Source organism: Tenrec ecaudatus, chromosome 8 (genome assembly GCF_050624435.1).
Source record: "Tenrec ecaudatus isolate mTenEca1 chromosome 8, mTenEca1.hap1, whole genome shotgun sequence".
In the NCBI taxonomy this organism is placed as follows: Eukaryota; Metazoa; Chordata; class Mammalia; order Afrosoricida; family Tenrecidae; genus Tenrec; species Tenrec ecaudatus.
Window position 1 is genome coordinate 100421744 of NC_134537.1, and position 72089 is coordinate 100493832.

At 45.1% G+C, this 72089-nt stretch overlaps 2 pseudogenes; one reads left to right on the top strand and one right to left on the bottom strand.

Annotated features, from left to right (window-relative positions):
* Positions 1–2086: 2086 nt before the first annotated feature.
* LOC142455494 (malate dehydrogenase, mitochondrial pseudogene) lies at positions 2087–23767 on the bottom strand (annotated as a pseudogene).
* A 9088-nt stretch (positions 23768–32855) lies between these two features.
* Positions 32856–33342, top strand: LOC142455495 (putative ribosome biogenesis protein RLP24 pseudogene; annotated as a pseudogene).
* The last annotated feature ends 38747 nt before the right edge of the window (positions 33343–72089 follow it).

Here is a 72089-nt window from a genome sequence, read left to right on the forward strand (position 1 = left end):
TGCAGCCACTGTATTGATTAATCTCATCGAGGGCTTCCTCTTTTTCGCTGACATACTACCAAGCACGGTGTTTCTCTTCAGGGGCTGGTCTCTCCTGATAAGGTCCAAAGTACATGAGGTGAACTCTCGCCATCTCCACGTCTAAGGAGCATTCGAGTTGTATTTCCTCCAAGACAGAATTGCTTGTTCTTCTGACAGTTCATGGTACTGTCGATACTCCTTTCCACCACATAATTCAAATGCATCGATTCTTCTTCGGTCTTCTTTATTCAGTGTCCAAATTTCAAATGCATCTGAGGTGACTGAAAATACCATGACTGGATCAGGAACACCTTAGTTCCCAAACGGCTGAGGTACATCTTGGATATTTTTGCTCTTTACCCCAATAAATAGGTTTTGTGTAGTAGAGTTGCCCAGTGCAATATGTGGTTCAATTTATTGACTGCTGCTTCCATGAGCATTGATTATGGATCCAAACACAAGGAAAATAATGACAACTTCATTATTTTCAGAGTTGATCAGGATATTGTCTATTGGTCCACTTGTGAGGATTTTTGTTTCTTTACATTGAATTGCAATCCAGACTGAAGGTTATATGTCCTTTTATCTTCATCAGGAAGAGCTTCAAGTCATCCTGGCTTTCAGGAAAGAAGGTTGTGTCATCTGCATCTACAAGGTTATTGATGAGTCTTCCTCTAGTCCTGATGCCACCTTCTTCATTTAGCCCAGCTTCTCAGATTATTTGCTCGATGTACAGATTGAATAAATATGGTGAAAGGATACAGCCTTGATCCACACCCCTCCTGATTTCAACCACACAGTATTCCCTTGAATGACCTTATGGATAGGCACAACATGAGCACAGTGAAGTACTCTGGGACGCCCATTCTTTCAGTGTTCTCCATAGCCTGTACGACCCATGCAGTTGACGCCTTAGTATAGCCAGGAGAACACAAGTAAATGTCCTCATAGTCTCTGCTTTCCGCTAAGCTCTATCTGACTTTAACAACGATTTCTCTCATTCCATGTCCTCTTCTGAATACAGCTCGGCTTTCCTTCCTGATGCACGGCTGCAGCTATTTTAAAGTATATGCCGCAAACTTGTACCTGCACGTGATATTAATATCGCTCACATTCTCCTGGGTCACTTTGTTTGAAATAGGCACAAGGATGGATCTCTTTCAGTTAGTTGGCCAGATAGTTGCCTTCCAAATTTCCTAGCATAGAGTAGTGAGTTCTTCCAGCACTGTACCAGTTGGCTGAAACATTTCAGCTGGTATTGTCAACTCCTGGAGTCTTGCAGTTTGCTAATTCCTTCAGTGTAGGTTTAATTTCTTCCTTCGATAGCTTTGTTTCTCGATCATATATTACCTCCTGCAATGATTGGATATCAACCAGTGACTCTGTGTATCCCTTCCATGTTCTCTTGATGGTTTCTGCACCATTGAATATCTTGCTTATAGACTCCTTCAATATCCCTCTTGAGATGCCTTTTGAAATTTTAGCTCTTTTATTTCATTATTTTTCCATTTGCTTTAACTACTCTACATTCAAGAGCAAGTTTTAAAGTCTCTTCTGACATCCACTTTGATCTTTCCTTTCTTGTCTTTTAATGATATTTTGTTTTCTTCATGTATGATGTTCTTGATATCACCCCACAACTCATCTGGTCTTCAGTCATTAATATTAATGTGTCAAAAACTATTTCTGAGATGGTCCCTATATTCAAGAGGGATGTAGTTGAGATCATAATTCGGCCCTTATGGATTTCTGTTTTCATTGTCTTCCAGTTTAACCTGAGCTTGCTTATGAGTCATTGATAGTCTGCTCTACAATTGGCTTGAGGCCTTGTTTTGGCTGCTGATGTTGAACTTCTCCATGGTCTTTTCCAACAGATGTAGTCAATTTGATTCCTCTGTGTGTCATCTGGTGAAGTCTACATATGTAGCCTACATTTAGATTGTTGAAAAGAGTTTTTTCCATGAAGTTATTAGTTCTGCAAAAATTCTATCATGAGGTCTCCCACTTTACTTCTATCACCAAAGCCATATTTTCCAACTGCCGTTCCTGCCTCTGCTTCCAACTTTCACATTCCAATCACCAACACATCTTGACTGTACGTTTGATCCATATCGGGCTGAACATTTTGGTAAAATTCTTCAATTCCTTCATCACTGGTTTTAGTGGTGGTTGGTGCAAAAGCTTGAAGAATAGTTATATGAACTGGCCTGCATTTCAGGCTTATAATATTATCCTATCACAGACAGCACCATACCCGTACTTCAAGACAGATTTTGTAAAGTTCTTTTTCATGACAAATGTGATGCCACAGCTCTTGATTGATCATTTCTAGCATATGGTTAACGGATTCAAAATAGCCAACACCAGACCATTTCAGTTCACTTATCAGTATACATTCCATTTTATTTTTGAAGACTTCCGACTTTCGTAGATTCTGACTTCATACCTTACACATTCCGATTATTAATGGATGTTTGTAGCTGCTTGTTTCTCATTTTGAGTCGTGTCTCATCAGCATGTGCAGGTCCTGAAAGCGTTGCTATTTCCGCATCATTAAGGGCAAGTCCACTGTGAGAAGGCAGCTCTGCCCCAGTCACATTTTGAGTGGCTTTCGACCTGAGGGACATTGGAAAGTACGTTAGACAGTGATCCACTGCGACTCACCATGTTTGCAGTGGCATAGTGGGCACACATTGGGCTCTAAACAGTAGAGTCGGCAGTTGAACCTCCGGCCGCTTTGTGGGAGAAGGAGGAGACTTTCTACTCCCATGCAGAGTCACACGCTTCGAAACCCACCCGAGAAACCACCCCGCCCTAGAGGGTCACTATGAATTGGAATCAACTCAATGGCAGTGAGTTTTGTGTTGTGGAATTCCTCAAAAGTGGATCACCTTTCCTTCTGTTAGTCTGTTCTTCGGCTAGCAGCTATACTGAAACCTCTTCGCCATGGTGACCGCGTGGTATCTGAAATCGTGATGGCATCGCTTCCAGCAGCCCAGCAGCGCACAGCCAGCACAGTAAGACATCATGCTGTTGTGGTCAGGTGCCATTGGGTCTGTTCTGGCTCATGGGAACCCGATGTATAACCAGCAAAGCATCGTCCTGTCCTGCACCATCCTCACAATTGGTCTTGTCTTTTAACCCTTTGTTAAACAGTCGCTGTGCCAATCCAGCTTGTCAAATACCTTCCCCTTTGTTTGCTGCCCCTCTATTTTACCAAGTATGATGTCCCTCTCCAGGGACTGGCCTCTTCCGGCAGCATGTCCAAAGTACATGAGACAAAGCCCTGCCAGCCTCGCCTCTAAAGAGCATTTTGGTTGAACTGCCTCCAAGACAGATTTGCTTCTTCTTTTGGGAGTCTGTGAGAGGTTCAACAGTCTTCGTCAGCACCATACTTCATTCAAATGCATCGATTCTTCCTTGGTCTTCCTTATGGGATGTCCACCTTTCACATGCCATAGAAGGTCATTGAAAATACCATGGCTTGAGTCCGGCTCACCTGAGACTTCAAAGTAACCTCCTTACATTCCAGCACTTTAAAGGGGTTCTAGTTCAGCAGGTGCACCCAATACCATGCATCGAGTGATCTCTTGGCTGCGCTTTCGTGAGCATTGATTGTGGATCCAAGCAAGATGAAATCCTTGACAACTTCAATCTTTTCTCTGTTTATCATGTTACCTATTGGTCTCACTGAGGACTTTGGTCTCGACATTGAGTTGGGATCCATACTGAAGGCTGCAAACATTGATCTTCATCCACACGTGCTTCAAGTCCTCCTCAAGTTCAGCAAACAGGATTTATGTCATCTGCATGTTGTCAATAATGCTTCCTCCAACCCTGATGCCACATTATCCTTCAAATAATCTCGCTTCTCTGATGATTTGTTAACCGAGAGCCATAGAACCCTTTTGCCCTAGGTCAAAAGACTCTCAATCTACAAATGCAGAATATGCCGCTGCTTAGACTAAAAGGAGACTGCAATGGCGCTCAGAAGAGGATGTCCCCGCTTTGGAATCAACCACAGGAAGCGGGGCATTGCTCCCAAGGAGATCAGGTCCTGATCACTGCCCTGCACTACCAGGGGGCTTGTGGTACTTTCTCTACCCTTCCTTGCTGCCCCCACCTACTTCATTTCTTTCTAAAGGAGAGTCTCTTCTTTCCCTCTAAGAAACGTGGGGTCAAAACTCTAAGCAGCACAAGAGGAGAGATGAGATTATGTTTAAGATTAAGCTTTGACTCAGACCAGGGAGGAAAATGTTCCGAGCAGGCAAGTTCCTGAGTCTGCTACTGCTTCCGGGCAAGGTGTGAAGATAGGTGTCTTATGATGTGAACAGAACGGCGACTTCAAGTCTGTAATGAGATCGTCCAGAAGACTAAAAGTGGCAGGAAAGTGATGGCACCTGACCAGGGACTCCTTCAGAGATATCCCATCCAGGGAGGCAGAGAAGCGGCACTGCAGCGTTGAAAGGGGAACACATCATACCGGTTTAAGATCACACTCCAGCCCGTTGAGCCTCCTCATAAACTAGCTACAAAGAACATGATTTGTAAAAGCATCACATGCAGGCTGCTGGCCCCGCCACATAGACAGGTCGTGCCCTTCATCATGTGCTTGCGACCTGAGCTCATCAAACTGCCATCTCCCTGTGACAATGTCGTGCCAGGTGACAACAGGTCCCAGCCCTCATCACTCTACTGCCAGATACCAAACGCCACTGCCAGCAGTACAAAGGTTTGTCAGCATCTGTCCTCAAAGGGCTCTCACCTCCCACCCAAGCCCACTCCTCACACTAAACATGTCCGAAATCAAGGGACTTTCTTCAAAGAGGTGAGGCTAAGTAAGAGCTGCCGGCTACCAAGGGAGCACCGCCATGTAGTCTACAGAACCAACTTCTTCAAAAGTGACTGAGACCAGGGAGAAAATGCTGCAGTCTAACAATTTCCTGAAACTGCTACTGCTTCAGGTCTCCCCAAAACAACGAAACAAAATACTGCCATTGAGTCTATGCCAGCTCACAGTTGTCCTACCCTATAGCACAGGGTAGAATTGCCCGCTTTGAGTTTCTCAGACAGTGACTCTCTATAGGAGTAGAGAGCCCTGTCTTTCTCCCGAGGAGTGTCTGGTAGTTCCGAACTACTAACCTCACGGTTAGAAATTACAGTCAAAAATTTCGTGAGCCTGCTGCTGCTTCAGGGTCAGGTGTGAAGAAAGCATTTGGATAGATGCCTCCTGAGTGAGAGGAGCATCTTTACTGCTAATAATCAGCAGCTAACTTCCAGGGACAAAAGTGGGGGGGCCGAGCCTTCCGTTTTCATCAATGTATCCAATGTTTCTCGAGGAAACCACACGGTAGAATGCTTAGTATTAGACCCAGTTGGAAATGTAAAGATCAATAACTGCTTTCAAGTTTGAAATCCAAAAGGTAGGAACTACACCATGTCCTCAAGTAAGTACAAAGCAAGGCAGAGTATAACAGGAGCCATGAAAAAATAAAAAGGAAGGGTGTGGGTGGAGCTCTCAAGGAAGTGGGGACCACGTTAGGTTGAGAGAACAGGAGAAGCTTCAGGGAGGTGGTAATATTTGGACAAAGGAAAGAAAAATCTATTTTTTAATCAATAAGACACGCACATTTTTTGGTTTTAATTTTCTGGAGATGCAAAGTTCAGTAAAGTGAGAGACAAAATAACATCAATGAAACACAGATCAGTTAGGGTAGGGTTAGAGGACAGTGGCAATGTGGGGAAATAGAATAAAGCAGTTTTAAGGGGAATGGAATAATTCTATGTCTTGATTATATAGCTGGTCACACAAATTTTACATGTCTTAATCTATAGCATTGTATACCAAAAAATTAAGAAATTTTACTGTATGATAATTGAAAAAAAATTTTTTTCAACTGTTAAGTACCAAGGACTAATCCTATGTGGTAAAAAGAAACTGCCTCCCAGCACCCAAACTCCCTTCTCCAAGGGAATATTTGTGTATCCTTCTACAGATTTATGCATATTATAGACAAAAATGAATAAATCCATTTTTATAAACCTATAAATAAAATATACTATTAAAGGCAGTTCAATGTCTTGCTTTTTTGCTTTTTGAAGTTTGCAAAGACTTTCACTATATGGCAGTTTGTTGGTTGTTGGTTTTAATTAGGCTTTTCTAAAACCAAACTCACTGCCACCAAGTCCATGCCAACTGACAGCAACCCTGCAAGACAGAGAGAACAGCGCCTGTGAGTTTCCTAAACTGTAACGTTTCATGGGAGCAGAAAATCCCATCTTTCTCCCTGGAAGTGGCTGGTGGATTTGAACTGCTAAACTTATTCTGATCTGGGTCACAGTAAAAACAGGATCTGTGAGCTGTTGACAGAGTTTACCAGGTGTCTGCCATAGGGCTCCTACCAATTACACTATCAACAACCATGTAATAAAGTGCTTGCTTCCTGTCCATATCATATGTGCCAAGCTTTTTGGGTTTTGCCAGTCTCACAGGTGAAAAGACCATCTCAACGGAGCTTTAATTTGCACTTCTCTTATGATTTAAAAAGCCATTTTGATGTGCTTTTTGGTGAATTTTCTGTAGTGTGTTGTCAGTACTTATTGGTTTGTAGAAGTTCGAGGGCCCTTTGTCAATTGTGAAAGTTGTAAATACTTTTCTGTTTGTTGTTTGAATCTGACTTGGTTAGCGGTGTTGTTTGACTGTGTAGAAAGTGTCGATCCTTATATGTAATTGAATTTATCAATCTTCTTTTTAATGTCATATGGATTTTTGTGTCATCTTTAAAATGATCTTCCTCATTAAATGATTGTTCTAATTAACAAGATGGAGTGGGAAGAAGTGACGACTGGGTGTGTAGGGGAAGTACATAGAAACAAAGGCCTAGTTAATTTTATGTCAACTCCACTTGGCTACAGGAGTCCTGGTGGCACTGTCGGTTAGGTATTAGACTGCTAACCTCAAGATTGGGGTTCAAATTCACCAGCTGCTCTGCAGGAGCAAAACGAGGTTATCTACTCTCATAGATTTACAATCTCAGAAATTCCATATAGGGCCACCCTGGTAGTCAGATGTTATGTCAATTAAACACTCCTGCCTAGGGATGAAGTTCAACCTGTCAATCAAGTGGCAGCGTGATGACACCTACTTGGGGGTGTGGTCTTTTTATTAAGAGAAACTGGAAACTTCTCTCTCTCTCCCTGCCACTTTGCCTTCCTCAGCAATGAAACTTTATTGGGACTCTGCGTCTGTCTCCAGGGGTGGCCCCATGCAGGCCACCCATCCTGAGAACTGTGGTAGCCTGCCATGCTTCCACAGACCTTGGATCCACGTGACGGTGTGCTCACCAGCCTGTGATCTCCCTGCTTCCCACTTCGCCCACCTTTCAGCACCCTCTGCCTGCAGCTCCGTGACTCTGAGGGCCACCCCACTCTCTTGCTAGCATTGGACCTATGGACTTGCTTTCTGATGTAAAAGTGCTTCTTGATATCAAGTTTTTTCTTATTCATAGATGAGTGTCACTGGTTTGTTTCTCTAGACAACCCAACCTAGCACAGTCACCCTGAGTCAGAATCAACTCAATGACAATGAATTTGGGTTTTTTTTTTTTAACTAATCAGTGGTTACCAGTGATTTGGCCAAACACCAGAACAGGGGCTGTTCCATAATGCAATGTAACGATATGTGTAGACTGTATAAAACCATGGTTCTGGCGAGAATGAGGCATGATCTGAAAAGGGAAATAAACATGATGTGTTCAGAGAAGTACAGTAGCGGAAGGTGAGAATGAAAACGTAAGCTAAATCAAAGCACTCTATTGTAGAGAATAAACTAGTTTGTGGCCTGAAATGTCCACCTACTCATGGATACAATGACAGATATCAGAGGCAGGTGGTACCAGTATACTGTAAAATAGGAAAAGAAGGAAATATCATTCAAAAAGGCGAGCCTTCAGAATGCAATATAGATCTGACAAAATTCTATGAAGCCCCATTGGGCAGAAATGACCAGGCCTTTATTCCACCACCTTGCTCAGTCATTGACAACCCTGAGAAGATCATGACCTTAGCTACTACACCTTACTCAATCATTGACCAGAGACTAAGACTAATACGACCTCCGCTGGAACTCTGAGACAGACCTTGATGCAGCCAGTAGCTGGAGGCCGTCCATTATACTCAGAAGTGCACAATAGGTCCTTTCTTAGAGGGAGTTAAACTGTACTTTCCTTTCACTGCCATAGCATGCATATTTGATTTAATTACTGTCATCTTTTTGCTAAATTTCTGTCCCTTTTATGTAAATGCCAGTGTCTAATCCCACCTTTTGTTACATACCCAAATTAGTCATCATTATAATTGTTAATACAGTAAATGATTGTTCTGATTTCCCCACATGCTTACTAATTTATTCACTTAGCCTTCTTCTTGCATCTCAGTTTTTCTTCTGTTTCCAATTTTCTTCTTCCTAAAGTACATCCCTTAGTTCTTTCAGTGAAATATGCTAATGTTCCTCAGTCTTTATTCTGAAAATTGTTTTCTAGTTTGGCCTCATTCATGAATGATAGTTTAGCCGGTGGAAATGGCATGGGGGCCACAGCCTACATCATTTGGCTGAACGAGGGAGAAGGACAATCCGGCTGCCCACCAACCCAAGACTGATTGCCCAAAGGCAGAGGTCAACCGTGCTTCCACCCTCCACCCTTCTTTAACCCGGTGTTGGCGCCTACTGTTCTCACAGCCCTCGTCTTCTTTGCTGGATAATTCATTGCAATGGTCACATAGAACTCACAGACTGTGTGCACATTTATGAGGGGTTTTAGGGAAGTTAACAGGTTACCACCAGTCTACGTGTTTAAAGGATTGATTGGTCCACGGCAGCACCTCTTCTCAGCCAGCCTCGTGTCCCCACCCTCTCAGCCACATGGTCCCTTGGCCTCTGGCTGATTCCATGGGCTAGGAAGCTCACCGACTATCCTGCCTGCCTCACAATCTCATGCTCTGCTGTCTCAGTGCTACAGCTCCTCTGCTCTGGTGCCTCTGGTCTCGGCCACTTTATTAGCTCCACTGGCGGCTCTTCCTCCTTGATGGTCCTGGTTTCAACTGATTATAGTAAACAAGATTTCATTTAGTTAGAATTAGATAAAGCCCTGAAGTTAAGTCCAAAATGGCACTTATGAAGCACAAGGTTACTGTGCCCTGACTATGCAGCGACTAGGGGACAAAGGATCTGGGCTTTGGGATGATCTTAAGCATAGCCAGGCCCCAGTTGGTCATGCTCAGCCCCATGCAAATCCTCCCACCTCCGGGGAGACCTGGCAAAGGAGCTCCCGGGGGTCGCCCTGCATTTATATCATAAATTAACTTGCTTCATCACACTTTGCTCTGACCTCAGCTCCCTCGCTTTCAGACACCAACCTGTTGTTGCCCTGTGAGTCTTGGAGACCCGATGTGTTTACAGAGTAGCACTGTGCTCCACAGAGTGGGGTGTTTTTGTTTGTTTGGTTGGTTGGTTTTTCCTTTCCTATAATCTGAAACAGAAGTAAATTAGAGGCCTTTTCTTCCATTATACCACTGGGTGGGTTTCAACTGTCAACTTTTAAGGTTAACAATTGAGCACGAACTGTATGCTCCACATCCCTCTGATTTTATACACATTTTGGTTTTCCTGGACCTATCTTTCATCTCTCATCTCTGTAAGTTTACTTACAATCTCCAAGGCAGGGGTGGGGAATGTCCTGCCAATGGGCCTTAATGATCCACATAAAGCTCCGCAAATCATCAGTTCTAATGAACAGCCCACGCTTCACCGTAGAGTAGTCCAGTTATCACATTCTTGTCGTTGTTAGGTGCCAACAAGTGGATTCGGACCCCTAGGGACCCCTTCGTGCAATAGAAGGAACCCCTGCCTGGTCAGCACCCTCACAAACATGCTGGTGGTTGAGGCCATTGTTGCAGACAATGTGGCCCGTCACCTCCTTGAGGGCCTTCCTCTTTTTCACAGCCCTCTAGTTTCCCAAGCATGATGTCCTTTTCTGGGGGCTGCTCTCTCCTGATAACGTGTCCAAAGTACGTGAGATCAAATCGTGCCCTCCTTTCCTCTGAGGAGCGCTCACCTCCACTTATTCCCAGACAGGTGCGTTTGTTCTCTTGGGAGTGGTGCTTTCAGTATTCTTCACCAGCACCATAATTCAAACGCATCAATTCTTCGTCGGTCTTCTTTATTCAATGTCCAACTTTCATATGCATGTGAGGTGACTGAAAATTCCATGGTTGGGTCGAGTGTACCTTAATCCTCAAAGTAGCATCCTTGCTTTCCAACGCTCTAAACAGGTCTTGCGCAACCGATTAACCCTATGGGGCGATCATATTTGAGATGAATTAATGAAATGTTTGACCAGTATGGCCCAAGAATGATGCTATAAATATCCAAATGGCCTTTGGTGGAATAAAGGTTTCCCATCCCTGCTCCGGAGTCACCAATCACTTACTACGTGGACAGACAGTTACGTCATCAGGTGCTAACTGAAAAGGTAATAGTTTGAGTCCCGCCAGTGCAACTCTGTGGAGCACAGTTCTACTCTGACACGCATGGGGTTGCCACTCAATAGCAACTGGTTTTGTTTGTTTGTTTGTTTGTTTGTTTTCCTTCTGGGGAGCTGAAAACCAATTCAGAGTAGGAACATTGGAAGAATGAAGGATACATTTTTCCTGGAGAAGAGACCATGAGCAGCATGAGGACCCTCTTTGTTTGAAAGACAGAGTAGACCTAGGCTGTGCCGCTCCAAACGGTAGCATTAGAATTTCAAAAGAGAGATGAGCACTGCCTAGGTCAGGTGTCTGCTCAATGCCACTCACTTTTCAGAGAATATAAGACCACTTACTATGAATAGGCAAGGTGCTAGATGCTTGGCGCACCCAAAGGACCATCTTTCTAGCAAATGGGATGCAGTCCACCTAGAGTAGAATTGAAGGGGACTCCTTGGCTCCCTGCCAGGACTGTGGCAGGGTTAATTCTTACACTGAGTAAAAGGGCTTGACTCCGACCCATAAGTCCTCATCCAATGACAAATTCTGATTCTGTAATCTCTTAGAAAGACAGAATCCTAAAAAGAAAGACATAATCCTTTGAACAGAGAGGAGGTGACAGAGCACAGGTTGTCAGAATGTCCTTCAAAGCTGCCTGCACATCGTTCTCCACCTGCCCTCTTTGCTTCTGGCCCTTTAAGTTAGCCCAGCCCACTCCCAGACTGCACCTGCAGAAGATAAAGGCTAGCTGAAAATAGCCACGGATGTTTAGAGCCATTTCCCAGAACCTCCACTCTGTGATTTGGCTCAGATTCCATCTCACCCTCCTCCAGTCTCCTGTCTCGGACTTCACCTCTGTTATTTGAACCATGGCTGCCCTGACTCCCTAGACCAGAGGTCTTCAAGCGTTCTCCAGCATCCGAGTCACCCAGAGGGCTTGTTAAAACACCGGTTGCTGATCTCCACCCCTGCCGAGTTTCTAATTAAACAAATCTGAGGTGGGCTCAAGAATTTGCTTTTCTAGCAAGTTCCCAGATGATGTTGATGCTCCTTATCTGGGGCCACATGTTGAGACCCCCTGCACCGCTTTCCTTCTGCAGGAACTCAGCTGGAAAATACCGGGCTCCGGTAGTGCCGCCCTGGCCATCTGTTCAGACTCCTTGGGGTTTGGGGTTGCTACCTGCAGAGGGACGCCTAACATTGCACTTCACTCCTGAAGCCCAGTTCTCTCTCATCTGTTAAAGTGCAAGTGCTTCAGAAAGGATGTTGCCATGGTTTTCCAGAGCTAATTGATCACACCCCCCAGTGGATGGCCTACCCCTGTTGGACGGAAACGCCGGAGCAGACAGCTGAAGGTAAACAGCAGGGGCCAAATAGCAATAGCTGATCTTGCATAATCCTTATTCTGTGCCAGGCCCTGTCCTAAAGACTTTGCACATATGTACTGTTTCATTCCTCTTAACACACTTATAAGGAAGATCTTGTGATTACCTTCATGTCACTGACGGTAACACCAGAGGACAGAGGTCAGCTCTAACCTGAGGTGGCCCAGGGTGGCAATCCTGGAGTAGGGCACCGGCATCTGCACACCCACTCCTGCACTGCAATGCCTGGGGGCCTTTTGCAGACTCTGAAATCTGTCTTCTGGGCTCAACCTCCTCTCTGCTTAAATTTCTACCACTGGTGGGATTTGATTTCCAGGTGCCTAAACGTTTCCACTCCCTCCTCACCACTTGGCCCAACCTACTTTTAAAAAGACGTGTTCCCTTCTTTAAAAACTTATTTTCAGGCACCAGCAAGCAGAAAGGTCTCTCAACATTGCTACTCACTGCCATTGATGACTCATAGCAACCCGATAGGACAGGGTAGAACTGCCCCTGCGGGTTTCTGAAACTGTAACTCTTTCCAGGAGGAGAAAGCCTCAGATTTCTCCTGCGGAGTGGCTGGTGGTTTTGAACCACTGATCGTGTGGTTTGTAACACAATGTATTACCTACTATGACAGTGGGGTCAATAGGAAAGCTCTAAATTCTAACCAGATATACCCAGCTGGCCTGACTTAAAATAAACCTTTGTTTAGTGATTTAGTTGAAGTGACAAGAGGTATAAAGTCCAGAGTCTCAGGGACTCTCTTCTAATAGCAGGTCCTCCCAGAAGTCAAGGCAGGCGGAACCAGCTCCAGGTTTGAGGAACCATAGTAGTACAATGGTTAGGGATTCAGCTGCTAACTGAAAAGTGAGAAGTTCAAGCCCAGTAGCCCCACCGTAGCAGAATGACCAGCTTCCATAATAACGAGAGCTTTGGAACCCTGTAAAGCAGTTCTGCACTGTCCTATAGGGTCTCCATGAGTCAGAATCAACTCAAAGCCACCTCACAGAAGCAACTAACCACAAAATATGGTTCCAACTCATAAGGACCTCATAAGAATCTTTATGGAAATCACCAGGACTTCTCTCCTGGGGAGCCACTGGTGGGTTAAAACCAAGAGCCAAGCACTTACTCATTGTGCTATCAGGGTTTTCATGTACACACACACACACACACACACACACACGGAAAGTGACTTGACTGAATATGGAAACTATGGAACAATAGCACGTGCTAGTGAAATGTTACTGAAGGTATTTCAAAGTTGGAAGCATCAACAAGAAGTTGCCAGAAATCCAAGCCCGGTTCAGAAGGATATCATTTCTGAATTCAGATGGATCTTGGCTGAAAGCAGAGAATTTCAGAAAGATGCTGACTTTGTTTTGTGGACTAGGCTAAGGCATTCAATTGTAAGGATAACTGAGAAGAATGGAAATTCCAGAACACTTACTGTGCTTCCATGAAACTTGTACATAGACCATGAGGCAGCGTTTTGAACAAAACAAGAGGACACTGCATGGTTTAAAATTGAAAACTCTGTGTGTCAGGGTTGTATCATCTCACCATATTTGTACAATCTGTATACTGAGCAAATCTGAGAATCTAGACCAGTGGTTCTCAACCTTCCTAATGCTGTGTGACCCTTTAATACAGCTCCTCACATTGTGGTGACCTCCAACCATAAAATTATTTTTGTTTACTTCATAACTGTAATTCTGCTACTGTTATAAATTGGGCGACCCCTGTGAAAGAGTTATTTGACCCCCACAGGGGTCACGGCCACAGGCTGAGAACCGCTGCTCTAGGCTCTATGAAGAAAAATGCTACCTTAGCATTAAACAATGGCCCATTTGTAATATGAAAATTACACATCCTTGCTTGCTGAAAATGAGGAGGGCTTGAAGCATTTACTGATAAAGATAAAAGAATATAGCCTTCAGTATGGATTTCACCTTGGTCTAAGGAAAACAAAGGTCCTCCTAATTGGACCAATACGTAGCATCATGATAACTGGAGGAAAAATTGAAGTTGTTAAGGATTTCATTTTACTTGGATCCACAGTCAATGCTCATGGAAGCAGCAATCAAGAGATCAAATGACATATTACAATGGACAAATCTGCTGCACAAGACCTCTTACAGTGTGAAAGAGCAAAGATGTTTCTTTAAAGACGAAGGTGCACCTGAGGCACACAGAGCATTTTCAGTTGCCACATAGTCCTATAAAACGTGGATAGTGAATGAGGAAGACTAGAGAAGACTTAATACATTAAATGATGGTGTGGGTGAAGAATATTGAAAGTGCCATGGACTTCCAGAAGAATGCACAAATATGTCTTAGAGACAGTAGAGACACTGAGAACCTTGGGTGACACCTGTACTTCAGGCACATTATCAGGAGAGACCAGTCCCTTGAGAAGGACGTCATGTTTCGTAAAGTAGAGGGCCAGTGAAGGTTCTTCTTCTTCTTCTCATTTACTGGGGGCTCGTACAACTCTTATCACAATCCATCCATACATCCATCCATCCATGGTGTCGAGCACATTTGTACATTTGTTGCCATCATCAATTCTTAAACCATTTGCTTTCTACTTGAGCCCTTGCTATCAGCTCCTCATCCCCCCTCCCTCCTTCATGAACCCTTGATAGCTTAGAAATTATTATTTTGTCATGTCTTACACCAAGGGTCCTAAAACTACAGCCGGCGGGCCACATGTGGCCCACAGAGGACAGTTATCCGGCCCACCAGGTGTTTTTGCCTGTTTTGGTTTTTTACTTCAAAATAAGATATGTGCAGTGTCCACAGGAATTTGTTCATAGTTTTTTTTAACTATAGTCTGGCCCTCCAACGATCTGAGGGACAATGAACTGGCCCTCTTTTTAAAAAGTTTGAGGACCCTGTCTTACACTGTCCAGTGTCTCCCTTCACCCACTTTTCTGTTGTCTGTCCCCAAGGGAGGGGTTATATGTAGATTCTGTGGTCGGTTCACCCTTTCTCCCCACCTTCATCGTACCCTCCTGGTATCACTACGCTCATTATTGGTCCTGAGGGGTTCATCTGTCCTGGATTCCCTGTGTTTCCAGCTCTGATCTGGACCAGTGTACATCCTCTGGTCCTGCCGGATTTTAGAACCTTCTTCTTTTCAGATGGGTTGACACAGAGGCTGCAACAATGGGCTGAAGTATAACAATTGGTAGAGACAGGGCAGGGTATGCTTCTCTTATACATAAAGTCAATAAGAGGCGAAGTTGCTCTATGACACCTAACAATAATAACAACACACACGCAAACACACATACATTCACACACATGCATATGCAGGGTCTTCAAAAGGGTCATGGAAATGTGTATTATGGAAAAACTATGCATGAATTTCTTTTCTTTTTTATATAAAAATAAACTTGTGCTGACTTATTATAACATCACTGAACAGGATCTAGTTGAAGTCACATAGAATGATAAGACATCCATTGGAAAAGAGCCCCTATCAGAGCAACATTAAGGCTACCAAAATTGAAGCAAAAATGGAAATCAGAAATGGCAAAGCTTAGATGGAACAATGGTGAAATCATTGATGCTCTACAAAGAAATTCCCCAAAGAAATCAGAAGTTTACAAATAGATACTGTATATACTTGAGTATAAGATGAGTTTTTCAGCACATTTTTGTTAATCTATAGTATTTCTTTTTTTAATTTTTGTTTTAAATAGTCAAAACAAAAGCTGACCAGTAAGAAACAAAGGTTATAATGATACTCTTTGGGGGCGCTCAAGGCATGTTGCTTGTTGACTTCCTGGAGGGCCAACTACTGCTCATTATGAGAGTATTTTGAGAAAGTTAGCCCAAGCTTTAGCAGAAAAATTCCTGGGAAAGCTTCACCAGAAATTCCTCTACCACAGCAATGTCCCTGCTTATTCCTCTCATTCAGCAACCACAGTGGGTGACAGTAAAAGCCCCAAACCATTTGCAGGGTCCCCCATGTGGCCTAAGCCTCTTGTGAATCCCCTCTGACTATGAACCAGAGATGGCAAAGGCCTTGTCATCAGACACGTATATTATAGGGTGGATTACTACAGATGTAGTTAGGGCAAATGTCATCTTTTCTCAGTGTTCCAATGAAATCATTGTTTCCATCTTGATCCAATGAATAATTGTCCTGGTTTTCAATACTTTCTTTTGGTCGCATTTTAATTTTAGTTTTGAACAGTATTATTGGCACATAATTTACGAATCATACAATTCAATCATTCAATCATATCGATGAGAATTGTACAATCATTACCAGATCAATTTTAGAACATTCGCCACCCCCACCCCCCAATAATTAAATTGCCTTTAAAATGAGTTGTGCAATTAGTCAGTTCTAGTGCTCCCTCCCCGTCCTGCCTTCATTCTTTATTCTTGAAATCCCCTTTCCCTCCCTATTACTCACCCCCCCACCACTGCATCCCCTATCAACCTTTGTATCAGTTATTATCACTATGCATCCACTCCTTTGTGCATCACAAACTGGGAAACCCAACAGGAGCAATAAAGGCCAAAACTGAAATAAGGTATTAATAAGGTATTAATAATATAAAGATCAAAATACAAATAATGAGTAAGAAAGAAAAGACCTTCATCAACATTCCAAAAGCCAGGGAAGAAATTTCCGTCATGGAACAAGTAAGAGATACTTGCACCCAGAACCAATTGAGGTCAGGTCTCTAGGGAGGTCATCTGGCCAAGTATCAAGTTAGATTCAGCGTATTCAAGATTACAGTGGTCTCTGCCTGATAGTCAGGCTGTTGGAACTCTTGCCTGTGGCTAGAGCAGATCCACCAGTAGCTCAATCTGACTAGATACTCTGCAGGTGGGTTTGGGGCTCGCACTGTCTTCCACAGCCTTCTGCAAATTGAGTTCTGATCATTTTAGCTCTGATACTTTTTCCTTTGCCATATTCGAATTTTGTAATTATCATCTTTGGATCCTACAAGGTGGTGTGCTTCTTACTTGTGGACTCCTCACTTAGATGGCTGCTTGTTTGAATATAAGCCTTTAAGACCCCAGACACTTTCTGATTGATAGCCAGGCACCATCTACTTACTTCACCACACTTTACTGTAGCACCCTTATCTTCAATGAATATTTCTTACTTTGTTTTCAATTGAAGTTTTCTCTGCTTCAGTCTCTTGTTTTTGAACCATTTGTATTTTATCTTGATTGTATATGTTTTTCTGTATATGAATCCCAGATTAGGGAAATCTGTAGCGACAACTGGATTAATAGATTCAAGAGACATAGCAGGAGAGGCTAGCAAGAAGTGGTGAGCTAACAACAATGAATACAAGGAGGAAGAAATGTCCTAGAATTGATTTAGGGATGGGTGCACAACTCTTATGAATGTGGTTGAACTACTGAAATGGATGATAAGTGAATTGTATGCCAGGGAAACTTAAAAATAAGCAAATTAATTTTTAAGTCATCAAAAAGAAGAGCACCTGGAGTAAGACACATCTAGGGAGATACATATAGGAATAAGATACATATAGGAATAAGATACATATAGGAAGAGCCATCTTTGGAAAATACGTTGTGGGAAATGCTATCAATGTCATGAATCAAAATGTGTTCAATGAAAAACCAATTTGTTCTGTAAATGATCCCCTAAGTTAAAACAAAGCCCCAAACACACCTTATTACAAATAAATAAATAAAGCTACCGAGGGTGAGGGGGACCCTCCGTTTTATGAGAATTTAGATGCAACATCACTAGGCATTCGCTTTATTTGGTTCCTTCTGACTTCTTTTTGTCTTCTCACGTACTCATTGCCAATGAGTCAATTTCAACTTATAACAAGCTTATAGGACAAAACAGAACTTTGTCCTGTGGTTTTCTGATACTGTAAATCTTTTTTAGCGAGTAGAACCCTTCATCTTTCACCCAAGGAGCAGCTAGTGGTCTTGAACTGCTGGCTACAAGAGTAGCAGCCCACTGTGTAATCCACCACGCCAGGACTTCAGGATTGGGGGCATCCAGCAGAAACTAGGAGAGAGGCCCATAACAGATCCTCTCCCAAAGCCCTCAGAAACCTGATTTGCGCGTCTAGTCTCCAGAATTGTGCGAAAGTAAAGTTCTGTTCTTTAATGCCGCTTATTTGGAAGTATTTGTTATGACAGATCTAAGAAACCAAGGCAGCATTTCACTCCTAATGAGTCCTTGCCTGAAGAGATCTGGAAGCACAGCTCAAAACCCTCCCTATTACCAGCAGTTTCCCCTCTGATTGGGGAGTATGGCCAAACAAACGGGAACCTGGGCCTGCCTCTTCTTCCCCACCAGCAGTCGCACTGTTTAGCTTTGAGCTTCCCCGGCTCTTTTCAGAAAGGCAGTGCTTCCAGTTAGACGACTCTGTTCCCACCCAATATCTGTTTACAAGAAAACGATGGTTGCAACATCAGTCGCTTGGGCGGCACCCAGCCATTTAGGTTAACAGCTAAACCTTTCACAAGAGTGGGTGCATTTGGTCAAATACAGGATCCCTAGCTCAATTTGAATTTCAGATAGCAAAAACTAATTGGGAAGTGTAAGTATGACCCCAATATTGAAAAGCATCTACCTTGTTAAGCTCCATAGTGTCAGCTCCAACTCGTAACAACCCTAAGTACAAGCAGAAGTGCTGCCCCACTCAGCATCATCCTCACAATAGTTGCTATGTCTGGGCCCATTCTGCCAACCATTGTGTCCGTTTATCTTACTAAGGCTCACCCTCTCCCACTGGCCCTCTACCCTACCTCGCCTAATGTCCTGCTCCAGGAACTGGTCCCTCCTGATGCCATGTTCCCATTAGACGAGACAAAGTCATCGTCTAAGATTTATGGTGGCAGTACTTCTTGTAAGACACATTTTTATTATTATTCTGGAATCAATGCCACCAGTCCATTCCAGCTCATAGTGGCTCCATAAAGGGTTTTCAAGGCTATAACTATTTACTAGAGCAGACGGTCTCATGTTTCTCCTGCACTCTTCTGGGAGTCCAGGGGATGCTTGGTATTCTTTGTCACCACGATAATGCAAGAGCGCCAAGTCGTCTTCATTCTTCCTTATCCACTGTCCAGCTTTCCCATGCAGATAAGACTATTAAACACATCATGGGTTGGGTCAGGCACATCTTAGTCCTCGAGTTTGATTCACAGCGCTCCAAAGAGGTCTTTTTGCAGCAAACGTGCCCGATGCAATACATCATTTGATTTGTTGACTGCTGTTTTTGTGGGTGTTGATTGTGGAAATGAAATCCGTAACATCTCCAGTCATGTCCCCATTTATCATGATGTTGTCTGTGGATCCATTTGTAAGGAATTTTGTTTCTTTTTTGTTGAGGTATGGTCTATACTGAAGATCTTTGATCTTCATCAATAAGTGCTTCATGTATACTTTGATTTCAGTAAACAGTGTTGTGTGATCTGTATATTGCAGGTTGTTAATAAGGGTTCATCGAAACATAATGCTATTTTCTTCACCATATACTCAAGTTTCCCAGCCTATTTACTAGTTTACAGGGTGAACAGGTTAAAGAAGAAACAGCTATAAACATTACCATAGGATATCGACCCAATGAACACCTTCCCTGATTTCAATCCAAGCAGTAGCTTCTTATTCCATTGGAATTCCCTCTTGATAGAGCTTCTGCATGAACACAATGAAGTTTTCTAAAATGCCATTCTTCAACATGCTACTGGTGACAGTTAAGATTGTTCCAAGAGTCTCGGTGATTCTTCAGATATGATGTAATCATCCCCCAAGATGAGATCTAATGTAATGTAATTCCTTCCATGGTCAGCTCTGCTACGAGGGGCCAGTAGTTAACAGGAAGTTTCCTAGGGGGATTGACCTACTTCCAATATATGTGGACACTCAAGCAAAGCTTGTTTACTTTTTACGGGTCTACATTCTACATCTGGCTCATCACCTGACTGCTGTTGTTGGAACTAAAGGTAGAAACTTGCTTACTGATTCTAGGATACATAACAGCCCGCCATCCGAACTGCTGATCTTGGGTTTATCACCCTCTGCAGCTACATGATTCAGGACAGACCTCAGGCCTGACATCTGACCCACAAACTTGAAATTTGTCAGCCTGTACGACTGTGTATACCATTCATTTGTCACTTTGTAGTGCCACGGTGGTGTGTGTTGCTATGATACTTGAAGCTGTGCACTGGTATTTCAAATACCAGCAGGGTCACCCATGGTGAGTGATCTTCAGCAGAGCTTCCAAGTGAAGAACCGACTGGGAATAAGGAATAGGCTGACCGCTTCTGAAAAATGAGCAACTGGCGACCTTACGAATAGTCACAGAACACTGTCTGATATAACGCCAGAAGATAGGCTCTTTAGGTTGGAAGTCACTCAGTATACAATATACAACTATCTCCTCAGAAGGGAGTTCACCTTAATGACATGGATGACATAAAGCTTTTAGGACCTTCATTTGTGGATAAGACACTACTCAAAATGAGAAGAATTAGCTATAAGCATCCATTACTAACATGAAATGTACAAAATATGAATCTAGGAAAGTTGGAAATGAAAAATGAAATGGAATACAGGACAGATAAATATCCTAGACGTTAGTAAGCCAAAATGGACTGGTGTTGATCATTTTGCATCAGATGATCCTATGGTTTGCTATGCCTGAAATGATAAGTTCAAGAGGAATGGTATTACACTCATCAGAAAGAACATTTCAAAGGCTAGTATAATATCTAACACCTACAAGGAAGTCCAGTTAATACAACAATTATTTAAATTTACACACCGAATACTAAAGCCAATGATGAAGAAGAATTTCACAAATTTCTTTGGACTAAACCTGATCAAACATGCAATCAAGATGCATTGATAACCATGGGTGATTGGCATGTGAAAGATGGAAACAAGGAGGATGGATCAGGAGTTTTAAAATATGACCTTGGTGATAGAAACGAAGCTGGAGATTACATAATAGAAGTTGCAAAACTAATGATTTCTTCATTGCAAATGGCTTTTTCAACAACCTACACAGCAACTGTATCTGCAGACAGAGGCAGACCCAGTGCATAGGAGCTGAACTGACTGCATCTGTGGAAAGAGACCATGGAGAAGCTCAGGTCATTAGCAAAGCAAGGCTAAGAATCGACTGTGGAACAAACCATCAATTGCTCACATGTAAGTTCCAGTTGCAGTTTAAGAAAATTAAAATGAGTCTATGAGAACCTAAATACGACCTTATTACATTCCGCTTGAAGTTATAGAACTTTTGAACCTTTGAACCGTAATGACTGAAGACCAGATGAGCTGTGGGAGGACACGGAGAACATCGTATATGAAGAAAACAAAAGGTCATTCATTATAAAGACAGGAAAGAAGAAAAGACCAAAGTGACTCTGGGACTTGCTATTGAGTGTACCGTCACTAAATGATGAAGTGAAAGAACTGAACGGAACATTTCAAAGGGCAGTTGGAAGACAAAGTTAAGCATTCTCTCACCTCCGCCCTGTCCCCCAACCTTGGAAATGAACATTGAAGATGGCTTTTACTGATATGCCGATTTGGAAAGGATGGCAATGCTTGTACAATAAGCATCACTAGGCTTACGTGGAGAGCAAATGTTTTGAAAATGATGAGGGTAACGAATGTACAAATGTGCTTTACACGAGAGTTGTATAAGCCCCCAATAAAATGATTTAAAAACAAGCAATAAGCATCACTAGGACAAATTAAAAAGACAAAGAGATCTCTGACATGACGCTTGAGCAAATTAAGAAAACGGCATCCGCTTGCAGGCTCCTTACTTCCCGTCCTGCACAAAGTGCCCCCAGCTGATGGGCACTGTCAGCGGCGGGATGGCTTCGGCAATCTGCTTCGCTTCCAAGAGGACACTGGCCGATGCCCACGTTCTTCTCCAGCCGGCTTTCCCCAGCACCATCAGCGAGGGGAAGATACAGGTAGGTGTTTTCTGGGGCTCCACAAAGGAGCACTCCATCGCTCCCTCCTCTCCGTTGAACCGGCTCACCATGGAGAAGGCACAGCGGTGCTTGCGGAGGCCATGGGCGTGGCGGCAGAGCCTGCCCGCCTTTTGCTCTGACCTCCTCCGTGCTGGCCTCCTGGATGTGCTCCGTCAGGGTTGTCAGCTGGTCCTGGGGGAAGTCCACCTTGGGCATACACTGGGAGACTGGCGGGGGCGGGGGGGGTGTACCTTCCCCACGTGGCCACCAAGGGCAGGGATGTTGACTGGAGCCAGATCTAAACCCTTTAGCTCCGCCCCAAAAGTGTTGGCCCTGGCGTGTCCAGGGTGCTCATGCCGGAGATTGTATGGCGCTGTACGCGCCGTGCTTCTGTAACACTGCCGCTGTGGTGGGGATGGTGCCGCTGACTGGATCTGCAATGATGCAGATATGGCTACAGGGTAATACTGGGCACAGGCGGACACGGTGGCTCTGGTCTCGAATGGGGCTCAGGTCAGCGGCTACTCCAGGAGTCTGAGCAGTATCTTAGAGGGTCAGGCGGCTCACCAAGGGGCTGTTCTTCAGAAGCAAGAAGGAGCTGCCAGATTGCACCAGAAGCCCACAACATGGAGACATTAGCATTGCTCTGGGTGGAGGCTGCTGCTGCGGAGTGCATCGCTGGAACAGAGCATGTCAGGGAGCAAAAGAGCTAGCAACGAACAAATGACTCCATCGACCTGCACACACAGGGCAAGTCCGCCTGGCCTCGAGAGACTCGGGTTAACCATGCTAATGAAATAGGCGAAGACCTAGAGATAGGAAATCAAAAGGAAAGAGCACTCTCAGAATATTTCAAGCTGAAAGAAAAACCGTTTCGGCCTTGAGTTTCAATATTGAAGGATTCTACAGACAAAACATTGAATGGTGCTAAAAGATGGAAGGGCCACACACAGTCGCTGTACCCAAAATAATTTGCTAGCATTCAACCACTGCAAAAGGTAACATATGATCAAGAACCGCTGGCACTTTAGGAAGAATTCCAAGCTGAGCTCAAGGCATTAGCAAAAAACAAGGCTGATCAAATGCCACGAACTGATTGAATGCCAAACAAAATGTTTCCACAGATTGATGCAGCATGGGAATCACTCACTAGTCCATGCAAAGAATTTTGGGAAACAGTTACCTGGTCACTCAACTAGAAGCAATCCATCTTTGTGCCTATTCCCCCCCAAAAGTGACCCAACAGAAAGCTAAAATTATGAAATGTATTATTAATAACATGCACGTAAAAATGTCCTGAATTTCCTGTCCATCAACAGGGGCTGCAAGAAATTCAAACCAGATTCCGAAGAGGAAGCACAGAGCGGGAGCTCTCTGTTGCTGTCGGAGAGCTAAGAGCCCAGCGCAGAGAATACCACAAAGATGGACGGTTGTGTTTGCTGGACTATGCACAGGCACTTGAATGTGTGGATCATCGTAAGGTACGGATAGTTTTGCAAAGAATGGGAATTCCAAAACCTATCATTGTGTCCCTATGGAATGTGTATGTAGTCTTAGGAAGCAGTAGTTCAAAAGGACAAAGGGAAAGTGAGAGGTTTAAAATCAGGAAAGCCGTGCACCGGGGTTGTATCTTTCTGCCATACTTAATAGAGTGCTGATTTTCTTACCTCTACTAAGGATTTGTACTGGGGAGCAGCAGAGTGGTTCACTAGCTCCAAGTGAGAGAGAAAAAGAAGTTTTCTAGAAGATGACACCAGCGGGAGACTGACAGCAATGCTGCAGACTTGATGGAGTCCGACCTGGGCCCAGAATACACAGAAATCATTCACTTTCACACTGCAATGTATGCTTTGAGTGAGTTGTGTATTTTCCACGTACTTTCCATTACTCATGTCACAAGGTAATCACTATAAGAATTAGATAAAACAATGAGAGTAGCATTTATGACACACAAGCATGTATATGAGGGAGTATAAAAAATGAAAAAACAGAATTTTTTTCAAAGCTATGCAGTTAAAAAATTTTTTTACAAAACAACCTTATCACCATCAAAATACTCTCCATTACACTTAAAACATTTGTCAAACCTGTGATTCTATTTTTGGAAACATTTTTCAAACTCATCTGTTTGGATGGCTGACAGCACCTCCCTACATTGTCAAATTTCTGTCCTTTCGTGTCTCTCTTCATTTGAGGAAACAAAAAGAAGTCACATGGAGCAAGGTCAGGTGAGTTAGTGTGTGTGATAAGAGAGGCATGCTGCTTTTTGCCCAAAACTGGCACACTGAGATGGCTGCGTGAGCAGGTGCATTGTCGTGGTGGCAAAACCAGTCCCCCATCTGCCACAATAAGGACTTTTTTGTCGCACACTGTTTTGCAATCTTTTCAGAACCTCAAAATAGAAAGCTTAATTAACAATCTGACCTGGTGGAACAAACTCCAAATGCACTGAGTCGACATTTTCGTCTGTTAGGGAAGCGGATGGATGTCCAGAAAGAGGTTTGTCATCAATCAACATTTCACCTTTCTTGAAAGGAGAAAACCACTCATACACTTGAGTTTTTCCCATAGCGCTGTTCTTGTCAGCTGTGTTCAACATCACAACAGTTTCTGCAGCATTTTTCCAGAACAGGAAACAAAATTTCACAGCCACATGCTGTTATCTTAAATCGGCCATCACAAAAAATGAGGTTTGAACGAAACTGCTGTTACCAAAAAATTCACTGTGGCCAGAGAGAACCTTCCCAGGTGATGCCACTGGGTGCACTAACTCAGTGCAAGTTGCTATATGTTTTTGCCTAGTGGGAAAAATGCATACTCGGAAAACTCCACTCTGCCCAGAGCAATTTTGGATTGGGGGGGTATCCCCTCATAAGTGTATGTATATGTATATGTTGTTGTTTCTGACTCATAGCAACCCCATGTACAACAGAGCAAAACAATTCTAGAACATTTTCTTCTTTCTTGGACTCATTGTTACTAGTGTCCCATTTCCTCCCAACCTTCCCTGCAATACTCCCAAGAAGCCATTAATCCATTTACCATCTCTATCGTTTTACCTATCCTAGATTTCATATGAAAACAAACCAAATAAAATGGGGAAACCTCAATGGAAAAGAAAACAAAAACTATTAAAAAGAAGAACAAATTTAAAATGGGTTAAAAGGGAGATCAAATGATAAGGTATTAAAACTTTTTTGTTTGTTTTAATTCCTCTTTTTGTTGGGAGTTTGTACAGATGTCTTAACATTCCATAATTCCAATAATTCGAGCATAGTTGTACAATTGCTACTACAATCAGCTTCAAATCCTGTTCTTTCTTCTTGAACTCTGAGATCAGCGTTAAGTTTTAACATCTGCAACAATCCACTTTCCAATGTACTCTACATGATAACAAGGCTCTTCAATTCACATCCTTGTTCTATGATCAGAGGGAAATTAGCAAAGGCTTAATCCACATGTATTTACCTTCATTTATTTTAAACTGCAATCACTTTAAAATGGGTCAAAAGGAGGTCAAATGATAGGACATTACATTGTAAGATAACTACATCTGCCGTGACCAACCTCACAGTGCTCTCTGTCTGATAGCAAAGCCCTCCACATGCCTCCACTACGGTCAGAGGAGAATCGCCGGTGGCCTCCTCCATGTGGGGACCCTGCAAATGGATTTTGGGCTTCCCACTGTCATCCATAGCCTTCTGCAAACTGGGTGCTCAAAATCTATGCTCTGATACTATTCCCTCCTTTGGATTTGTATTTCATTATCTACAGTCCTCAGATCGCACAAGCTTCTGTGCTTCTTCCGTGTAGACTTAGTTGATGCCTCACTTGGATAGCTGCTTGCTTGAAGACAAGCCTTTAAGAGCCCAAACACCGTTCTTTCTGATAGTTGGGCACCATGTGGTTTCTTCACCATACTTCTCTATAGCACCCATCTCTTCATGAGGATATCCAGTAGGGTGATCTCTTCATAAGTTGAATATCAAATAGGACTACTCACAACCATTCTTGCATTTGAGTCTACAGAACATCTACTGAATCAATCCATCTTGTTGAAGGTCTTCCTTTTTTTCACTGCCCAACCACCTTACCAAGGGACTTTTCTCTCCTAATAACTTGCCCAAAGTATGTGACAAGTCTCAACATCCTTGCACTTAAGGAGCATTGTGGCTGTACTTCTCCAAGACAGATTTGTTTGTCCTTTTGGCAGTTCATAGTACTTTCAATATTTTTCTCCAGCATCACAATTCAACTGCATTGATTCTTATTCAGTCTTCCTTATTCAATGGCCAACTTTCTTTTTTTTTTTAATCATTTTATTAGGGGCTCATACAACTCTTATCACAGTTCATACATTCATCAATTGTGTAAAGCACATCTTGTACATTCATTGTCCTCATCATTCTCAAAACATTTGCTCTCCACCTAAGCCCTTGGCATCAGCTCCTCATTTTCCCCCTTGCTCACTGCTCCCCCCGACCTCATGAACCCTTGATAATTTATAAATTATTATTTTGTCATATCTTGCACTGTCTGATGTCTCCCTTCACCCACTTTTCTGTTGTCCCTCTCACAGGGAGGAGGTTATATGTAGATCCTTGTAATTAGTTCCCCCCTTCCACCCCACCCTCCCTTCCCCCTCCTGGTATCGCCACTCTCAGCACTGGTCCTGAAGGGATCATCCACCCTGGATTCCCTGTGTTTCCAGTTACTATCTGTACCAGTGTACATTCTCTGGTCTAGCCAGATTTGTAAGGTAGAATTGGGATCATGATAGTTGGGGGAAGGAAGCATTTAAGAGCTAGAGGAAAGTTGTATGTTTCATCGTTGCTACACTGCACCCTGACGGGCTCGTCTCCTCCCCGCAACCCTTCCGTAAGGGGATGTCCAATTTCCTGCACGTGGGCTTTGGGTCTCCACTCTGCACACCCCCCTTCATTCACAATGATATGATTTTTTGTTCTGATGATGCCTGATACCCAATCCCTTCAACACCTCGTGATCGCACAGGTTGGTGTGCTTCTTCCATGTGGGCTTTGTTGCTTCTCAGCTAGATGGCCTCTTGTTTACCTTCAATGTCCAACTTTCACATGTATTGAGACAATTGAAAACATTATGGCTTTGGTCAGGTGCACCTTAGTCCTCAGAGTGACATTTTTCCTTTGCTACACTCTACTTTAAAAAAAATCATTTTATTGGGGACTCTTACAGCTCTCATAACATTTCATACATCAATTGTATCAAGCATATTTGTACATATGTTGTCATCATCATTTTCTAAGCATCTGCTTTCTATTTGAGGCCTTGGAACTATAACTCTTCTTTTTTTAAATCATTTTATTGGGGACTTACACAACTCTTATCACAATCCATACATACATTGTGTCAAGCGCATTTGTACATTTGATGCCACCATCATTCTCAAAACATTTGCTTTCTACTTGAGCCCTTGGTATCAGCTCCTCATTTTCCCCTCCCTCTCCACCTCCTCCCTCATGAACCCTTGACAATTTCTAAATTATTATTATTTTGTTATGTCTTACACTGTATTTTGTCATGTCTTACACTATCCAACATTTCCCTTCACCCACTTCTCTGTTGTCTGTCCCCAAGGGAGGGGGTTATAGGTAGATCCTTGTGATTGGTTCCCCCTTTCTACTCCATCTTCCCTTTACCCTCCCGGTAATGCTACTCTCAGCACTGGTCCTGAAGGGATCATCCATCCTGGATTCCTGTGTTTTCAGTTCCTCTCTGTACCAGTGTACATGCTCTGGTCCAGCCAGCTTTGTGAGGTAGAATTGGGATCATGATAGTTGGGAGAAGGAAGCATTTAAGAGCTAGAGGAAAGCTGTATGTTTCATCGTTACTACACTGCCCCTGACTGGCTCATCTCCTCCCCATGACCCTTCTGTAAGGGGATGTCCAGTTGCCTATAGATAGGCTTTGGGTCCCTACTCTGCACTCCCTCTCATTCACAATGATATGAGTTTTTGTTCTTTGATGCCTAAAACTGATCCTATCGACACTTCATGATCACACAGGTAGGTGTGCTTCTTCCATGTGGGTTTTGTTGCTTCTCATCTAGAAGGCTGTTGTTTATCTTCAAGCCTTTAGGACCCCAGACACTATATCTTTAGATATCTGGGCACCATCATCTTTCTTCACCACATTTGCTTACGCACCCATTTGTCTTCAGCAACCCTGCTGGGAAGGTGAGCATCATGGAATGCCAGTTTAATAGGACAAATGTTCTCGTATTGAAGGAGTACTTACTTGAATACAGGCCCAATCTCCATCTGCTACCTTAATACTAAACCTAAAATTATATGCGCATAGATATAGTTCTCCATCATCATATATAAATATATTTACATATGTACATGCCTGTATTTAGACCTCTATAAATGTCCTTTGCCTCCCAGTTCTTTCCGCTGTTTCCTTTTACTTTCCTCTTGTCCCACTATCATGCTCAGCTTTCATTTGGGTTTCAGTAATTCCTCTGGGTTACATTTCCCTTGATCAAGCCCTACCAGGTCTCTTATACCCTCCTTGCCACTGATTTTGGATCACTTGTTGTTCCCTTGTCCCTGGGTTTCCTTCAAGGAAATGGGTTGATACAGTGGCTACAACAATGGGCTCAAGCATAGGATGGTACAGGACTGGGCAGTGTTTTGTTCTGTGTGCATAGGGTCACTATGAACAGAACTAACTCAATGACACCTCACAACAACAACTATATATAGAGAGATAAGCTTATCTTATATATGTACATATGTGTGCCATCATAGCACAACACTGCCAGATTCTTCACAATCCCACAGCTGTTGTTATGTTTAAACCTATTGTTTCAACCACTGTATCAATCCATCTCATCGAGGTTTTCATCTTTTTCAGTGATCTTCTAGTTTACCATGCATGATGTCCTTTTCAAAGAACTAATCTCTCCTGATAACATGTCTAAAGTACATGAGCTGAAGTGATGCTTTCTGGCTGTGATTTTGCCAAGAGAGATTTGTTTGTTTTTCTTGCAGTCCATAGTTTGTTTTTCTTTACCAACACCATAATGCCAATATTTTAGTTTTTCTTTGATCTTTATTATTCATTTTCAACATTCACATGCATAGGTAGCTACTGAAAACATCATGGCTTTGGTCAATGGTAAAATTCAAGTAGTTTACCAATCAGTTTGCTGTCCTAATGATGGTTTTAAGTATAAAAATATATATACCAAAAGGTAGTTTTTTATTTCACACACTTAATACTTAAATAAGAATAATGAAATAGGTGCACACACTAGATTGGTATAAGAAAGAGTTGCACAGATGAATGTACAAAAAAAGAGTAGAAAATGTAAATTTATGATTTCCACATTGGGCAATACCCAGGCAACTACCCACCTTAGAGAGTACCCTGATTACAAGTGTATTTTAACAACCAGTTTGCCAAACTCTACAATAAATTATGTATCGATTAGTTCTGTCCAACAAGTGCAAACTAGCTGAATCCCATCATCAACCTCCCCTTTGTCCTCCAAATGACATCCTTGGTCTTCACCACATTAAAAAGGTCATGGACCCTGTGCAAGATGGCAAGATGTCCTTTGGTTTCTGGATGGCTACTTCCTTGAGCACTGATTATGGATCCAGCAAATTTAAATCCTTGACAACTTCAATCTTTTGTGCGTTTACCATCATGTTGTCTATTGGTCCAACTGAGGGAATTGTCTTTGCACTGAATTGCAATCCATACTAAAGGCTGTAAGTCTTTTATTTTCATCAGCAAGTGCTTCAAGTCCTCCTTGCTGTCAGAAACTGGGGTTGTGACATCTGTGTATCACAGAATCTCATGTATACAGAAAACATTTGAAAGCCAGAAGAAGAAACTATAAGATATAGTCAAGGAAGTTGTCTCTCATTTAAATTTACAGGAACAATGAGGTAGCTCTTTCCTTTGGATGAAAAGGAAGGAAAATAGCCTAATTTAAAAATATTTTTAATAAAAAAAATTTTTAATCTTCATCAGGAACATTCACCGAGGATTTTAGTCAAATGATGCAATAATTTTAAAGCAATAATAACCATACTTTTGAAAGCCAGCGCTGATTACCAGGTGTATTAAAAATGGCCTTGGGGAAATCTCTGTGCAAATATTTCTTTTTAGTTTAATTTCAATGACTACTTGAAAGGAAAAAGGGAGGATATTGAAGTAGCAAAGTAGCAATCATTTGCACCTGGATAGACTGTGTTCCATCCCAGAATCTGGAGCATTTTGTGCACAGATGGGCAAACCTGTGTGTGTGCAGAGGGAGCAGCGGGGGCCAGGGAAGGCTATGGCAGAGAAACAGTACCTTTACCAAGGTCACATGAAATCCAGGTGGGCTTGTGAATACCTCTCCCATCTTAGTGCCATGGCCCAGACTCTCTGTTCTGAAAAGAGACTGGATGGTGTCTTTGTTACCCAGTATTTCCAAAACACAAACACAAAATGAGTGTCTTTAAAGAACAGATTTTTTTTCCCACAGTTCTGGAGACTAGACGTTCAAATCAGGGTCTTTTCAGTCAATGCCTTTCTTGTTGGCAGCCTCTGGCATTTCCTGGTCCCTTGACTTTTAGATGATCACGGATCTGTCTTCCCCTATTTGTGTATGTCTCTGCTCTTTTTATGAACAGAAGTGATAGGCTTATGATCTACCCAACATTGGTATGATCTCAAGGGATGCACTGACTAAATTATATTGCATTACATTCAATTATACCCACAAGTTTGCCAACCCCATTGCACCAGGCCCTGAGGGTACAGAGATGTTCCATAGGGTTTTCTTGACCATCCTCTCAGCGACCTTACCAGTCACATAAAGCTGATTCCATCTCATGATTCCAAGACGTATTTTGGGAGGATGAAATGTAATCCCTAGCAGATGGTGCGGTTCTGCAGAGCTTCAGGATTGCCGCTTCTGTCACTAAATGTGACTGAAGAGCTGCTACATGCACAGCACCATTAGGCATCAAGAGGGAGAATGAACATGGACAAGACTCAGATACTACCGACAAGGAGGAGACAGACTCACAGGGCAAACCTGGCTTGTGTGTACTGGCCTTGTGGGCTTGGTGTGAGGGAGCACATAGACCTTGCTCCAGGCCTGCAAGGGGAGGAGGAGATGGAAACATGGACTCTTTCACAATGTTTCATGACACTCGATTCCACCCTCCTTGTTTCCCATCAGAAAAATAGAGAACTCCTTCCTTTATCCTGTGAAAGGCAATGTAGATTTGACTCGGGCCCCGGCTGTTTGCAGAAAGCCAGACTCTTGTGGTCTCCCCCAAGATGTTCTGAGGGGACTGGGTTAGTGTGTTCCCATCTTTGTGTTTTGCTCCTTCTCACCCCACCCCCAGTCTTTCTCTCCCTGCCCCGCCCCCAGTCTTTCTCTCCCTGCCCCACCCCCAGTCTTTCTCTCCCTGCCCCGCCCCCAGTCTTTCTCTCCCTGCCCCGCCCCCAGTCTTTCTCTCCCTGCCCCACCCCCAGTCTTTTATTTCCTGTGAAAGAAAAACTGATTGTTTATTGGATTACCCAATAAGCAAGGTGAGCACAGGCTTACTTGTGCATACTTGCTAATCTATAGCGAAGAGTGTCCCTTTTCTTTCACCACATCAAAGATTCTGCTTCAAGGTATGGCTGGCATCTGTCTCCCTCCCACAGCATCTTCCTACAGAATCAAAATATCTTCTGAAATTTACAATCCCTGACTGGGACAGAGTATCCAGTAAGCAAAGTAAGCATGGGGTTACCTGTGCTTACTTACTCCTCTGTGGTGAATAGTGGTGGAAAACATGGGAAACTGTTCATTATAGATTAGTAAGCAACACAAGTAAATCCTTGCTTACCTTGCTTATTAGGTAAATTGCTTTTCATTAGGCCTCAGACAAGGAAAGCAGAAGTCCTGGATTTTCAGCCATTTTTCTCAACTCTTGGGGCAGCAGTGCTTCTTGTTAGGGCTGGGAGGTGAGTGTGATCAGACTGATCAGAACAGTAGTCTAGAGTAGACACATCCACTCCATTCTATCAATGCTTATGGGATAAAGGATTTTACCAGCGTCAATCGGCAGTTGGCAATTACCAAGGTGACCTACTGTCAGTCATCACCAGACTGGATGGCCCTCCTACAGTCTGGATTTTCCAGGTTAAGATGTCATGTTGATGATCTTCAACAAAGGACCCAAAAAGTTAAATGGGAATGAGATAGTCTCTTCAACAAATAGTGCTGGCAAATTGGACCTTCATCTTCAGAAGAATGAAACAGGACTCATCTCTCATTCTGGTACAAAAGCAAACTGGAGATGGATCCAAGACCTAAATGTAAATCCTAGAGCTATGAAGATGATCAATGAGAAAACAGAGACAAACTTAAGGGCCCTGTTGCAGGGCATATACATGCTATCAACCATAATGAAGGAAGCACACGCAGTTGACCAAGTCGATGACTGGGACCTAGTACAAATAAGACCCAAAAGAGTAAACATGGAGCCCACAGGCTGCGAAAGAATCTTTAGCAACAACACAACAGACAAAAGGCAAATCGCTAAAACCTGTAGAAAACTGCACTACCTCAATAAGAAAAAAAAACAAATAAATAAGAAAAGAATCCAACTAAACAGTAGACAAAGATAATAAACATAGTTTACCAACAATGACATCCAAATGGCTAAACACATGATAATAAACATAGTAAACTAAAACCAGAAAACACCAAATGCTAGAGGGGGAGTGGAGAGATCAGAACACTCACCCACCGCTGGTGGGACTGTAAATATGTGCAGCCACGTGGAAAGCAACATGGGAATAGAACTTCCACGCAAGCCAGCAGTGCCTCTGATGGGTGTATACCCTAAAGGAGTTAGAGTCATACACAAACAGACATGTGAGCTGCCAGGTCACGCTCACCAATGGACCAGTGAGCGTGTTGACCCACGCAGGGTCACCATGCATATTCAGAAGTGTTATTTCTGTGTCACTTATACCAGCCACGGCATGGTGTTCATGCGCAACAACTGCAAGATGTCCCCGTTCTGTAAATCCAAATGTCATCAAAAGTTTTAAAAGCAACATAATCCTCACGAAATCGGATGGGCTAAAGCATTCTGAAAAAACAGCTGGTAAAGTGCTTCTAGTGGATAAGTCATTTGAATTCAAAAAAACATAGAAATGAGCCTGTCAAATAAAAGTGAGAGCTATGGAATAAAACTCTTGAAGGCATGAAGAGAGTCGACGCGATCAAGCAGAAACACCACGCCACGTTCATAATGAACAGGATAGAGAAAAACGAAGAGCTACAGAAAGTTCAGGACATCAAAGGAGTCAAGCAAACATCCATCTTCCCCAGGCACTTCTTGCAGGCAAAGGAAAGAGGCTGGCAGGCAAAATGGCATCGAAATTACAGGAGGATGCTGAGCAGGAAGATGCTTTTTAAAAATCTTGCCGTGTGTGGCCATTTCTCTGTGGGCATTTGAAAACTGTGGAGACTTGGCACTTCTAGACGATCGATTTATTTTTACATAAGTCACTCAGAAGAAAGAGGATTAAAAATATAGCCCTCCTCCATCATTGTCTATAAAGCATTAGATGTTATAGATGTTCAATTGCATCTGAGTGTTAAATCTCCACTGGAAGATATACTTACTTAAATAACAATTTTTAAAAATTTTCACTATAGAAGTGAATTGTGGATGAAATGGTCCATATTTGGTATTGGCACTAAGCAGCAAAACTTCACGACTAATGGTATATAAAATAAAATTTTCTTTGCAGTGGAAAAAGAAACATTGGTATTTATGCACAGTGGGAGACTACGCATCACTAAAAGCAGTGATGAAACCACAGAGCACCTCACGACTTGGATGGACCTGGAGAACACGACGCTGAGTGAAGTTAGTCAACTGAGAGGACCAATATAGTGGGAGTCCACGACCATAAGGACAAAAAAAAGATGAAGACCGTCATACCAAGCGGAACAGACATTCAAGGTTTCCAAGAGAGGAAGAGCAAAAGTGGAAAATGAAGCAATGGTTCAGCACAGTGGTTCTCAACCTGTGGGGCACGACCCTTTTGGGAGTTGAACAACCCTTTCACATGGGTCGCATCACCAGATTCATAACAGAAGCAAAATGACAGTGATGAAGTAGCAATGAAAATCATGTTACGGTTGGGGGTCACCACCACATGAGGAACTGTATGAAAGGGTGGGGCATGAGGAAGGTTGGAAAGCTCTGGTCTGGCAGGTTGATAGACGGTGACTTGGGAGAAAGGGAGAACAGTGATCCATAAGAGGGAGAGGGGCTAGAATGTGAGGGATGAGGATTGATGCCTGGTTTGAATTGTTGAATGCAGCATGGGTGATCTGAAATGTAACTCACAATTGTAAAAATTATTTTTAAAACAACAGAAATGTCCTATTGACAATCATTCACCTGGCCTGGAAGTGATAACATTTCAGTGTGCAGACTAGTCTTAAAACAAACCCTTCACACTCGATACAAAAGCCCTGCATTGGGTTCCAGCATTCTGGAAGGGTTTTTAGAAAGTACAGCCATTGCAGGAAAAGACCAATTGGAACTAGGTGTCTTTGGTCTTTGTCATCCCTCCGCCACGCACCCCCTTTCAGCTGCCTTCTCTCCCTTCACACACTGCTGCCTCCCGCCCACTCCACGTTGTCGTCCCCACTCTGTGTCCCCTTTAGCAAGATCTGGTAAAGAGACACTCGAAGTCTAAGAGACTGAAAAGGATACTAGGAAATGTCCACCCTCACAACAGATAATGTTTTGAGACAAAGGAAAGAAATCCTAACAAGGGACCAAGAGGATTGAGCAAAGGGTAGGAGAATATGGGAGAGCCCCGGCATGCAAACAGTTCATGCGTTCTGCTACTGGCCAAAAGCATGGAGGTTCCAGGTCACCATCAGGTGCCTTGGAAGAAAGACATGGCAGCCTTCTACTGAACAACAACTCCATGAAACCCGATGGAACACAATTCCCCGTGGACACACACAGCGTCTCAACCCAATGGCAAAAGAAGATGGAGAAAGCAAAGTAGGGGGTCTGGGTGGAGGCTTTGAAATGAAGTGGTCAGTACCTACGCTGCCTATTTATAGCATCATGTCTCCTCTAAAGAGAGTGGAGGAAATCAAGCTGTGATTGTGGACGGAGAGACGGCTGTCAAGTATGCAATTAAGGACCTTCTTAAATAGTCAAAGCTAGACACTGCCCAGTGGCTGAATGTCCTTCTGAATGAGGGGTCACATAGCAGGAGTCAAGCACCTTGATAGCCTGGCCCAAAGATCACTGGGTTTTTGTCTGAAAATGAAGTGTGTGTGTGTGTGTGTGTGTGTGTGTGTGTCTCTGTGTGTGTGTGTCTGTGTGTGTGTGTGTGTGTGTGTGTGTGTGTGGCAAGGCGAACCCTGCCATCTAGAAAACTGCACGTTGGCTGGTATCACAGGCCACTGGACAGCCCACTAGTATCAAGACACCCTCTGTTGGTGGTTTCTGTGGCATAGGGGTCACAGCCTCAGGAGAGCATGAGTTACATCATAGCCAGAGGTGGTGTGAAATAGGCCAGATGTGGCTCATCTTCAGGATGCGAGCCCTCAACCCTGCCCAGAACATGTTCCCAACCATCCCCAGCCTGGCGAGTCCTGCCAGTGCCCACTTAAATGGCCTTCCCCAGCCTGCTCAGCATCCATGGCCTCAGTCACAAGCAGCCCGCTTCTCCCGTACTCACTTCTCTCTGCTCACTGATGACAACTGACCCGCTTCTGCTCTGCATCTTCCAGCTGGGTCCCCACGGATGCCTTTCTGTCCTTTTGTTCGGATTCTCATCTCCCAGCCTTCTTATGCCAACTCGTGTCTTTTAGGATAATTGTATGTTGTTGTGGTTGTGTGCTATGGAGTCAGAGCCCTCCAGGACCAAGCAGAACTGCCCCCATTGGGTTTCCTGGGCAAGGCTTCCATAAATCCAAACCAAACTCTCTGCCTTCAGCTCACAGCGACTCTCTAGGACAGGGAAGAGCTGCTGCTGTGGGTTTCCCAAGCTGTCACTGTTCATGGGAGTAGCTCGTCCTTTCAAACTGCTGGCTTTACAGCTAGCACTCCATAGACCATTCTCATTGTCATGACGTCTGACTTTTGTAACCATTGGGATACACTTTCCCTGGGAAGGTCCCCAGAAATCCCTACACAAGGAGGACCACGTGGACTTTTGGGTGAGCCATGAGAAAACCCAAACTTGCACATAAACTCCTCTCTTTGCCTTCCTACAGTAGGTGATTAAGCTTCACATTTTCCTCCCCATTCTACAGTCAAAGTAAAGGCGAGATGGTCTTTGAAGTCAGTCTCCATAGATGCCTGCCTCACCTTCCAGTTTTATCTCTGACCGCCCCTCCTCCCAGACCTGTAGCCTGACGTTTCCACAATTAGAAAGTAATTTCTTTGACTTTCTCTGTTAAAATGTAAGTAGGCCTGGGAAAGGTAACAGCAGTTACTTGTGCTGCAGAGCACATGTACTTATTCTGAGAACATATTTCAATAGGGAGAGAGAGAATTTCAGAGTTTCTGGGGATGAGAAAGTTGGAAACCGTTCAGAGGAATCTGAAGGAAAGGAGAAACAACTGCAAAATGGAAAGATGGGAAGGGGCCCAAGGCAAACGCTTGCTCCCTCAAAGGTTTGTAAAAGCCAAGCAGGTCTGAGCCAGGGCTCAGATCTGCAAAAGGAGAGATGAGATGTCGCAAAGCAATGTCAAGCTGCGAACACAATGGCCTTCTCTCTTCCAGGGACTGTACAGGCAGCATGGTCACAAAGAAACGACCCAGTTCCTGTCCTCAAGGAGCTTGCAGTCCAGGTGGAGAACTGCAAAGGAACCCGTGCTCACAATATAGTCGTGACCTGGGTGATGCCTGTCTATGCTGCGGGGGGGCATGGAAAACGGGCCCCTGATCCTGCCTGCAGGAGGGAGCAGATTGGAACGTGGGCTGTTAAGAGACAAGTAAGAAGTACCCCACATGGACAGAAATACCCAACCGAGGAAACAGGATAAGCAAAAGCTCATGACAAAGCAAGTTTCTATGTGACTGGACGACGGGGCCCTTAGGAGCTAGGATGGGAGACGGGGTTGAAAACGTGCTTTGCGATTAGCCTACGGGAGAGCATGCCAATGAGGTTAAACTGTATCGGGAAAGCAACGGGGCAGCACTGCAGGCTTCTTCAGAGGGACTGACACGAGCAAAGGCCATTTGCATCGGAAGGCAGGCAGGTGATGGCGCGGAGGAGAATGAGACAGAGAGCGGGCAGTGAGGAGGCGATACCCATTGATGGAAGATAAGGAACAGCCCAGAGCAGGGTGAGGGCCATAGAGAAACATTGGGAAGACGTGTCTGTGAGAGGGCCCTACCGGCACAATTGTTAAGGGCTCTGCCGAGAACAAAAAGCCATGTGAACCCGCCAGCAGACCCACAGGAGAAAAGACCTGTTCACTGCCTGTACCAGGGTCACCGCCTGGAAAACCCTACTGCAGTCGTTCTACGCAGACCTATGGGGCCCCTGTGTGTGGGAACCAACTCACGGCACACAGCCACGTGTAACTATGGGACCTGAGGACCAGCCCAGAGGTGTGAGAAATGGCAGGGGGCGCCGCATGTGACTTTCTATCCTGTGTGAAAGTGCATTCAGGAGTCATGCCAGGTTAGGTTTGAAGATCTTCCTGTAAACAACACTGCTCTTAAAAATCCCTCCAATTGCCCACGACATTCAGAAGCAAGTGGTTGAAGCAGATGATTGTTGACCTGAAATGCCTATCTTGAAATGCCCTCTTGCATTAGAAAGCATCCTTTGAAGGACACAAGAACCCAGCTCCCAAGGAAGGCCCTGGAAGAGTCCTGTCTTCCGTCTCATGCTTACGCAGGCTCTTAGACACTGGGTAGAATGGCTGGAAGAACCCCAAGTGCCACTTAAGTCACAGGTTCTCAACCGTGGTTGCACATTAGAATCACCTGAGTTGCTTTAGAAGCGGCAGGCGCCTGTGCCCAGACACCAGAGATTCTGATGGATAGCCTGGGCACGTGGGTTTTTGAAAGTTCCCCCACAGGCTGTGGCTTTTTGGCAAGTGAATGCACTGATCTGTCTTCCATGGCGTGGCTGGTGGGCTGGAGCTGCTGAGCTTGCTCCCCCTGCAGATAGAGTTGGGTTAAAATCTAACATCTTCTCATTTGTTTTCCCTTGGGGCCCATTTTTCATTGGTCTGGTCTTTATTATTTCCTTCTTTCTTTGAGATTGAGGTTTTCTTGTGTTTCCTGTTGTGGTCGGTTGGTTTGTTTTGTATGATTTTCTTTATATGAAATTCAGGATAGGTGAATCTATAGAGACAATAACTAGCTTATCAGTTCCTAAGGTTTATGACAGGGCAGGTGGAGGGGGGGATAGGGAGCTAATAATAATGGGTGCACGAATGAAGAAAACATTCTAAAATTGATTATAGTGATGATTACACAACTCTTCTAATATATTTAAATCATTGGATTTGATGGTGTGTGAATTATATGTTAGTAAACCAATCTTTTTAGTAATTCTGAAGTGCAGACAAGGGTGAGCACCATTGTTTAAATTGTTTTCGCTTCCTTTCCCTAAGGCATCGTTTGAATTCCTAAGAATTAAAGGGAAAAGACTGAATTCATTTAGAGACATCTGAGGGTATGTCATAAAAGTCTTGCTACCGTGGTTCCAGGTCACACATGCCTGGGTGTATCCCCAGCAAAGATTTCAAACATGTGTCTGAGATCAGTGGTGGCTACAGACAAGCTGTCTCAGTAAGACATGGATCTAGTTTTGTTAGGCTGCCCTAACAAGGAAATGCCCAACCTAACCGTGGCTTCTCAGGGCATCTGCCAGGCCTGTTCAATTCAAGGCAGAGATCAGCTTTGTCTGCCAACATGACACTGCCCTGCTCCTTCGGCAAAGGGGTCAAGGGCTCGTCTGTGAGCTCCTGATCTGGGCGATCTCTACGAAGGTAGAGAATTCCCCTGGGAAATCTTACCGCACATCCCCTATGCCCCTACTGTCCCCTTTCGGCTGCATTCTGTTCTCCAAACTCAAAGAGGAGCATGATTCGAGCGAGCCCCTGGGCAATGCCCAGACTGCTGTGTTAACGCGGTGTCAATGAAAGCACACGGACTTCTTTGGGGAAGGGTTAGCCAGGTGGAGACACCGCCCTCAGAAACGTCCCAGTGAGGAACATACGGGCAGAAACAAAAGCTTCACATTTCAATATTTTTTGTTTAATAAACACTTCTGTGATTCTGTAGCAATTCTTTTTGACCTACACTAGGATAGTAACTGCCAGAGGTTCCACTAGAAACCTCCTCTGCCCCCAGCGAACGATCCCTCTGGGTCTTCTGCGTGTTTATCCAGGCAGCCCCAGGGTGCGGAGGTGGCTCCTGATTGGGGAAGAGATCCTTCCAGACGGCTGTCCAGACAGCTTGGCTCTCAAACACAAACAAACAGAAAATAGTCACTCTGCCTCCCAACCTGGTCGGCACTGGCAGTGGGGGGTGGGGGTGGGGTTCAGGGAGAGATTTCAAGCAAGGCCAACATTTACTAGAACAGTTATTACCACAAATCGCCGTGTTTGCCTCTCGCGAGTCTATAATTTCAGCCTCTGAAGTAACATGTTCGCAGGGCTTCTGGTATGTCATTTTGTTGATGCAATGAGGCAAATTCAGGGACTTAAGTCGGGCTTAGGGCAAGTTCTCACCAGCGCCAGGTCTTGGTTCTCTAGTGATTACCAGGCTCCACAATTTGAGTGTGAAGGTCAACCTGTGGGTCCTGACCCCTTTGGGGGGTTCAAATGACCCTTTCACAGGGGCCGCCTGATTCATAACAGTAGCAAAATGACAGTTGTGAAGTAGCAATGAAAAAAATTTATGGTTAGGGTCACAACACCATGAGAAACTGCATTAAAGGGTCTCAGCATTAGGAAGGTTGAGAATCACTGCTTTAGAGTCTATGGGCTTCCATCTGCCTCTTCTCACCACACTAGCCTGCACACCCTCCCCTCAGGAGGGTTATTGGTTTTAGTTACATCTTCCCTGGAGCAATGTGAAACTTTAACCCCAGTGGCTCTAGATCCTGAGAGGCCACAGAAACCTAGTGAAGTGATCCACAAAGAGGGCTCGGGAAGACCCTTCTAGCTCAGCAACCAGGAATCCTGGTGGCGCCCTGGTTTAGACACTGGGCAGCTTACAGCAAGGTGGGCAGGTCAGACTCTCCAAGAGGGAAAAGTGAGGCTACTTGCTCCTGTAAAAATTTACACTCTCAGAAAGACACCTCCCCCCTCTCAGTCATTCCATTAGCTCTTGACCTTGGATATTGGTAGGGTCTCCCCATGAGAAGTTGAGAGGTGTGAGGAAGGGGTACGTAGAAGCCCAGCCTTTGGGGGATTTAAATCTTAACTGATATTCCTGAAGCCCAGGTCAATGGAGACTCAATGTGACAAATACTAGGCTAACCTCTGAGGGGGCAATTGTGTTTCAATCCCCACTTCCTGGATACACAGCTTTTCCAGGGTTTTCACCCAGTTTGAAAGCAAGTCTTTTGTGGGAGCCCCATCCAGCCCCCTAAAACCCAGCTCAAGAGCTCCTGCCAGGGGCAGGTCAGCCTGAGACACACCATTTATGGACTCTGTATTTATTGTGCCTTTGAGGTTAACCCCACCTTCTGAAAACAGGTAATTCGGAGATACCCACTAAAAACTCACGGCAATCACGTCATTGCTAACTCATGGCCACCCTGCCCGGGATTCAAGGCTGCAAACCTTTACAGGGGCTTATGGTTTCTTCTTCCTCCCTCAGAGTAGCTGCTGGGTTTGAATGCTTAATATTCTGGTTAACAGTTCAACCCTTACCTGATGGTGCCACCCGGGCTCCTAATTCTAAGACCATTAGCTTCTAAATCGAGCATAAGTGATGATAATTATTATACTTATTCCTAGAATTCTCAGATCTCTATTGACTTCAGGGGCAGCTGTAAAATTCCCAAAACAAAAACAATTTGAATTCATTTCCATTTTAAGAGCATAAAGCAAAATCATGGAGTGCTCTGTGGTGTCCAAGAAGGAAGAAAGCAAGCAAAGAATATCTGTGTAGTTACATAGGGAGCTAAGCATGCATATATGTGTCTAGAAGGGCATATGTGTACACATCTCTAGGTAATTAGATCTAGGCACAGCTGCACATGTGTTTGTGCTATGTATATATTCATAATGTATACGTAAGGGACCCAGTTATGGGCACTTCCTAGAACTGAACACAACACAGAATTGGTTTACCGAGTGTGAAGGTTTAGGACCATAGTCTCATGAGACAGATTGGTCAATTGGCATAACCTCCTTCATAAACATTACATTCTCTATCCTAGACCGATGGTTAGTGTCTGGGGTCTTAAAAACTTATAAACAGCCGTCTAAGATAGAACTGTTGGTCTCGATTCTTCTGGAGCAAAAGAGAAACCAAACAAGGAAACCAACGAATCAAAGAAGAAACGACAGGACTAACCACCCCCCATCCCTACACACACACACACACCCCACCACCCCCACCCCCATGGCCGCATCTATGCTGAGACCAGAACTAGAGGGTGCCTGGCTGCCCCTGACGACTCTTCTGACTAGGAACACAATTGATGGTCCTGGATCTAGTGGGTGAAAAACAGGAAACAAAACTCAAATTCTTTCTTAAAAAGTTGAGATTTACTGGCCCAGTTTAGAACAGAGGGACTACCAAGCCTGTTAACCCCCTTCACACCTGGAACTGAAGCCATTCCCAGAGATCATCTTTCAGGTAAATAACAGATTAGCTCATAAAATAAACATTCTCACCCTTAGTACTGTATTCCATTTTTTAAAAAGTCAACTATATGTGGCCAAAGGGTCAAAATTTACTTGAAAACAAAGATGAAAAGGAGCAGAAAAGCTAAATTAATAGGAATAATTATCAGAACATAAATAATAAGAATGTTGACACATTGTGAAGAATATAACCAATCTCAAAGAATAATATAAGTAGAAATATAAGAATAATAATTAGAAATTACCAAATGAAAACCTACTTTATATATATGTATATTTATGTAAATATATATTATACATATATAATTTTTAAAGAAAGAGAAAGGATATCACACACTCACTGCCTTTGAGTTAATTCTGACTCACAGCAACCCCAATGGATTTCAGAGACTAATTCTCTAAGGGAGCAGAAAGCCCTGTCTTTTTCCTGAAGAGCCCCTAAGTGGTTTCACACTGCTGACCTTGTGGTTTGCAGCCCAACGTGTAACAAGAATATCACAGACTTGGTAGATTTATATCATCTATTCATCCAACCAACATCTATCAAAGGTCAAGTACGTGATAATGTTCTGGTAAGATGGAAGTGAGTAAGACAGAGCCCCCAGCTTCACCAAGGTCTAGCTTTGGTTTCAGTAATGCAGCAGGCCATTATGGGGTACCTAACTCCCGCTGAAGGTGTCAGGGAAAGGTTTGGTGGGAATCTAAGAACAAGGAGGGTATAGAAGGATAGGGAACGCAAAGGCACAAAGGTGTGTGAGAAGGTGGCACCTTCGAGAATAAACTGCCAAAAGCTGGGACCTCAACCTGCAGGCTTTAGACCAGCAGTTCTCAACCTGTGGGTCGCGATCCCATTGGGGGTCAAAGGACCCTTTCACAGGGTTGCCCAATTCATAACAAGTAGCAAAATTACAGTGATGAAGTAGCAACAAAAATAATGTTATGGTTGGGGGGGGCACCACAACTGAGGAACTGCATTAAAGGGCCACAGCATTAGGAAGGTTGAGAACTATGGCTTTAGACCAATCATTGAAGGCCTGTGCTCAGCTGACTTCATCCTATTGAAAGTTCTTCACCCCACAGGAGATCTCATCAACAGAGGTGCAAGTGTATGATCTTGGAAGTCACATACATCAGCCCATGTCAGCTTCTAAAAATACCTTACCCATCTGCTGCCTGCTGTCTCACCTGCCCAGACAGAAGTAAACCAGGTGGGCCTCATCAGTAAGCAGTTGGCAGAGATGGACGATGACAAGTTTGCAATTTGAATAATTATTCGCAGCTTTCAAGTATATCAGGAAGCAAGAGTCTTGCCCCCTAAACGCATAGGTCTTAGAGAATCTCCGAAAGGAAAGGAGATGGGCTGTGGAGATGTCTGCACAGTTATCCCTGGAGAAGGACATTATGCTTGGTAAGGTAGCCGGGCAGCAAAAATGCGGAAGATCTTCCCCACGATGGACCGACACAATGACTGTCATCGATGAGCTCACACACAAGAATCATTGTGAGGATGGCGCAGGACCAGGCACTGTTTGGTTCTGTTGTGTACAGGGTTTCTGTGGGTCAGAGCCAACTCACCGTCACTTCATAACAACAACACATAATTGTAGAGACGGTATGTGTATTAATATAGACAAGAGAGCGCCCAATGGACAGTCATAGAACTTCTCAGATGGAACCAAACACCTCCCAGGCTCAAAGACAAAGGATCATAGATGTGAGGGGCATCTATGTCAATTGCCACAATATAGTTCATAAAGACAAGGTTCCATATTTAACTAAGTAGCTCGGTGGGTTTTAAAGGCTTGTGAGATACAACCATTGATATCATCTGGAGCAAAGGCAAATGATGAAAACCAAATATTCAAGAGAGCAATATATTGAAAGAATGAATGGACCTCATACCAGTCTTTAGTGGGGTAGTGGGCTATGCAAGGGACTGCTACCGACAGGGTAAGCGGTTTGAACCCACCCGCAGCTATGCGGAAGGGAAATGAGGCTTTCTGTATGTGTGAAGATTTACAGCCTCAGAAACCCAAAGAGCTAATCTGCACTGTCCTTTTGTGTCGCTAGGAGTTGGAACTGACTTGATGGTGATGAATTGACCTTATAATCCAGAGCCTACACAACCCCAAACCAAAAGAACTCAAAGGTGCCTGCAACTATCAATTTCTCTGACTGGGATCACAACAGAGGATCCCAGACAAAGAGGAAGGAAAATGTAGAACAGAAAAGCAAATTTATTAAAAAGACCAGACTTCCTGGTCTTACCGAGACTAGAGTAACCCCTGAGTCTATGGCTCTAAGACAACTTATTTACCTGGAATTGAAGCCATTCCCCAAGACTACCCATCAACCAAACAGACAGGCACATCAAGCATAACATATTCCTTTGTTGTTGTTGTTGTTAGGTGTTGTCAAGTTGGTTTCAACTCATAGCAACCCTGTGTATAATAGAACAAAATACACCATGTCTTGCACCATCTACACAATCATGGTTGTGTTTGAGACCATTGTTGCAGCCACTGTGTTAATTCATCTCCATGAAGACCTTCCTCCTTTTCACTGCCCTTCTACTTTTCCAAGCGTGTTGTCCATTATCAGGAGCTTGTCTCTCATGATGCCGTGTCCAAAGCACTCACCATTCACCATCCTCACTTCTAAGGAGCATTCGGAATGTACTTCTTCCAAGACAGATCTGTTTGTTCTCAAGGCAGTTCTTCAATATTGTTCACCAGCACCATACTTCAAACACATTGAGTCTTCTTTTTTCTTGTCCACATTGATTCTTCTTCAGACATCCTTATTCGGTGTCCTTCTATGCTCTTTAGAACAATCAATTATCTGAGAACCCTTGTTATTTGAGTCAGAAGGACAACACTTACCCAAAAGTAAAGATGAAAAGTCTGGCAGGGTAGAAAATGCAAATGAAAGGAAATGGGAAATCTAGCATGTCTATGGGGAGAATGCTTGTACAGGGTGGGGAATGCAACCAACATCCGGGGACACTTCATGCACAAACTATCATATGGGAACCGAATTTGCTTTGTAAACGTTCACCTAAAGCACTGTGCCAGGCTGGTTTCTCTAAAGAAGCAAAACCAAGGACTCATGCATATGCTGAGAGAGAGAGAGAGAGAGAGAGACAGAGACAGAGGCAGAGAGAGAGATTTAAATCAAGATATGGTTTATGCAGTTGTAGAAATAGTATGTACAGTCTGGTACAAGTCAGGCCTCTCTAGACATATGGAAGCTGATGAACAAGAGGCAGGATGAGGTACAGGCTGGTGGGTGCAGAGCTAATATGAATCAGAAGTCATCTGAATGAATCTACTATCAATAGTCCACTGACGGCTCCTGGGATCAGCAGGAACCAGATGAGAGATTCCGCTCCAGAAGACAGGGGGTCAAAGAGAATTCAACTCTGCTCAAGTCTCTCTCTCTCTCTCTCATGCAAAAGACCACATGCAAGAAGGCATCATCAGGCTGGGACTTGACTAATTCCACCTTTACCCTTACCCAGAAGTGTCTCATTGGCATAATCCATAATCATCACAAGCACAATTCAAAAAAATTTTAAAAAGAAATATTCAGAATAGGCAAATGCATTGAGACAAAAGTAGACTGGTGGCTACCGTGGTGAAGAAGGTGGGAAGAGGGGAGTTACTGTTCACAGGGTCCTGAGCTTCTGTTTGAGGTGTGCAAAGCTTCGGGAACGGATTGAGCTGGTGGTAGTGCAGCACAGTGATTGAGATTAATAGCACTGAATGGTGCAGTTAAAATTTATTAAAATGGTGTTTTTTTCCTCTTCCATAAATTCTATGCAATCTAATAAAGGAAGGCGAGTTAAAACTTAGTGGTATGCCCATTCATTGTCTTCCAGGCTGCAGGCAGTGCTTCACCTAAAACCCAAACCAGTTGCTGTCAAGTCAACACCAACTCATGGCAGTCCCATGTGTGCCGAGCAGAGCTGTGCCCCAGAGCGTGTTCAGTGGCTGATTTTTCCAGAGCAGATTACCAGGCTTTTGTCCAGAGCTAACTCTGGGCCGATGCAAGCCTCCAAACTTTCAGGGAGCAGCTATGCACCGCCCAGCGAGTCAGCCTTACATATATGGCTAATATCTCTATGTAAAGAGGAAACTGGGGCCAGCAGCCACACAGCTAGAAGAGACAAACTCAAACATCACACTAAATTGACGTAAACCCCACATGGTTACATTCTCCTTTCACCTTCCCAGAGACATTGACCCGCTTTCAAGTCAAACCTAAGGCTCAAGCTGCCATCTTTTAGCACAGTGCCTTCTGGGTTTTAAGGGCCTCTTTCCTGAGCTGTAGGAGTACTGGTGACATAGTGGTTACAAGTTGGGCTACTATGCACAAGGTCAGCAGCTCAAAACCACCAGCCACTCCCCCAGGAGACAGGCAAGGCTTTCTACTCCCATAAAGAGTTGCTGTCTTGGGAACCCACAGGGTTAGTTCTATGTGAGCTGGTATCAACTCAATTGCAGTGAGTTTGGGGGTTTTGTTTGGTTTTTATTTCCCTGAGCTGTGAGCCTTCTCTTCCTCAAAACTTCTCTAGCAAGGAGTTAGTTGTCAACTCCATCATACACCGGCCAGTCTTCCCGCCAAACCGAGTGCCATCACACTTCCCGAACCAGGTTATAAAATGGTTTCAACGTGGACAGATCCACGAAGAGGCAGCAAAATCGTGTGCTCTTTTCTTAGGGAGGTCCTCGACTGTATGACACCAGAGAAAGGGAACAAGGAGCTGAGAAACAAAGGAAAAGAAGATATGGCTTTGAAATTGAAAAAAAAAAGTGAAGGAGTCAGGTTTGGAAATAAAATTCATGCTTAAAAATGTGAAAATCATTAAGTTCCTAGCACCTTGTTTCCCATGCAGATATTCATTCATCTGTGAGATTCTCAAAGAATAAGAACATGATGTCATTATCTCGGGCCTTGTCCCCTAAAGGGACAACAGCCTACTGGGTATAGCTCTTCTCAGTGTAAACCCTGCCTGAATGGTTCTACAGTGAGTGCATGGTTTCTCTTCTCTACCTTGGATCTACTTTCCTAAGCCAAGGCAACAGGAACTTTGTCATAGGCGCCTCTCCTATTCAGAAAACATTGCTTATAGCCCCATTCTCCCAAATCTGCAGCCGCCAGAAAGGCTAACATTCCTGCTTTTTTTTTTCATCCCTGCTTTTTAAGACATGATCACTTTTGAGTCATCTTCTCATAGAAATAGTCTCCCTCTTCTTCTCTGACTCCTCCTAATTCTGCCCTTGTCTCATAATTATGCCCTGATCAAGGACATGAGAATTCAATCTTTTTTCCACACAAAGCATGAGAGAAGGATGAATGAGTCTATTGATAGATAGATAGATAGATAGATACAAAATAAGAAATAAATAGCTAATTAGTCTATAGAGCAGTACAAATGGCTCAGTGCAACTCACTTTCATGAGACAGCTAATACACGGGCAGTCCTTCAACTCATGAGGGCCACTGGGTGCAAGTCAAGGAAGCAGACAGCTGAGTCCTCTGTAGAGCAATTCAGACAATCTGGCCACAGGCAGCAAACATCAAGGCAGGTCACCAACAATCAACCAGATGACAGGGTCTTACAGTCCCCAGCTCAAGCAATGTATACTCTAGTAGCATGACTAAGCAGATCTTGAGGGAACCTCAAACTACAGCAGCACAGTCCACAAGCTGGGTGTCCCACATGTAGTGTAGCTCACAAGTTGAGGCAGAGAACCTGCTCTGGCCCACTCATCAAAGAGCAAGAGACAAGAAAGGCAAGGCTTGCCAAGCCATTTATCTCTCCACCCTTCAATGAAACTGCCCTTCAATTAATCCCACATGTGTTCATTGGCCAGGTTGGCACAATATACCCACCTATCACACTACGTATGTACAGAATATAATGAGGTAGGATTTGAGAAGAGTTCCGGAGAACCAGGGATTAGGAAGATTGTATTGGTGTGGTGAAAATATTGAATATTCCATGGACTACCAGAAAAGCAGACAAACCTGTATCAGAAGAATTACAGTCAGAATGTTCCTAGAAGTGAGGATGGTCAGATTTCTACTCCTATGCTTTGGACATGTCATCAGTAGGGGGCTGTCCCTGGAGAACATCCTACTCAGTAAAGTAGAGGGCCAGCAAAATAGAGGCAGAGTCTCAGTGAGATGGATTGACCCCAGGATGGCCAGGGGCTCAAACACAATCATTGTGAGAATGGTGTCTGACGGGGCAGTATTCATTTCTGTTGGACATGGATTTCTTGGCGTCAGACCCAACTGGATGGCAGAATCAATGCGGTGGTGAACTTGGGAGAGAAACCAATACTGAAGCAAGAGCTTAAGTTTGGTATTACATTTAATTTTTTTCTCTTTTGTTTCTTAAGCATCAGTTTTCTTTTCAAGTGGATACCATAATAGCTAATTTTGAAACTCAGTAATAGAGCTACTTTATATAAGGTGCTTTACTTCTATGAACTTATACTATTAGTATTCCTTTTAAAGATAATAAATACATGAATTTTAAAAAAAAAACCAGACAAAGCAAGAGGGATTGGGAATTAAGTAACTTGGTCAGGGTCACACAGTAAATGCAGAATCAGGAGCTAAAGTAACGTTGTCCTCCCGGTACCACCCAGGTTTCCCATCAGTACATGGTAGAGACTCCCAATTTACCTCCGACACGCTGTGTCTCAGCGGCACCACGGCCACAGCCGTAGCATCTCAAGCAAGGAGTGATGCACATCTCGACCCTCACCACCTCCAGAATAGACATCCTCCACCCTCACCCACCCTGGCTTCCTTGGCAAACGTGCTGCTTGCTATGTGGGCTGCTACTCCAATATCACCAACAGTTGATGAAGCCCCCGCAGACAGTGGCCGCCAACTCTCTTTGAGAGAGTGCTTTTGCCCCTTTCAGACCAATCTCAGCTCAATGGGGACTGGATTATATGTCCAACTAAATACGTGCCCTTTAACATTAATGGAGAGAATGAGCCAACTGCTGCTAAGACAAACCCAGTACCAAACCAAACGCATTGCCATCAAGTTGACTCTGACTCAGTGACCCTACAGATCGGAGTAGAACTGCCCCTGTGCTTTTCTGAGACTGTAAATAGTTACAGGACCCTACAGGGTCACTAAGAGTTGGAATCTACCTGATGGCAGTGAGTTCGGTGTTGAATTGTTTTCGTATTAGCAGAAGGAGTCCCAGTAACTTACTGGGTTATGTTGGGCTTCTTGCTAACCAAGCCAGCAGTTGGAATCTACCAGCAGTTCCCTGGAAACAGATGAGGCTCCCATAAAGACTCACAGCCTCAAAAATCTTCTTTGTCCTTTGTTCTTTTCACTGTGAGTCAGAATTGACCCAAGGGCAGTAAGTTTGGTTTGGTTTTGAGTTGGTCTTAACAGAAGTGGGTTCCTTCTTTTCATATATAAAAAGGCAGGTATTGAATTAAATGGTTAATATATGCCCCACTGAGCTGCTAAGACAGGGGCAGAGCAAATACAGCCATATTTTTCATGAGTCGCTAGTCTCCTTAACTCACGGTGTGGCCTTGCCCTTGGGAAATGTGTAGCTGGCAGACAAGGCCATTGAACACTGGAGGAGCCCCTGGTTCTGTTCAACTCCCTGACTTCACAGGGGACTCAGGGAGCCCTAGACAGTTGTGGAGACACTTTTTTCTCCTAGCACCTAGAGCTGTGGTTCTCAACCTTCCTAATGCCACGACCCTTTAATATAGTTCCTCATGTTGTGGTGACACCCCCCCAACCATAAAATTATTTCCGTTGTTACTTCATCACTGTAATTTTGCTACGGTTATGAATCGGGAGACCCTTGTGAAAGGGTCGTTCGACCCCCAAAGAGATCACAACCCACAGGTTGAGACCCGCTGACCTAGAGGGAGGAGCAGCATGTACCTTCTCTAGGGTATGTGTGAGGCGCTTGAAAATACCATGGCTTGGGTCAGGTGCAACTTAGTCCAAAAGTAAGAAGCTTGCTTTTTGATACTTTAAAGAGGTCTGGTGCAATTTTCAGTCACCTCGCATGCATGTAAATGTTGGACACAGAATAAGGAAGACCGAAGAAGAATCGATGCACCTGAACTAGAGTGCTGGTGAAGACTATTGAAAGTACCATGGACTGCCAAGAGAACAAACAGATCTGTCTTGGAAGAAGTACAGCCATCATGCTCCGTAGAAGAGAGGATGTTGAGTACTTTGGACATGTTATCAGGACAGACCAGCCCTTGGGCAGGACACCAAGCTTGATAAAGTAGAAGGGCAACAGAAAAGAGGAAGGCCCTCAACAAGATGGATTGACACAATGGCTCCAATGATAGGCTCAAACACAAAGACAATTTGTGGGATGGTTAGCGCAGGGTGGGGGTGGGGCGGTGATTTCTTGTGTTGCCCACATGGTCTCAATGAGTCAGAACCGACTTGGCAGCAACTAACAACAACAACAGAACATGTGTGTAATTTTAGCTTTGATCACAAGTTGTAAGTCTAATAGAAACAACCTTTTTTTAACTTTTAAATCATTTCATTGGGGGCTTGTACAACTCTTATCATAATCCATATATACATTCAATGTGTCAAGCACATTTGTACATTGGTTGTCACCATCATTCACAAAATATTTTCTTTCTACTTGAGCCCTTGATATCAGCTTCTCATTTTTCCCCTCCTTCCCCTCCCTTTCCTCTCTCAAGAACCCTTTATAATTTATAAATTGTTATTATTATGCCATGTCTTACACTGTCCGACTCTCCCTTCACCTGCTTTAGAAACAACCTTTAAAATAATTTACAATAGCCTACAGATGGGTTTTGGGTCTCCACTCTGCACTCCCCCTCAATCAAAATGATATGATTTTTTTGTTCTGATGATGCCTGATACCTGATCCCTCTGACACCTCGTGATCTCACAGGCTGGTTGCTTCTTCCATGCGGGCTTTGTTGCATCTGAGCTAGAAGACCGCTTGTTTACTGAGATAGTTTATTGTGCCAACCTGGCCAATAAACACACGTGGGGTTAATTGAAAGGCAGAGGGATAAGTGGCTCGGTGAGCCTTGCCTTTCTAGTTCTCGGGTCTCTTGCTTTGTGATGGTCGCACCAGGGTGCAGCTGCTTTAGCAGTTCCCCCTGCTTCAGCTTGCAAAGCTGACTTCCTGCAAGACACCCCAAAGGAGAAGCCACATGGACCTACCCCAATGCAGCCCTGGGTGCTGGAGCACCCCTGTGGAGACCCCTGCCAGTGCTGAGATGCTTGCACATTCACTGATTAAGCTTTCCTCCTGCAGTCGGCATCATTGCGTCTGTTTAGTGAGATGGAGGAGGACTTCGTGGATTGGTGTTGGACATATGGGTTAATGGATTAATGTTGGACTTGTGGGCTGAGCAGCACTGGGTTGGGATGCTTTCTTGATGCACACTTAACCTATATATAAAACTCTCTCTTATACATGAGTTTCTGTGGATTTGTTTCTCTAAAGTACCCTGACTAATACATTTACCTTCAAGCCTTTAAAAATCCAGATGCTACATCTTTTAATAGCCAGCAACATCAGCTTTCTTCACCACATTTGTATATGTACCAATTTGTCTTCAGAGATTGTGTTGGGAAGGTGAACATCATGGAATTCCAGGTTAATAGAACAAAGTGTTCTTGCATTGAGGGAGTACTTGAGTGGAGGCTTAATGTTCATCCGCAATTGGACATCCCCTTACAGAAGGGTCACGGTGAGGAGACGAGCCAGTCAGGGTGTAGTATAGCAATGATGAAACATACAACTTTCTTCTAGTCCCTAAATGCTTCCTCCTTTCCCCCTCCCCTTCCCCCCACTATCATGATCCCAATTCTACCTTACAAATCTGGCCAGACCAGAGGATGTACACTGGTACAGATAGAAACTGGAAACACAAGGAATCCAGAAGGGACGATCCCTTTAGGACCAGTGGTGAGAGTGGTGATACCGGGAGGGTGGAGGGAGGGTGGAGTGGAAAGGGGGAACCGATTACAAGGATCTACATATAACCTCCTCCCTGGGGGACGGACAACAGAATAGTGGGTGGAGGGAGACAGTGGACAGTTTAAGATATGACAAAATAATAATTTAGAAATTATCAGGTGTTCATGAGGTGGGGGGGCAATGAGGAGCTGATGCCAGGGGCTTAAGTGGAGAGCAAATGTTTTGAGAATGATGAGGACAATGAATGCACAAATGTGCTTTACGCAATTGATGTATGTATGGATTGTGCTAAGAGTTGTATGAGCATCTGATAAAATGATTTTAAAAAGATGGACAGACTTTTAAAAACAAAGAATTTACAGTCAATGGAATGTTCTCTTAGAGTTGGCATTGACTTTAATTACACCAGTCCTACGATGAGCTTCTCTTCCCTTCTCTGGTAGTTTCCTGTTTGCTCCTAAATAAGCTCTTCTTCGAGCCATTTACCAATTTTGTTTTCTTTAAAGCCCCCAACACAAGGCATAAGGATTTTTCTTTATCCAAAAAATATCAGATTTTTTTCCCTTTTAAGAATATTTCCTAAAATGTTTCTGTCGTCTCCTTGAGGCTTGGGGCCATGGTGGTGTACTGGTTACATGTGGGGCTGCTCACCACAAGGTTAGCAGTTAGAAACCACCACCTGCTCCACAGGAGATAGGTGAGGCTTCCTACGCCTGTCGAGATTTATAGTCTCAAAAACCCACGGGGCCATTCTACCCTGCTCTGTAGACTCATGATGAGTCAGGATCCACTTGATGGCAGTGATTTTGGTTTTGGGGAGAATACTTTCGTTAATCCTTCAGAAGCCCTGGTGGTGTAGTGGTGACAAGTTGGGCTTCAATCTGCATGGTCGGCAGTACGAAATATCCAGCAGCAATGAGAGAAAATGGCTGGGTTTTCTCCTCCCATAAACAATGACAGTCTCAGAACCCCACAGGGCGTTGCTATGCATTAGTATTGGGTTCATGGCACTGAGTTTGTTTTTTGGTTTCGCATTAATCCTTACAAAAATCCTGTGAGGTAACGATCATTCCTCTCCATCTTACATCTGGGAAACATGAAGCTCAGAAAACTTGCTTATCCAAAGTCATGCAATTGGTAAAAAGTGAGCCAGGATTGGAAAGGCATGTCACCCTAACTCCAAACATCTACTCTCGACCTCTACCCTGCACTGCCCAGGGACTCCGCTTTCAATCCCTGTAATCCAAATCCTTCCACGTGCACCTGAAATCCTCTCTTCTGACAGCTTCGTCGCTTTGACTTCCTGTTGTCTGCATTCATATTGTCTGCACTTGGGACTCCAACACCTTTTCATTTCGATTCCTTCTCCCAGTGTTTATTCCTTGCTCCTGAATGCCAGGCACTGACAGAAAATGAGCCCAGAGTCCCAGTCCTAGAGGATGAGAGCCCAGTGTTGTGTGTACTAAGCCGACTTCAAGTTCATTGTCAGCAGGACCTGATGTCTACCGCACCGTATGCTGCTGCATGGGAGCCCAGCAAGCCGGCAGCACATGTTTCTGGACTGATGGGTTGACGACGGAGGGCTACTTTCCTCCACCCACATCCATGCCACTGAGCCTCCTCTGGGTCCACCTAGTCAGAAAATGCAGTGCTTCCTGCTCCTTCTCCCCCCAGGGCCGCTGCTCTGGCCACGTAATTGATCACTGTGTACTGTCTTCTTGGGAGGATATGCCTCCCAGCAGGTGCCTGGGAATGAGCCAATTAAAGCTCCATCTCCGCTCGCAGCAGGTGCTCCCAGGCACTCTACAGGGTTCATCTTCCCATCAGCACAGCTGGGTGGATGGCCAAGGCCACCTCAGCTTGGGGAACCAGGGAAAGCCAGAAAGAGAAGGTACCTGGAAGCCCAGGTTACCAGACAATACGGAATGCACCCAGTATACCCCACCCCAGAGAAGCCAGGTTGGGGCTAGTAGTTAATTAAAAAGCAAACCCTAATTGTATAGTAACAGCCCTTCTTCAGATAGCTCCTCTGCCAACAGTACACACACACACACACACACACACACACACACACACACCTCTTCCCTAATGCCCCGATATCAAAAGACACATAGGTGAGAGGCAAAGCAAAGGAAACTGCCTTTAATAAATGAAATGGCAGTAGGGGACCCCTCATCTCCACTGAGTAACTAAAAAGTATCAGTGAGGACTCACTACTTGTCCCCCGGGCCGGGAAAAGTGTCATTACAGTCCTTTCTGTAGTGTCCCCCGCTCTCCTCGGCCGGTTCCTAAGCATGCCATCTGAGCAGCCGCACAAGACCCCCGGCTCCCAAAGGCACAAGTCAGGTTAACACTCTGTTATGGCTCTCTTGAGATTTTTCCTCATCTTTAAACAAGGGGTCCCAGAGTTTCCCATCAGTACTGTGTCTCCCAGATCCTGTGGCTGGTCCTGGGGGTGTAGAGAGCAGGATTCTGCAGGAAAGGCTACCAGAAGGGATAGAATTTTTTAATCATTTTATTGGGGGTTCATATAGCTCTTATCACCATCCATACATGCATCCATGTGTCATGGATGCATGACATTTGTACATTTGTTGCCATCATCATTCTCTAAACATTTTCTTTCTACTTGAGCCCTTGGTATCAGCTCATTTTTCCTCTCCTTCCCCTACCCTCCTTCCCTCATGAACCCTTGATAATTTATAAATTATTATTTTTCCATGTCATACACTGACCAGTGTCTCCTTCACCCACTTTTCTGTTGTCTTTCCCCCGGGGAGGGAGTTATATGTAGATCATTGTGATCAGTTCCCCTTTTCTCCCCCACCTTCCCCTTTCCCTCCTGGTATCGCTACTCTCATTGTTGGTCCTGAGGGGTTTATCTGTCCTGGAATCCGTGTTTCCAGCTCTCATTTGTACCCATGTACATCCTCTGGTCTAACCAAATTTGTAAGGTAGAATTGAGATCATGATAGTGGGGGGAGGGGAAAGCATTAAAGAACTAAAGGAAAGCTGTATGTTTCATCAGTGCTACACTGCACCCTGCCTGGCTCATCTCTTCAGTGTGACCCTTCCGTAAGGGGATGTCCAGTTGTCTATAGATGGGCTTTGGGTCTCCACTCCGCACTCCCCCTCATGGTAATAGAGAGGAATTACTGAAAACCGAATGACGGCCGAACATGATAGTGGGACAAGAGAAAAGTAAAAGGAAACGGAGGAAAGAACTAGGAGACAAAGGGCATTTATAGAGGTCTAAATACAGGCATGTATATATGTAAATATATTTATATTTAATGATAAGGAAATAGATCTATGTACATATATTTATATGTTAAATATCAAGGTAGCAGACAGACATTGAAGACCTCTATTGAAGTACTCCCTCAATGCAAGAACACTTTGTTCTAATAACCTGGCATTCTATGAAGCTCACCTAACAAGATCGCTGAAGCCAAAATAGGTACATAACATAGCAAATGTGGTGAAGAAAGCTGATGGTGCCCGGCTATCAAAAGATATAGCATCTGTGGTCTTAAAGGCTTGAAGGTGAACAAGCGGCCATCTAGCTCAGAAGCAACCAAGCCCACATGGAAGAAGCACACCAGCCTGTGTGATCACAAGGTGTCAATGGGATCAGGTACCAGGCATCAAAGCCCCAGAACAAACAATCATATCGATGGGATAGAATCTTGATGAGGGGTAGGTCTGAGCACTGGCCATGGGTTGCTCAGACCCAATAAGCACAATGCTCCACAGCCCACAGTGGTGTCAAGAACTCACCCGGTACTCTGTGTCTCTTGCTCCCTCCCTGGCCGCCAGATTATTCTGAGTCACCAAAGCCAGATGAACACCAGCTGAGAGTTTCTGAATCTCACTGTGTCCCAGGAAGGACGTCAGAAAGTGTCCCCTGCCTCCCAGCTGCGGTGTACACAGGGAGGTTGATGGGCTCATCCCCAGGACTGCCCGGCCAACTGCTGTCCACTCACCAGGCCCTCGTCCCAGCCTCCAGAAGCAGATCCTGCCAGAGTCTCCACGGCCACAGCATTGACTCATAAGAAGCAGTTGTTTTTTGCGGGGTTCCTGGGGCTGTAGCAAGCGAGGAGTCGGAGCCCCTCTGTGGACCAGGACTGAGCTCATCACAGAGGCCCCTCCTTGAAGGCTCTGTGTGGGTCACGGTCAGGATGCGCTCCTAACCTGCTTTCCAACAACAGCTCTGCTGCCTCAGCACTTCATTCAGGGAGTCAGGTAGAGAGAGAGCAAGGGCTTCTTTACGGTAAAGGCCAAGCCGTACCCCAGTTTCCAGCCTAGAGCCAAAGGAAGCCCACAGAAAAGCCCGCGTGGGGAAGGAAGGAAGGCGCTGCGGGGCCGTGACTATCGGGAACAGGGCTCACGAGAGCTTCCGTCCTCTGATCTCTTCCAAAAGAGCTCATCCATTTCCACCAATGTTATTGCATTCTGTGAGTGTCTTTTTGAGGCTTTGAAGCTCTAATAGAATTCAAATGTGGCTAGAAATGGTAAGACTGAGCTTTTGACCCAGGAGGGAAAGAGTGAGCGCTTAGACTGATGAAGGCAGAAGAAAGCAGGAAGGAAGGAGGAGGGTGGGGTGTAGGGAGATGACAGTGAAGATAAACAACTGCCCCACAATGCTCCGGAGGGTGGGACCTAGGCAGGGCAGCTGCGATGGCCAGAGGGGGGAGAGGCCGTGTGTGCTCACTGAGACTGCGTCATGCAGCTACAGGGCAGATGGAAGCTTCTCCGAGTGGTTTCAGAACTGAGGCCTGCTGAGTCCTGCGTGCTCCTCACCCCGGGTCCCTGGGTGGTACAAATAGCCTGTGGCCGATTGAAAGATTGATGGGATGGCTGTGAGTGGGGAGTCTGAATCAACTCAATAATATCTGGGTTTGCTCCCTTGTGAAGCTCCTGCCCCCAGCTCCCTCCTGTCCCAGACGCTGAGTCCTCCTCAACCAAAGGGCAGGGCCTCCCTTCATGGAGGGGACAGACTGAGCTACAAAGTGGGTGGGAGGACGGATGAAGGGCGTTGTTGCTTCCAGGGTCAGAAGCTGCCTCCCAGCGGCTCCTCCCAGCAGCCTTCTGGTGTTGATGTCAGCCCACTGAACGCCTTGCCCAGCTGGGCTGAACTCAGTCTCCTGCCACATCCTACTGCAGAAGAGAAGGCGTGCTGAAGGTGGCGGGCTCCCTGATGCTCACTGCTCACTGGAAGCCCCATCCTGCTCTGCAGAGTGTGACCTCATTAAGAGGGCCCTGCTGGAAAGAGGATTAGACATCACAGTGAGTTCCCATCATGTGGCTATTGTTATCAGTGGTTTTCAGCATAATTCTGAACTCATAATTCAAAACTGTTGCCCTCCTGCTGCTGCCCCGTGATCAGATGATCCGCGCCCCGCTCCCCCACACCTACACTCCTGCTTCAAGTCCACAGGCAGGCTGGGGCCTCTTAGGCATGCTTGCCACATGCGGCCCTCTGGACCTGCCCAGAAGTAACATGATGCCCTGAGAGGAGAGCGAGAGCCCGTCCTCCGTGTGGGCTGGTGGTCAGGGAAGGGCTCCTCAGAGATGGGGAGACTGAGGTTTTCCTCCTCACTGCCATTGAGTCACTTCTAGGGTTTCCCAGGCTACAAGTCTTCACAGGAGCAGAAAGACCCATCTTTCTCTTCGGAACAACAGCTACTGGCTGTGACCTGCTGGGCTTGTGATTAGCAGCCCGACACTTAATCGGCTGTGCCACCAGGGCTGAGGTGAAGGGGTCCTTGACTGAGGGGTGAGGACAGGAAAATAAAGGCAAACAGGACCCCTCTTTCTTCGTTAAGGTTCCCTGTGTGACACCCCTGTACCTGCCCCAAAGACAGCAGAACACATTTCCTGGGCACGCCAGGGACCGACGTGGTCTCACCTCCCCTCCAGAATGCCCTCGTAGAACCCTCGCCGGTTTCTTTACACACCTGCTCTTTAGTGGTGTGGGCCCTCCAGGGGCCCCACCGCTCTCTCCCTTCCACCTCCTACTTAGAGGGCGGGCCACGCCCTTGGCAGCATCTTCGGCAATAGCCCTAAGCATGAAGACCATTCAACCTTGAGGCAGCCCCTTATATATTTCACAATGTTCTCCCCATATCCCATGCAATATGAGCCATGTCCTGGGCCGCATAGGGCTACTGGTCTCACCAAGGTCAGTGCTGCCGATCATGGGTGCCCGGGCCCAAACATCCGGGCCCAGGAAGAGTACCTCTGCGCTGCCACCGCATTCCGTCATCTGTGCATTCCTGCCTTGGCTGACCTTCTCCTGAACACTGACGGGAGGCCAAGTTCTGTGCTAGGGACTGAGGATATGGAGGTAAACCGAACCGGTACTCCAGAATCAGTTCCAACTCTTGTCAGGGTAGAATTGGTCCATAGCTGAGAGATGCATTTCCTCACTGAGCTCATCCTGATGGGGGAGATAGAGAGCAGACGCCTTGGATTTCTATGGAGCAGTTCAAGGCGTGTAAGGCACAGATGAAGAGGCTGGAAAGTCTGTCTCTGTCCTCAAGAAGCTTATAGTCTAAAAATTGACATGGTATGAGAAGACATGGAGAGGGGTCAGTAGGAGAGGTTAAATGAACACAACAGCTAGGCCAAAGAAATACGGCAAGAACAGGAAGGGTTTGCCACGGAAAAGAGGAGGGGGAGGAGGAACAGCACCAAAGGCAAGGAAGGCGCTGAGCAAAGGTGAAAGGTGAGTGTTAGAAGGTCATTAGTGCATGGGTGGGGGTGGAGCCTAGAGGGCAGAGGGGTCACTTAGGATGAGGCAATCCGTGGCCATGGTTACATTTTAGAAGGGGACCAGTTGCAATGCAGAGCCTGGGGTGGCGAGCCCTGCCCTTTTTGTGTGAGAAATGATAGACAGCTGAACTAAGTCAACGGAAGTAGGGACAGATCAGAAAAGGCGGATTGGGTGGACTTAAGGGGGACATGATGACTAACTGGATACGGGGGTGCGAGAGAAGATATCCAAGAAGAAAGATGACAGGTTTCGAAGCAAGTAGTAGGGAAGATGGTTATCAATAAATATAAAGAATACAGGACAAGGAACAGATGTGAGCAAAGATGAAAAATTCAATTCTGGCTTGTTGCGTTTGGGGTGTTTGTAGGGAGAATATCGTTGTTAGGTACAGTTAAGCCAGTTCTGACTCATAGTGACCCCAGGGGCAATAGGGTGGAACATGGCCCAGTCCTGTGCCATCATCATCATCATTCTGTCTGAGCTTATGGTTGCACACACTGTGTCAATCCATTTTGCCAAGGTCTTACTCATTTTTGTTGCCCTCAGCTTTACCCAGCATGAGGTTCATCTCCAGATCGTGTGTCTTCTTCTAATATGTCCAAAGTACACGAGATGACAAAATCTCACCCTTCCCTATTCTAAGGAGCACTCTGGCCTGACTTCTTCCAAGACAGGCTTATTTGTTCTTCTGGAAGTCCACAGCACTTTCGGTATTCTTCACTGGCACTATAATTCAACTGCATGGACTTCTCCGGTCTTCTTATTCAATGTCCAACTTTCACAGGCATATGAGATCTTTTCATTGGAAAAACCATGGTTTGGGTCAGGAGCACCTTAGTCCTCAAATTGACATCCTTGCTGTGGATGCAGACTTCACAAGGTTCCAACTGGAATGGAGATTCCTCATGTCAAAAAAATATTATTGTCTTCTCAAAGCACTGGGTTAAAATAAGTGGGCAGTATATAAATTGGATACCCAAAATTGGGGAGATTAAGGCATGAAGTTGTTGGTTTACAGACTTTCATAGGTGGGGGAACATATTCACAGGATTATAGGATTAAGGTGTAGATGTTACTTAATTGCAATTGTGAGGCTGAAGAATTATGAAACCGTGCCAAGTTGCCAAGGGGTGGATTGAGGTAGTTAGTTTACTGTGCCAACCTGGCCAATTAATATATGTGGGGTTGATTGAAGGGCTGAGGGATAAATGGCTCAGTGAGCCTCGCCTTTCTGGTTCTCGGGTCTCTTGCTTTGTGGTGGTTACACCAGGGTACAGCTGCCTTAGCCAGTTCCCTGCTTCAGCTGGCAAGGCTCTCTTCCTGCAAGATATCCCTGAGGAGAAGCCACATAGACTACCCCTATGCAGCCCTGGGTGCTGGAGAAGCCATGTGGAGACCCCTGCCAGCGCTGAGATGCTTACACCTTTATTGATTTGGCTTTCCTCCTGAAGTTGGCATCATTGCGTGTGGTTTGTGAGATGAAGGAGTGCTTGTGGATTAGTGTCAGACATGTGAGTTAATGAGGGACTTGTGGACTTGGGCAGCACTGGGTTGGGATGCTTTCTTGATGTGCACTTACCCTTTATATAAAACTCTCTTATATATGGGTTTCTGTGGATTTATTTCTCTAAAATATCCAGACTAGTACATTATGGTACCAGGAGTCGGGTACTGGAGAAACAAATCATAAGATGGAGAATAGATGTTTGTTTGACTTCTCCCTCATGATAGTTTTTCTTCTTTGTGTAGCCAGAGGTCAGATAAAGCCATACTGTTTACTCTGTGTTTTCTGGGGAAAATAAGGAAAATATGAAAATATAAAGCTTGTAAGTCTACTTCCTTTCGGCCATTAAAATTTGGCCTTTAGATGGTTTTAGGCCATGACTGTACCAATGGTCTTTATCAGAAGCTGGAAAAAATCTGGAACCATGAATAAAACTCCTCTCTGGGACTGAACATTAAATGGAGCCTGTGAGCAGGCTGAGATGCTTGTTAGGTGACCACCTGGATCTACTTGTTCAGTGAAAGAGGGAGAAATGCAGCAATAAAGAGATGGGTTGAGTTTGGCCACTGACACCTGTGGACTTGGTTTACGGAGGGGGGGTGGGGGCGAAGATGAGGGTAGGTTGACTGGTCTAAAGTTCATGACATAGCACAAGGGGGCTAGGCTTGTTGAGTATTGGTGAGAGCCCATGGTCTAAAGGTAAGGCGACCAATGGGCACTCTGAGGAGGGTGAGTGAGGCAGCCCACATTGAGTTGACTAGAACCCGACCAGATGGAGATTTTTGAGCCTGTGAACTGGTGCATATTGTTGCTGACTTTATGGATGGCCTGTCTGGATTTGACTATAATGTACTAGTCTGGGTACTTTAAAGAAACAAATCCACAGAAACCCATATGTATAAGAGAGAGTTTTATATAAAGGGAGAACCAGAAAGGTGAGCCTCACCGAGCAATTTATCCCTCTGCCCTTCAATTAACCCCACATGTGTTTATTAGCCAGGTTGGCACAATACACTAACTCCCTCACTTGCTTTTCAGCTCTAAAGATATTGTGTGCAGTAGATTGACCCAATGCAAGGCATCATTTAATTGCTGCTTCCATGAGCATTGATTGAGGTTCCAAGCAAGATAAAATCCTTGACATCACTCCTTTCTGGGTTTATCATGATGTTACCTGTAGGTCTGATTGTGAAATTTTTTGTTTTCTTCACAATGCGTTGTTACCCTGAGTTGTTACCCATACTGAAGACTGAAATCCTTGATCTTCTTCAGCATTCAGGAGATGCTAAAAATCTGTTAAATATTTCCAACTGAACCTCAGATACAGATTTGGAAGACAATGGCAAAGTGAAGTCACACATGTGAGTGAGGACACCCAGCTTGCTAATGAGAACAAAGATAATCCCACACTCCACCCCCTAAAGCATGATCACATAATGGAAAGGAAAAGCAAGCAGAATATGGGAAGAGAATGGGGACTAACAAGCAAGAAACAAAACTAGAGGAGAAGGTTTTAGGACTCCTTTGGGCATGTGTCAACAACAGTTTGTAGGTTCAAAGTGGCCTAAAACATAGAGATGATTTAAAAGCATGCAAAACTCAAAGACATGGACTAGGGCTGGCTTTGGGTTTAGCTTGATTCAGCTGCTCAACCCTGACATCAAGGATGAAATTTTCCTTCTGTCTCTCAGCTCTGCTTTCTGCAAGGTTGCCAAATGCCCAGGATTCAGGCTTCCCTCTCCCAGTCCAGGAAGAGAGATGATCATACCCAGAGATCTCCCAGAGAAGCAAAGAGACTTCTTACCCAGAAGCTACCAACAAAAAATTATCCCAGGTTTCTTGGCATAAACTTGGTCACTTCCTCACCCCTGGGGTAATCAGTGGCCCTGATTAGCATTTGCCAAAGCCATTTCCTCAGACTGAGAGCACAGGATGGGGTTAGTTTTCTACAAAGCATATAAACAGAAGAGTGAATTTCTCTAATGCAAAATGCGTTAGTCCCCATATTCCCAAATGATAGCGTTAATGAATGTCAGAAAGGCAATCACAATAGAAAATATCACCAATGAGAGTTTTCTAGAAGGAAGAAGTGCTCAACAGCAGCAAAAACTATTGAAAGGGCATACTAAACCACTGATCCTGTTGCCATTAAATCGGTTCTGACTCCTGATAACTGCATGTGTGTCAGAGCGAAACTGCCCCGTGTGCAATGGCTGCCATCTTGCAGAGGTAGCCTGCCAGGCCTTTCTTCCGTGGAAAAGCTTGACAGCTCTGACCCATCAACTTTTTTTTTATTTAGGAGACAAGTGAAAGCCATTTGTGCCACCCAGAGAAACTCAGAGAGATCTGCCAAACCAAAGACCAAACACACAGTCTTTGAGTCAACGGTGACTCATACCAACCCTCTAGGAGAGAGAAGAATTGCCACTGTGAGTTTTTGAGACTGTAAAATAGGGCTTAGGCTTCATGGTGAAGGCTGTGGGAACTACTGGAGGTCTTCAGGCAAGGAATGACCTGGGTGGCCACATTGAAATTTACCAAATCACCTTGACCTTAGTGAGGGGCCAGAGAGCAAACAGGGAGAGCAGCTGGGCCACGAGGCCAGAGTGATCTAGTTGTTTGAAGGTGGTGGTCTCAGTGAAGGTGGTAGCAGGAACTGGAAACAAGAGGACCGAAGGAATGACATGAAGGGAAAAAAGGCATGATTAGAGAGTGGATGGATGAGAGGGGCACTCTAGATGCTGGGCAGGGCTGGACAGACTGCGCCCTCATAGGGCATACAGCTTCCACCAGGACTCTGCTTCCCACGCCATCGATTTCTCTCCTCTTGAGGTGCCGGCCACCACCTTGTGCTGTCTCAGCCTGTGCGTCTTATGCAGTGGCTTGGGATGATGAATTATTGATTGCGGAAAGGAAATTGCATCTACACATGTGGGAAATGCTTCAGGCTCCAGCTGGCTCCACAGGTGAGGGGTTAGAGGGATGAAGATAGGATGAGCTTCAAGAGGAAGGAACTAAAGGGGAGAGATGCTCCCAGTGAAATGGAGATTTATTTGTTTTCATGCAAGTGAAGGGGAATTTAGCCCCAAGGAATACCCAGAGCAGAACAAGATGCTACGTCTTCATTTTAGAGCCAGCTCCCTGAGTGGTCAGTAATTTTTCTTCTAGAAAGTGAAGTGTTTGCTGTCTCTGCTCCAAGAACCTGAGCCCTGCATCCTAGTTTGCATACAGCTTGGCTTTTGTCGAATGGGACAGGCTGGAATCCTTTTGACAGGCCAGCAGACCAAGATGGACTCTTGGCTTATGGTCCTTGGCCCTAGCTCTAGTTACTGAGGGAAACAGAGAGGGCTGTGGCATTGATGCAGTGAAGAACAGAACACATGGGGGGAGGTGGGAGGGGGTATGGCCATCCCTTCCTAAGAGGCCCCAGAAGAAAGGAAGGGAAGGGAAGCATTGGCCAATCCTCTACTTCTGCTTTCTCGCTTAGCAACCTCAGACTTGGAGTTTGGCTCTTGTTAGACTCCAGGGGAAGAGAAGTAGGAAGTACTGGGTGATGAGGCTTGTGTCCAAGCCCTCCGCAGTCAAATTGCAGGTTCCCAATTTGGAAAACACGAGCTCCTCGAGGACCACAGTCAGCCTACACAAACAGAATGTCCCTGCTCCTCTGTCCAGGCCATGGTTCCCACTCAAATTAATACTCAGGAAAAGCAGATCAGGGAACCTCAGCTAGCCCAGTCAATGCCAATGCCTTGGCAAGATGAGGGGGTTCCCCCAAAAAAGGGAGTTCTTTTTCAAACCTGTGTATTTATATATTTTTTACAAAACAACCATATCACCTTCAAAGTACACTCCATTACACTTAAGACACTTGTCAAACCTGCAATTCCATTCTTGGAAACATTTTTCAAATTCATCTGTTGGGATGGTTGACAGCACCTCCTATGTCTTTTTCTTCACATCTTCTAAGTCGTCAAATCACTGTCTTTCCATGTCCCTCTTCATTCATGGAAACAAAAGAAGTCACACAGAGTGAGGTCAGGTGAGTAAGGTGCACAGGGCAGGGCAAGAGAGGCAATGCTGGTTTTTTGCCAAAAACTGATACACTGTGATGGCTGTGTGAGAAAGTACATTGTCGTGGTGGCAAAACCAGTCCCCCATCTGGCACAAATCGGGTTTTTTTGAAATGAGAAAACCATTTGTACACTTGAGTATTTCCCATAGCGCTGTTCTTGTAAACTCGGTCAACATCACAATGGTTTCTGTATCATTTCCTGAGCCGGAAACCAAATTTCACAGGCACAGGCTGTTCCCTAAAATTGACCATCACAAAAAACAAGGTTTGAGTGAAACCGCTTTTACAATAAAATTCACTGTGACCAGAGAGGACCTTCCCAGGCAACATCACTGGGTGTACTAACTCGGAGCAAGTTGCTTGGTGCTTATTTCTGGGGAGGTGGTGGTGGGTGTACTACAAAAGTTCTGCTCTGCCCAGCACAATTTGGGTTTATTTGGGGGCGGGTATCCCCTCGCAGAGTTTAGAGAGGGTCACACTATGGGTCTTCATCACTATTTTCAGAAGATGCTCAAGGAAACCTCTTTCTCAATATAAAACTTTCTCTACCCAATCACCAGGGAGGCCACGGGGTCAAAAACAGCCTTTTTACTCACACCCTGCCACTTCTTCCCCCTCCCGGAGGACCAAGAATAACTTGCTGTTGGGGGTGAGGATGGGTAAAAAAAGATTTAATTACAGCTTCTGTTTCTGGCCTCGCTTCCTCGCCCCCAGGAGCAGCCTTGATGCTTACCGTGGTGTCGGTGAAAGGGCACTGGCCCGGCTAGCACCAACCACAGGCTAAAGTGCCACCGGGTGAGAGCTTCACCACCACCTCCCACTCTCACCCTCACAGAAATCCCTGTCCGCATCCCTCAGCAGCATAAAACTGAGTCAGGGGTAACTCCTTAAGAACGGCAGTGAATTAGGAATCTATGGAAGAAAGAATCATTTTCCCAAAGATGTCTCCAGGCCACCTGGGTTATCCCCACCTCCAGTATCCAAATGGCCCCCTTCCTGCCACAGCCACCACCACATTCTTGCTACTCCAGGGCTATTGACCAAGCTTTCTACACGCTTTGTGCTTTTCCATGTTCAGTTCTCAGCAGAGTCAAATGGGACCTTATAGTGCGAGTCCTGTTGATGAGCCTGGGACACACAACCCTCTCTGTCCACTATCCCTGTGTCACCCACCCAGCTTCACCTACAGCTGCCAAAGTGTGTGTTGTGGGGAACCCATAAACAGCAAAATTTGGCAGGTCCATCTCTACATTCAGCTAGTTCTCAGCTAGCCTCTGAAACTCTGACACACAGGTGAGCAACATCCTTCTCCCCAACCCCCCTAAACTCATTTGATCCCGTTTGATCCTGTCATCAGGTATTTTTGAAGTTCAGCGCTGAGGCAGGAGGAAGCATCTCCGGGGCTGTAGGGAAACTATCTTTCTGGTTTGGGATCTCACCCACTAGAGATCCATGAGCTGCCTTTGTCATCCAAGGACTTGAAGCCAGAGTCCCTTCAGGAGGCCGGGGGCTGATTAAAATGAAGGAAAGAATTAAAGCTTTGAGGCTTGGTCTCTGGGTGCCAAGAACAGCTTCGGCGGCTTACCAGGGCTCACAGGACCATCAAAGAGAAGCAGGGCCGATACTGTTTGTTGACTCAGTGAAATACTCCATCTCGGGGTTATTGCCATTGAAAACTTCTCTTCTCGCTGGAATCTTCTCTACATCAAGTACACAATTGCTTCATTCATCTCTTCAGAGGAATCTGTCACCAAATCCATAAGCTGCCTCCGCCAGCAGGCGGGGCAGGATACCAACATGCCCGGGCACCGCCCACTGTGATGAGCTAAGGATGGGGTTCCGATGTGAAGAAAGCCACACATGTCCCTCCGATACGTGGGCTGCACGGTCCTCATGCCCCCAACGCTGCCCCTTCCCTCCAACCCTTAGAAAGAATCCAAGCAAGGGAAGCGGGATGGAAGCAGGAATTTCGGTGTCACTCAAGGAGATTCACGGAAACATAAGGCAAGCCTCCTGCCCAAGAGAACAAAAATGAACCTTACCTCTGATAAATGTCACAACCCAATGACCTGTTACGGAAGGAAAAAATTTCCCAAAGTCACAGTGGCCATAGTGGGACTTGATTCCCAGTCCCGTCAACCAACGGCAAGCAGGTGGGTAAGTCTGAGCATCTGGTCAGTAATCTCTCTCCTGGGAAGAGTAACGGTGCCCACCCTATGGTCCTACCTCCCTGCACCGTTGGAAGAGAGGCCAAGTGTAACTTTAAGTCTAGGTGCTTTGTACCCTGGCAAGCAACTTGCAAAGATTATGTAATGTGAAGTCCTGGAGGACAGGGACATCGTCTGCTTCATCCTAGTGTCCCCAGCACCTAGATCCTCAATTGATGCCATGGATTCAATTATATTCCCCACACTTATGTGTTACAAATTCTGACCTCTGTGACTGTGGTGATCACCCCACTTGGACACAGGCTTTTTGCTAAGCAAATGAGACACAATTAATGTAGGGTGTGTCTGGAGTCAATTTCTATTGAGATATAAAAAATATCAAGCATGCAAAGAGATATAAAAAATATCAAGCATGCCATGTGTTCGCGTGGAGCTCTCCAAGGCACCAGGAAATGGAACCTGAAGAATATAGGACTTTCCTCCCCATCTTACAAAGAGAAAAGGTATTTCCCTTGCATCAACACTCTGCACTTGGGACTCTGGCCTTCTCAACTGTGAGAACACAAATTTCTGTTTGTTAGAGCCATTCACTTGTGGTAACAGCCCTAGATGACTAAGACAGAAGCTACTCCGGAAAGATGAGTGCCTCTCTACAAACACCGAAGTGTGGGAGCCGTTTTTAAATTGGATGCTGGTAAAGGCTGAAAGGGTTTTAATGTGCTTATATGCTGGTTCTTCCATTTGCTTTAGCTTCTCTAGGATGAAGGGCCAGTTTCAGAGTCTCTTCTGACTTCGACTTTATAATCTTTTCTGTCTCTCCTCTTTTTTAACGATCTTTTGATTTCTTCAGACAAGATTTTCTTGATGTCCTCCCACAGCCCATTAGGTCTTCTGTCATTAGTGTTCAAGCATCAAATCTATTCTTGAGATATTCTTGAAATTCAGGTGGCACAGATTCAAGGTTGTATTTTGGCTCTTGTCAATTTTTTTTTCTTTCAGCTTCAATCTGAACTTACATATGAGCAATTGATGGCCTTTACCACAATCAGCCCCTGACCTAGTGTTAGCTGCTGAAACTGAGCTTCTCCATCATCTCTTGCCACATAGGTCGTCAATTTGAATTCTGTGTATCGTATCTGGAGAAGTACAAGGCGAAATTTTTGAAATAAAGAATTCATTGGTCTTGCAAAATTCTATCATGTGATCTCCAGATTAATTTCTATCACCAAAGCCATATCTTTAAAGGGAATCGCAAGAAGACAAAGTAAAATATTATAATGAAATGTGCTGAGAACTTGAGTGGGAAGACAAATAATGAAGAACATGCTCAGCATATCTTAACCTGAAATAACTGAAGAAAAATATAATGAAAGATTCTATGGGGAAAATATCGAATAATGCAGGAAGCATTAAAAAATGAAAAGAATATGCAGTCAGTGTACCAAAAAAAAGAACCAGTTTACATTTCAAGAGGTAGCATACAAACAAGAACCAATGGCACTGAAGTCCAAGCTGCACGGAAGGCATTAGCTAAAAACAAGTCTCCAAGAATTGATGGCATACCAACTGAAACGTTCCAAGGTGATAAAGCACTAGAAGTATTCAATCATCTATGCCAAGAAGTTTGGAAGACCTGGCCAACTGAATAGAAGAAATCTATATTTGTACCCATTCCAAAGAAAAGCGACTCAACAGAATGGACAAATTATAGAAAAATATCACTGCTATCACATGCAAGTAAAATTGTGCTGAAGATCATCCAACAATGGCTGCAAGCAGTACATTGACAGGGAGCTTCCAGAGGCTCAGGCTGGATTCAGAAGAGGACATAAAACAAAGGATATCATTGAAGATATCAGATGAACCTTGGCTGAAAGGAGAGAATACCAGAAAGATGTTTACATGTGTTTCATTGACTGTCCAAAGGCATCCAACGACATAGATTATAACAAACTATAAGTAACCTTGAGAAGAATGGGAAGTTCAGAACACTACATTTTGAACAGAACATACAGCTCCGGGAGAACCTGGACATGGGTCAAGAGGCAGTGGTGAGAACAGAACACAGGGACCCTGCGTGGTTTAAAATCAGGAGAGGTGTGCGTCGGGCCTGTGTCCTCTCACCATACTTTTTTCCCATTTGAGAAAATAACCAGAGAGGCTTTATTATATCAAGAAGAAGGTGTCATCAGAATTGGATGAAGGCTAATTAACAATGTGTGACATGCAGATGACACACCGTGCTTGCCCCTAGTGAGGAGGACTTGAAGCACTCACTGAGTAAGGTCAAGGATTGCAGCCTGCAGGATGGACTACAAATCAATGCAAGGAAAACAACAACGCACACAACTGAACCGAAGGGTAGCATCGCGGTAAATGGAGAAAAGATTGAAGCTGTCGAGGATCTCACTGGCTCAGATCCACAAATGCTCCTGGAAGCAGCAGACAAGATATCAAACAACACATTGCATTGGATAAATCTGCTGCACAAGACGCCTTTCACATGTTGAAATGCCTGGTTATTACTTTGAGGGCTAAAGTGTGTCTGATCCAAGCCATGGTATTTTCAATCGCCTCATATACATGTGAGAGTTGGACATTGAATAAGGAAGAACAAAGAAAAATGGATGTAGTTGGCAAAGAACATTGAAAGTACCGTAGAATGCCAAAAGAACAAACCAATCCATCTTGGAAGAAGTACAGCCAGAAGGCTCTTTAGAGGCAAGGATGGTGACATGTTTATCAGCAGAGACCAGTCCATGGAAAAGAGCACCATGCTTGATAATGTAATGGGGAAGCGAAAAAGAGGAAGACCCTGGACAAGATGGAGTGACACAGTGGCGGCCACCAACGGGCTCAGACATAAGAACTGCGAGGACGGAGCAGGATTGGGCAGTGATTCGTTCTGTGGTTCAGAGGGTCTCTATGCATCACAACTAACTTGGTGGCACCAAGCAACAGCGATAGCAACCTGCTCAGCCATGTGTTGGTAGCTGCCAACTTACTTGGAAGTAAACAGCCACGTCTGGCCTCCATGTCTGAAAGTGCTGCTGAAACTTATTCATCATCTTAACTACACATAAGTCTTAAGTGACAGAGGGTTGGGGGGATTTGAAGCCTGCTTGCTCCAGACAGAAAGGTTGGCAGGACCTGACTCCCCCTCTCCCAACCCATCCCGTTTGACTTTTTTGAGCATAAAAAGGAGCGGCTGCTCTGGTCAGGCTTCAATTCGGGGAGGAAGATGGAAGGACCCCCTAGTTTCACTCAGGCAATCTTCACAGACCCAGCTCAGCCCTGCAGTAAGGGAGTCCCTGGCACAAACGGACTGTCACCCGCTCTACGCACACAGAGAAGTCTCAGGGCACCCGTGCCATCCTGTTTGGTGACACTCACTGTATGTTGCCTTTTGTGACCGGTATTTGCATTCTTGAATCCGTTTCCTCACAGGACTGGGGAGAAGATTAACCATTAAAAAACCCGCCATTGCCATTAAAGTCTAGTTGATTCACCTGACCCTTCCTAGGGCTTTGGAGGCAGTGGATGTTTCTACCTTTAGGGGAGGGGACAGCCCCAAGAGAGCTGCTGGTGGGTTTAAACCTTGGCCCTTGAGGTTAGCCATCCTGCTCTTACCCAAAGGGCACAAGGGCTCCTTTGGAGGCTGATTATCCATGTGTGTCCCCCCCCATCCCCACCCCCCACCCCCACCTCTCACTCTCCCACCCACTTCAGCAGCTACCATCGTGAGTAGGTGAGCACTGGGACAGGAGAAGAAGGGGCTGGCTGTCCCCACAACTTGTCGACCAGTTGCCCCCTGCCCCACCATCCTCCCAACACACCCCACATGCCTGCGGGGCTGGTGGGGAGGGCTTGAGAGGACCCTAGTTAGCATTTCTGGCCCGGAGGAGCGCCCCCAGCAGAGCTGCCCTGGGATTTCGGAGGACCCAGCTTGGACCCCAACCCCAGCAGGAAGAGCTGCCTCTCGCACCCCCTCACTCTGCCTCTTCCCCCCACCCCGCCCTTGCTGGGATCGGATCTGCAGAACTATAATTGAGCCTCACTCTCTAGAGTGATTTGTGTGTCAAAAATACGCCAAGGCTGTAAATCAGGTGGTAGGAAGCGCCGTCTCCTGTTTTCCTTCTCAACCAGAGGAAGACGGAATGTACCGCCACCGGATCCCAAATCTGGGGGAAAGCGTCTGGCTGCAAAAAAGATTTTTAGCAGGAATTAGAGGGTGCTGGGGGAGCAGGGCTCTGATTCTCCCTCCTGGTCTCTGAGGCCCAGAGGACCAGCTACCTCCTGTCCAGCTGGGGGACTTAGCCAGCCAGTGGGAGACCTGAGAGCCAGGTGCCTACAACAAGCTGCGCCGTTCAATAGCAGCTGCTTCCAGCTCCTGCCCCGGGCTCTGGAGGGAATTTTCCACTGCCCGGCCCTATTTAGCTCCAGCCGGGAGGGGAGGGGAGGGAAGGGGAGGCGAGAGTGGGGGAACGTTCAGAGGGGGCCCAAGAGTGCCTGCAACCTGGCAAGTGGGGTACATGGAAGGTGTGCTGGGGAGCCAGGGGTGGGGGTGGGGAGTCTCCAACCCCCACAGGTCCACTCAGCAGCCTGAACCTGGAATAGTGGGGAGTTGGGGGGGTGTTGCTGAGGAGGGGGGGAGGGAAACAGGAGAGTAACAGGACCCTGTGGCATGAAATAGGGGGACTAGAAGCCAATGAGTATATGCTCCCCCCACCCCAAAACTCATCGGTGAGTGCTCCCTCCCAGCTTGGCACTGCTCCTCCTTCTCCTCCGGAACTGCCACCCCCTCCTCACTGAGCAGCGCTGATGCCCTCTGGGTTCTGTTTTCATTCCAGGCTGTGGATCCGGTCGTGGGAAGCAGGTAGGAAACCCTGATTCTGGGGGTTAGATGAAGAATTCTATTTAGTGCTCACAGAAAGCCAAATATTGGGTTAGCAGCCAGGAATGAAGAGGGAAAAAACCCAAAGCAAACAGTAAAGGAAAGACATTCCTAGCAAACAAGGTCCCTATTCATGATTCTCATCCCAGGTGCAGGGGCCTGCAGGGGTGAGACCCACTGGATGTTAGCAGCCCATCCTGTGTTCATGGCTGCAAAGAAAGTCGCAGAGCCTAGATTTTCTTGAGACCCCCCAAAGTCAGCTCCTACACTGCCTGTCCCCCCAGAGACCAGAGGGCTCCCAGCCACATTCTTCTCTACAATAGTTGGCAATATCTCATCTGGCAAGAGAATCATCTCAGAGCTCACTGAGGCTCTCTGGGCATCAAAAATTCCCTGCCACGGAGTCAATTTTGCCCTGGGAGTCAGAGGTGGGAGTGAAAAGGGAACAATGTAAAATGCCACCAGCTTGCCCTTGAATCGATGATTTAACCTCTCCGGGCCTTGCTTACAGAGGGTAGGGGTTAGCTTATGATTTCAGAGGCCATAGCATCCTATTGGGGTCCCCAGGTGGTACAAACCATTTCTGTGCTCAGCCGCTAACCCAAAGGTTGCTGGTGCCGGCCTACTCAGAAGTGCCTCAGATGAAGGAAGGGTGAGAAACTTGTGAAAAACCCGTCACTGAAAACCTTATGAAACACACTTCTGCTCGTGCACACAATTGGTCACCATGAGTCCAGGTCAACAAGCAAAAGGCGTAACTAAGCACGGGACCCAAACTGTGCCAGTAACACTGTGTCCCTACGAGCCTAGGGGAAGCATCGAGACGTAAAGTGATGGAGTTCAGCATCTCCACTTTCATGTCTTGACCTTTCCTAGGGTCAACTAGGGCCTAAGGTGGCTCCTCCAGAAACCTCAAATC